General features: G+C 40.7%; 1 protein-coding gene across 1 annotated transcript; it reads left to right on the top strand.

Moving 5' to 3' along the window:
- Nucleotides 1-3266: 3266 nt before the first annotated feature.
- LOC306908841 (uncharacterized protein) lies at nucleotides 3267-48100 on the top strand. The gene is made up of 20 exons (XM_079482054.1): nucleotides 3267-3697; nucleotides 12001-12078; nucleotides 16878-17281; nucleotides 22025-22125; nucleotides 33439-33505; nucleotides 35800-35846; nucleotides 36915-37065; nucleotides 37186-37317; nucleotides 37437-37619; nucleotides 39069-39110; nucleotides 39220-39306; nucleotides 39578-39611; nucleotides 39699-39791; nucleotides 39908-40006; nucleotides 41702-41740; nucleotides 41940-41950; nucleotides 42085-42327; nucleotides 42453-43953; nucleotides 44046-45117; nucleotides 45219-48100. Exons 2-20 carry the CDS (start codon nucleotides 12030-12032, stop codon nucleotides 47101-47103), a joined length of 6240 nt encoding a protein of 2079 aa, XP_079338180.1. The 5' UTR covers nucleotides 3267-3697; nucleotides 12001-12029; the 3' UTR covers nucleotides 47104-48100.
- Nucleotides 48101-58896: the final 10796 nt, after the last annotated feature.

Raw genomic sequence — 58896 nt, forward strand, 5'->3', positions numbered from 1 at the left:
AGCACACTAACATGATGGATCATTAGATAGCAGCTCCCTCGGCTTTCACCATCTATCCTAATGTTCCCCTGATCGTGACTGTCTCTTGAAAATAGGTCTATGTTATGTCTTTCCGAGGAAACAGAAAAGACAGATGGTAAAATCGTTGGTGTAAGCTCCCTTGCATTTTATCTCTCCATGTTGCAGCCTTGTGTCATATATCTACCTTAAAGCATAACATCACTGTTTAGGCCATCATCAGAGTTGGGCAAAAACATTAGACACTACTGTTTACATCCAATGGCATCCAATGGTGAAATGCCAAAATTCCTTTAGTACAATTGCTTTGCCAATTTTTTTGTGTTAGCTTTTCAAATTCAGGTTCAATTTCCTGTTTAAAATTCTCTGGTGGACAAAAGGCTCCAGCAGAGCTTTAGTTGGTGCCATATAAGTAGACCGAGTATAAGTATCCAGTGATAACAACTCCTGATATTATTTGAGGAAAAAACTGCTTCAGCAACAGCTTAAGTTAAAAATGTAACATTCCATCAATTTCCTCTTTCAGATATTTTTACGCTTTTTTAATATTCTGTGCTTCTTTCTGAAGGTCATGAAGTTTTGTCATATAGCTGTTACTAAGAAATATGAAAGCTTTTTTTTAAAGGGTCCACTATCCTTGTAGAAACAATGTAAAATGAGTGTAACAGGCAGTCAAGGCAAGTAACACAGACTACTCTTGTAAATATTTGTCAATTGTTTTCTTTCTTAAAGGTCCATTGTATGAAATTTAGAGGCCTCTAGGGATGAGGTTGTGAACTGCAACCAACGGCTAACTCCACCCCTTCCCCTCCCTTTCGAAGCCCTATGGTGGCTGACACAGGACAAAGATGTTGTTAGGTTTTCGCTTAAAAATAACATATTTATGAAACGCACTCTGTAGAGCAGTTTGTCCGTATAGAGCTACTGACAACATGGTGAATTCCATGCAAAAGAACCCGCCGTGAATGTAGATAGAAATAGCTTGTTCTAAGGATATAAAAACATAAACCTTCATCATGTAAGGTCTCACCTCTTAACACATAGGTATGTATATTATATAGCATTTCGGTCAATCCTCCAAATAATTACACAATTGACCTTTGATGTCATGTTTTCAATAACAGACAAATACTATTGAACACTACCACTGTAATTTATATGAAAATGTTATTTTGGCACACTTGCCTCTCTTTTAGATTTAAAACATTAAAAAAAGACTGAGATTTAGTCCTTGTGACAACCTCCCAGAATGCCCCTGTCTCTCCCATGGCATGCAGGCTACTATACTGTATATAAATAGTGTTGTTCTGTATTATAATGGCTGTCTCTGCATTGAAATGACTCCAATGTAGTTAATCTCAACAACGACATACTTCCATTATTGCTCAGCCTGTTTACACTAAGGTAATTCATCTACAGCTGAGGACAAGAATTCCTAACATTGTGGTTAAAGCCTCATTCAAACAATGCTCATGGCATTTCAGCTTATCTGTGCAAAAAAAAAAACATTCACCACACGGAAGGTCACGCACCCTAAATGCTCTCCAGATCCATGTGTCTGTTTGTTTGTCTAGAAGTAAAATGTGGTCTTGGAATGCCTTGGATCTGCACCCACATCTTTTATTCTTGTAAATATTTTGTCTGCAGTTACATTCCCTATCTGAATTTATTGTGTATATGTGTTTCTGTGGTTGTCTTATCAATTAAAGGGAATTAAATTTAATTAATACAATTAATGGGTCTTATTATCTAATCATTTATTCATTTTATGACTTCTGCTTTATGATTGTCTATTTGCTTTCCAGTGAAATTCCAGTGTCATCAGATTCATTTTATTTGTGTTCACATGTAATGATTATTTTCGATAAACGCCTTTAAATAAATTGTGGAAGCCAGATTGTGTTCTCAGTCAAATTTTCTTTTAACGTACTTTATCATTACCCCAAAACATTGACTTGAGTAAAGGGAGGGTGATCTCAGACACAAGACAAGCCTTTATGATGATGGTTTTAAGACACTGCTTGCTTTGACTTGTCAGAGTATTCATCACACTACAGGATAAATTTAACAAGCATTACTCTTCAAGGTGAATGCATGACGTAATGGGGTGATTTTACAGGTATTGCTATACCACCCCATTTCAATCTCATTTTAAAGCTTTAACCTTCCTGCTGGAACATTCTTCCAACCACATCTCTCACAACCTTCAAAAAAACGACTTAAAACCCATCACTTCTGTGAATACATGTCAGACAGATGAAAAAAAGTACACTAACCCTCTCTTCTCTCAACAGGTAGAGGTCTAGTTTTTGTCTACACTAGTAACTTTGTATTAGCACCTATCGTACCATTGCTCTTTAATGACATATCGCTTTATTGCTCCCCGAACTCTTTGTAAGTCGCTTTGGATAAAAGCGTCCACTAAATGACTAAACATAAATGTAAAGCTAAATAAAATTGACAGTATGAGGTTGATGTACTGACTTCTTATCCTAACTTTACAAAACATTTCAAATGCTATTGAAGGAATAAAAATGTATAATTACAAAAAAGTATTCCTAACAAATATAAGCTGATAAGAGAATGAAAGCAATGGTTATGCCAAACAATTGAATCCTGTAAGACTCTGTAGTTTTTGGTGATGTCTGCTGGGCCAAAATAGAAATGCGGCTATAATACATAAACGTTAAATGTCTATTTCTTCTAATATATTTTTTATTTAACATAGTAGACATGGGATGTCTGGAACCCACACATAAGGTGAACTAAAACGCGTTGCTCTAGCTCAGTGGTTAGAGCATGGGACAAGCAACGTCAAGGTCATGCGTTCGTTCCCAGGGATTGCACTTACCCAGAAAAAAATGTATAATGCAATGTAAGTCTCTTTGGATAAAAGCTTCTGCCAAATGCCTACATGTATGTAAATGTCACATCAAACGCAACAGAACGTTAAGCGCACTGAAGCATGCTGGGAAAGAAACACTTCATTACCTCTCCGGCTAATTCAACGTGGTTTTAATAGCCCCACAAAACGTGATAAACGACCGCTGCTCACGGGACACCCTCATAACATAACAGGGCTTTGGGGATATTTGCACTCATCCGTCGTAATTATAACCTATTGGGGTGACTGGATATATTCCCTCAAGAAAATGATGAACGAGGACAGCAGCAGCAAAGGAGTTAACAGTGACAGGAAGTTCAGGGAGTCCGGCTCCTACTTCGGGGGGCACGCCAATTCTTTTTTCATACTCTCTTGCTCTCAAGACACATGTAGCCTACTGGAAGCTGTGCGCATCGCTCCAAACTAACGTTGTTTGAGGACGTTTCTCTCTTTACAACTGAGACAAAATGTATGTTAAGTGAGTGACGCGTGACTGTTACTCATATAATATGACAATTCGTAGTATATGAGAGTCTGCCCACCAGGAGAGGATGACACCTCATCCACAGCCGCGCGTCTCGAGATAGCTGGAAACTCAACACGGGAGCATCTTGCGTTGCATTGGACACTCAAATCAAAAGTGAAGAGACGAAGAAGACGAGAAGTTAGTCAAAAAAAGGAGGAATACTTCGTAATGAATGGGCTTTTCATCAAAGTGGGATAGTAGGGCTTGGGAACGGAGTGTGTATTTTGGGTGCGTTGTTTTTGATGTCTCCTATCAGCACGACTGTAAAGGTAAGTTACAGCTTTTTAAATGTTGTTGAATACCATACAATTGATGGTATTCAACATACAAATCGAGGACTTTTTCATGTAACATTATGTGTATAACGTTATAGACAACTTACAACAGGTACCACTTTATGATACTAATTTCGGTTTATTTTAATTGAAAATTAAGATTTATATGGCACAGTAAGTGTATCAAGTCTTTCTCTCTCTCTCCCTCTCTCTCACACACACACTCACTCACTCACATTTACTACATCATTGATGGAGTCATGATATCAGTTTCTTCTAACAAACTTTTCTTTATTTAGACAGATCTATTAGATTTTTTGTAAATTCCTTTATTCGTCATTTTAGGTTTTGTGGTTCCATAAAGGAAACACTCTCATTGTAAGTTATTTGCAGTGAAAACGTTTCTAGACTATAAATAGGTTTTAAAAATGAAAGGTTCTTTAGGTAGCAGGTAGCATAGACTAAACCCACAGCTATTTCTTTGAGTGCATTTTCCTTAGTTAACTCAACAGCACTGAAAACCTCTTCAGCATCAAATCTTTTGTCAGCCATTGAAAGTCCAGTCTTTCTCAACAGCTCCTAATGCCCCCTCTTGCTCAGCAAACTATTTTCTTAAGCAACTGGAATGCTGACTATTCGGGGTGGACAAATAAAACTTCCCAATGAATCCCATCTGTTCTCAATTTACTCATTATTGCAGCCGGGAATACAAAAACGCATAGAGCGGATGTCAGTCACTTCAAATGAGAATTAGTATTTGCATATTTTACCCTAACTGCTGTTCAGATAGAAGATTTTCATAGATCATTAGGAATTGATGATAAGTTGATTGATCATTGATTTGGACAAAAGCTTGGAATTTACCTCTAACACCGTGTCTACACCGGACGCGACAGGCGCGATGTGACAACCTGCTTGCTCTTATTGGGTTTGTCGCGTTGTGCTGCGCTGCGCCATATCCATTGTGGACAAAATGGGTTCTAATACGTTTTTTAATTTCTTTTGTCGTGTCGCATCGCATCCGGTGTAGACATGATATTAACTTTTTTATCCTGAACTACATCATAATATTGTTTTGTGAGTAAATTCTGTGGTGTTTCATGATGTGCACACATTAAATTGGTGACTGGTATTTGTCTGTCAGTAGAGCTTTACTGTAAGTTAATGTTTATTTTCACTTCAGACATGCAGAACACATACACGTGGTAAAAGCATAACACTAACCATCATCGAGGTCGAAAAAGCTTAGAAATGTCAACACGAGGATTTGAGCTTTAAAAGCTCCTTTCAAATGAGACTACAATATTTTTCCAGCTTATTATGTAGTTTGGAAAGTTGCAGCATATTTTAGGGAAAAATATCTTGAATATATTTAGGCGGTTGAGGGAGAAAGGGTATTGTTTGTCCATTTTAGTCATGTCAAATGGAAGAATGGGTTTCGGGTTTGGTCATGGAATCTGAACCGATAGGCAGGAAGTCAGCCAAACTTTCCCTCTGTATGTTTGGCTCTTTGAATATGAAGGTTAACGTGCAAAACCTTGCTTGAAAAAACTATTTTCACCATCCACTTATTCACTTTCAAAATTGCCCTTGCTAATACAAGCCTGCTGCTTAGTTAAGCATGCATTTAGGAGACAAATACATTCCCCTAAGTGTTCAGACAGAATAAGCCAAATCCCCATTTCCTCCCAGTGCACCCCAGCTACAAGAATTTGGGTTGATGAGCTTCCCAGCTCCATACTCTGCATCCCTTACTAAAAGATGCTGTAAAGCCAGTATCAAAGGTACAATTCAGTTCTGGCATATAAGTACAGCTCAAATTCCATGATCATATTTCTTATCATAACTGTGTTTTTATTGCAACGCTGTAATCCAGGTAATGTGTGAAGAAAAAATGATATTATAAAACAATATTTTCACGCTTCCTTACCGCCATTTTGCTGGTCTTCATGATGACTCACTGGTGTCCCTAGCAGACGTTTTAAAAGGATAGTTCACCCAATAATAAAAATTCTGTTATCATTTATTCACCCTCATGTCAGTCAAAACCTGTATATGACTCTTTCTTCTGTGGAACACAAAAGATTATATTTTAAGAAATGTTTTCCGTCCATACTACAGAAGTCATTGGGGACCAGTATTGTGTGGTTGCCAGCGTCCTTGAAAATTATGTTCTTTTGTGTTTCTCAGATTTTTTTTTAAAATGACATGAGGTTGAGTAATTGAGTGAACCTCCAGCTAGACCAGAACCAAACCAGCACACTGTAAGCCAACATGTTCCTGCAATACTGGTCTGGTCTTGTCATCAGGCCTTGTATCACAAATGCAGTATTTTCATTAATGGATTTCAGAGAGCATCTGTCAGGCAGATGTCCATGTAGAAGTTTTGATAGAGGTAGCTAGAGGTAATGCAAACACAGACAGGGACCCCCTCCCTCACTCTGACCTCCGAGTCCTTCAACAAGAACATGATCAGTCCCAAGGCAGCGGAGAGGCAGACTTTACACCCATCTCCCTCAGACAGCGGCATTTCCGACATTATAATATACTTGCAGCCAGTCTAAGAGAAGGAAGCTGGAAGATGTTCAAAGACTCATGGGTTTGGAAGGAGATGAAGTGGTCGATGGGGAGGAAGAGAGAGAGCTTTATTTGCTGACTGCGTCCTTCTCAAAGAGTCTGTTTGTTGTGGTGACGTAATGGGTGCATTTGCGAGCATTTCCAAGTGCAGGTGTGAGAAAATGCACAGCTGTACATGCTGTCCTCTGTCTGGTGACTCAAAACCTTACCATCTTTCTGCCTGACTTGGCAGTGTCCTTCATGAGTCATGAGTCCCCACCCTCTTAACCGTCTTTGTTTTACTGCAAAACTCCCCTGCGCTCGATCACTTCAGGTTTTCCGTCTACACCCTTGCCGTGTTCTTTCATTAAGGTCAAAGTTCCAGGTATTTCTTTGTCAGGTTCCCCATCTACACTTTCGAGACCAGTATCCATTAATTCCCACAAGTCACCAAATCTATTGCCTTTTATCTCTTATCGTCGATCGCTTGTGGCATTCCTGTAATATAGAGCTGTTTAACTTCCCAAGCTCTGAACATGGCGTATGACATAACTCTTCCTTTTCCTGGCAACAAAAACTCCATTACCCCCCTTCCTATCTGTGATTAATTGATGAGGCTGCACACTAGTTAGTCACCTTATACTTTATGGACCGACGCTTATTATTTAATAGGTTCCCTTGTTTGCAACCAAACTTTCCTTCTATAATTAGTTACATAGACTAAGAAAAGGGATTTTTTTCTGGTGGAGCAGGGAACATCTCAGAGCTCTGGTAATGTTTTATTTTTTTATAGCCTTCACTGCACCCGATGACACTTTTATTTCGCCCCAGGAACTTGGATACTATGGCTCCCTTGGTCAAATCTCCTTCCCCTCACTGTAGGGCCTCTAGGGAACGGTTGCCTTTCTTTGTAATTATAACACTTCTCTGCACAACCAATGAAAATAGTATTTTGAACTTTTTCGTGAGCTGCCTCGCGAAGTCATTATGAGGTCACTGACCCTCTTTCATAATCTGAATGTTAGGGAATTCTTTACTATAGCTGCCCTGATGAACGGACTTATTGTTTATATGAGCGGACGGTCTTGTTGCACATCTCATATGGACTGCATTACTGTATACAGCTGTTTTTCTCACCACTAATGAATCATCTCAACATGTCAGAAATGTAGACCAAAGTCTCGAATCTAGAAAATGTGAGCGATGTAAAAAAATACAAGTTCAAGATGTTCTCTTGACAAAGGTAATAGAGTAACCAAAATAAAAAACGTGTATACTGAAAAGATTGTTCTAGATGGATAGATGCTTAAATGCTTATCCAAACTGTTTTACATTTAAAAGTTCCCAGCATGCATTGCAGCATATGCAACTTTGTGGTTATTATTAAAAAGTGTTACTGTTTAAGTCTTTGTTGTTGTCACTGTTTACTGTCTGGGAGTTTTAATGAATGATGTTCACCATGATTGAGGTTTGTCTGTTTAGTGATGAGGTCTAATATGCAGGGTTTCTTCTAAAGTGATAGTGATATCAACTTTTACTTTCAATTGCTCAAACGGTTACTTGACCAACGTGTAAAACAAAAGTAAAGAAAAAGAACAAGTTTACAAAAATTAGTTGGTTGGACTTTAAGTTGTTTAATTGGGTAAACTCTTAAATCTGCTTGTATTAAATTGCCAAATTGGTTTAATTGGTTTGAAAGACATGTGACATTACTCAGTAAATTGTGTTTTGAGAACTACTTGGCCCAAAAGTTGAGTAAACATCCTTGTTGTATTAAACTTGTAGGGTTTTTTCATATTTTTTACAGCGTGCAGGAAATGTTCAGATTGTGAAATATTCAAGTTAAAACATTCAACTGGTATTTTCAAGCACATGTACATGAATATAAAATATATAAATAGTAGGACTATCAAGCGATTAATCGTGACATAATAACCTATATTTATGTGTACTGTGCATATTAATATTGTATTTATAAACACATACACAAACACCTACATTTAAATGTATATATAAATGTTAATTGATTTTTACATTTCATATTTTTCTTAAATATATATATTTATGTTTATGTTTTTATAAATACAATCGCTTCAATCGCTTGACAGCTCTAAATAAAACAATTTTTTTGCTCTCTTTAGCAAATGTTAATGTGTCATTTGCAACAGACCTGTTTGGTCCTTACCTTTTATAACCCCAAGATTTCAGCCACTGCTTCCATCACATGGCAAACTTTTTAACAAAGGCTTGAAACAACCACACGTGACTGAGGACCACATACAGAGTGGCCTGCATTACTGTCCCTCATCACCGCCCCGCCGCTTTCTCGCCTGCATCAGTGACCTTCTATTTCCCCAGCGGCATATGTATGGGTGCCCACCCCAACCAAACATGTTCTATTGTGTTTGGTAGCCCTTTGTTGTCTAACTTAAAAAGGAAAGGACTGCAGGGTCCGGTGCTGGCAGAAGGGGGGAGAGGTGGATGCCAGCGTTGTGGTCCGCCTCCACAGGGAAATGAAAAGGTCAGCTGGAAAAGAAACAATATCCCTCAAAACTGCGTGTAAGACAATAGTCCTAATACTTACACCCCCTTCCTCCTCACTGGCTACAATAGTCCGGCTCCTGTTTTCTTTGTTTATTTATGTGTTTGGTTGCATTAGCATTGACCTTGCTTTGTGAAGGAGTCAGCTGTTGAACATCCAAAACATCTTCAGGCTTAAAGCAAACACACGCATTCACACGTCTGTTTGTGTGTGTCAGGGAGTGTAAGCGAGATGGATGTAATGCATTGGGCGTGAGCTTACTGTTTACAGTAGTAGACTCTGTTTGCATTATGAAATCATTGTGTTGATAATTTTTTTAAAGATTTCTGACACTGGCATTGCGTTTTAACGCTCTTTGCTACTTTAAACCTGCAGAAGCAGCTTAAGTCTATGTTTTGCCTTTCTTGTGGCAAAATAACTAGTGACACTTGCAAAAACTGAATTATGCCTGTGCTTGGCTATATATTGCCAGTGACTCTTTTATAACGTTCTACAAAAGTGTGATCCTAAACAGAAAACTCCTTCACACTAACATATAATTGTCATCCAACATCCTTGTAGCTTTCAGACACAAGTAAACTACTCCAGTCGGCACACACAACACGCACACATGTGCAGGCATGAACACGCACACAGCTGTCCAGCTGTGTTCTCATGTAACAGGACTCTGTCAGCGATAGGTTCTGTCTCTGACTGTAAGTGGAGTATGCACCTGGAGTGATGCCACCAGAGATGCAACTGTAATGAAAATTACAGGGTGGAAAACGGTCTGCCTCTCCACATTTTTCATTATGACAGAGTTTGCAATTTTGCTCGAGGAGCATGTCAGGGTGTTTAGAAGATGTGCTTTGACTCTGCGACGGCCTGCTCTGCATTAGGGAGAGTGGAGTCTAACCTCTATGGTGGCTAACCAGATGTTGGCTAGTTTCCAATCGGCCTCAAAAATACTTGTCCCCATTCTCCATTCCCCCAAACTTTATTCACTATTCGATACTGTAGTCAGAATGGGGGGGGGGGGGTGTTGTAGCAAGTTCATTTTTACCGCAATTCTGTTTCTGGTGTTCTGGAATTTCGCAGCAAACAAGCTCTGGAGCCAAAAAAGTATATATGGGGTTTAACCGCAATGACTTGTAGTGTTATAGAACCTTCATGCTCGCAGTTTCAGGAAGTGAGATGCCCTTTAATGAGGAAAAGCTGGAAACAGGCCCTAGATGACCCCAGGGACTGTGGTGAGAAACATTTTGAAGGACAGTGCGTGGAAAAGTGCCAGGGTAGTTTTTAATTTGGTATGGTTGCGAGACGTCCAAAACAGATCATTATGCATGGCTCTAAGCGTTTCACTGCAAAAGAGACAAACAAGTATAGAGACAAACGGGGCTGACTAAATAACAAGAGCTAGACTAAAGCACAAGCCGGCACAATTTATGTGTATTGATGCCGGACGTCTTTTAAAGAGACAGTTCACCCAACAATGTTAATTAATTCATGTCATTTCAAACCTGTATGATTTTCTTTCCTCTGCAGAACACAAAAGAAAATGTTTTAAAGAACCAAACAACATTGGGCCCCGTTGAATTCCAATGTATGGAGAAAGTCACAGAGAGACATTTCTCAAAATATCTCCATTTGTATTCCACACAAGACATCAAGTCATACAGGTTTTGAATAAAGAGAGATAAAGAGGAATAAATTATGACCTGTATAATATCTTTGTTCGGTTGAACACAAAGAAAAATATTTAAGATGAGCAACTGGCAGTTCTGAGGCCTCATTGACTACCATAGTAGGACAATTATTGTGTTTTTGATGAGATTTTGAGGAATTTAGGAAAGCAAACCGTTCAGGGGCTCCCTTGACTACCATTTTAATTTTCCCTACTATGATAGTCAATTTTGCCTCAGAACATTCTTCCAAATATCTTTCTCTGTGTTGACCAGAACCAAGAAATGTATACCGGCTTGGAACAACTTGAGGGTGAGTAAATGATGACAGAACCTTCATTTTTGGTTGAACTTTCTCTTTAAGTAGATTTTCTTATGGCAGATTGAGATTCATAAGTCAAAGCAAAGGAAAAGAGCAGTGCCAATTATATTGTAGAGACAAAAGAGTATTTCTACCCGATGCTGTGAACTATTTCTGTCTTTGAGTTATGAAGTGGGGCTGGAAGAGTTTTTTTCTCTCAGATGTTAAACTCTCCCCTGTTGGTGTCATCATCTGAGTGACAGGCAAAGGGAGAGCCTTCGCAGTTAAGGCCAGGCCAGGTGACATGGGAGACGGGTCCTGCCGGGGTAATTCCAAACATGAACACTTCACAGAGTAGCCCTGTCTATCCCCATTGTTTCCTTTTCCTGAAGTTCCAGCATCGAATACGCTGACAGGACACATCAGGCTCCACATTTGAGAAAGAGAGCTGCAGATTTTTGTGGCCGTGCCAACCATTACACACACATTCGACTTTCTCTTCTTTTTTAAAAGAGGGAGAAAAACTGAGACGAAACCATCTGAAGAAAGACTGCGACCCCCTCCCTCGCTTTCCGAAACAGCATCTATCAAGTTTCAGCTCTTTAATTGCTTTGGCTCAGAACTTCTGTATTTTTTCCTCTACATTTCTTTGTCGTTGTCTTCCTTCTCCAGTGAAAGAAGCGGAAGGTGCTCTAGCACTGATAAAGGAGCAATTTGCCTGTAGCTTTTCTCAGTGTGAACTAATGGAAGTGTAATGTACATTGTTGGATGACAGTGAATGTACAATACACTCTTATGGATCTCTTATATCATACTTTCACATATACTGTACATGTGCCTGAGGAAAAAACCTTGGCACAATTTCCAAAGATGAGTTATCAAGTCATTTGTTTCTCTGTTGATCTTCATGTTTGACTGTCATTTGGCTTATTTCCCTGTTATGTTTTCAACAGAAGTATCTGTGAATGAACTGCTTTAGGAACTATTTGGTGTTCCAACTCGATTTGTATTGTTAGTGCTGCTTGTATTGTTCCAGTTAACACAAAATAACATTTACATATACAACTGACATTGTAACAATATAAAGTAGCGAAGTTACATTTTAATTAAACTTATTTTTTTTACTATAATGTACATTATCTCTTTGTTTTACACAGTAAATGTACTGCTGTTGCTTAATTCTATGGACTCAAAGAGAAAGTGTCATATATTAACGCTTGCATTTCCTCTTTTGCAGATTTCTACTTCCTGTGATATAATCACACCATGCCTGAGGGGGCGGGCCGCGACAGCCAGAAAAAAAACAGCAACCAAGGTTGAACAAACATCAAACATTATCAGTCAGAGATTCAGAGGGTGATTATATAATGTCCCAAACAAAAATTACTGACAAGAACCCCTCATTCATTTGACAAAATAGGAATTGACGTAAAATAGGGTGTTATGTTGTGGTTGAGATTTAAAAAATGCAAAGAGAAACGTTAAATGCTGGGAAACTGAAGAAATTGTATCTTTTGCCAAAGGGTTAGTTCACCCAAAAAAGTGAATTCTTCATAATTTACTAACCCTCTTATCGTTTCAAACCTGCATGACTTTCCTTATTTAGCAGAACACATAAGATATTTTGAAGAATGTTGTTAACCGGCACCATTCACTTGCACTGGTTTTGTGTCCAACAAAACAGTGCTGTTTGGTAACCAACTTCTTCAAAATATCATCTTTCGTGTTCTGGAGAAGAAAGAAAGTCATACAGGTTTGCAATGACAAGAGGATGAGTACGTAATTAATTAAACAATGTTTTATTTTTGGTTGAACTATCCCTTTAACACTATAATGACAAGACATCAAGAATGTGCAAGAGAGTGTACTAAGTTTAGCAATAGAGCGATAACAGTTATCAGGTTCAGAACTGGACATGGATAATCTCCCACTGAGAACTTTTTATGGACCACGGCCTCCTCCTACTTAACAAGGAATGACTGCTTACATTATAAATTCAAACAAACTGAAAAAGACCGCAGGAAATATGCTGACAATCACAGTTGTTTAGGGTTGGTCACCTCTATTTGGAATGGGCTTTCTAAACAATTCATGATTGAATCGTGTTCTGATCATGCAATAGAAATAAAGAGACCAAAGGGCACATTTAAAAGACATTTTTATGTCAAGCAGAAACTGGAACTTGTCAGATTGCTGTCAATAAACAGCACATAACATCCCAGAGGAGCAATTTATCAATGAAAAAATGACAACACGGCCTTCAATGTATGGCCAGATTTTCAAACGTATACAATCAACACCTAAAAAGAATGTAACAACTTTAGTTTGTTAAAGAAATCCAGAGGAAAGCAAAAAACACAAATATGATTTATTATCTCATGTGGATAAAACAGTTCACAGTACAATTCTGTTCAAATCAGTTTTTCTAGATGCCAAAAAGGTTTAATGAAGATTATTTCCTATTGCTGAGATGAAAAAGATACCATGTTTATCTATAAGAGTTTCATTTGAGGTCTCAGTAATGTCTCAAACGGTGCCTATGTTTGCTAATACCCCAATGTCCTTAAATGTAATTTCTTTTATTTTGAACTCAAATATTAAGTTCTAAATACGTCTAAAACCATTTTTTTTTGTAGATTTGTAACTCTATATATAATGTTGTCAAGTGTAAAATCTGAGCATTAAAGCTCCAGTGTATAACATTTTGTGACATCTAGAGGTGAGGTTGTGAACTGCAAAAACGACTCCCCCAACCTTTCGGAGCACTACGGTGGCTGACACCGGACTAAGATTTTGTTGCGTTTTCGCTTCTTTGCTGAAGGAGATAACATATTTATGTAACACGCTCTGTAGGGCAGTTTGTCTGTTTAGGGTTACTGCGAATTCCATACAAGTGGCAAGTGTATATAGGTAGAAATAGCTCATTCTAAGGTAAGAAAACCACAATACTTTATTATGTAAACACATCTGAAGACATAGTTATGTATATCAGCTTGCTCATGTCAACCAGTGATATTGCACAGCTCTGAGCACCTTAAGTAGGAACAGCCTGTGTTGGTTTTACCGCTTCCTGTGATGGGGTTGTCAGGTGCAGACTGGCACGGTACACAGGAAGTATCTCAACAGACGGATGAGCACCTAGAAACTCTGATACAGATAAACACTCAGCTTCATCTTGTTCAGCTTTAATATGGGTGCCATCAATCACCTCCTACAGTAAATATGCTGGATAAGTAAAATTTCATGTGAGGTCAACGTAACCAATATATTTTCATAAATTTAAATTAGCTTACTGATGTCATAGACATTCCTACTTACCTAGGGCTTTTAAAGGATATTTTGTAATGGACTCTCTCAAAATGAAGTGGTTTTGCGGCCTGCACAGTAATACACACAGGAAGCCTCTCTAGAAAGAGAAGTGTGCACATGTGAAAAAGACTCACACGCAACTTTTACGTACATTAGACATGGGTGTGTTGTTCCTGTGAGGTGACATCCATTCAGTTGCTACTAGAATAAGATTCAGTCATTTGAATACTCGATGGAGGACGTTCTCATTTAGCGTGAGGAAGCACGATCTGGTAGCCGGTTGATAAACTAAAACTCAGTTAAATGTTATACAAGGGCGGTCATTGCAGCTGGTGTTCAAGGACTGTTCGAGAGTGATTGACTGCTGTGTGGATCAGGTATGTGATATCTTTCTAATGGCTTTCACTTACGTGGCCAATGGCCAAAGGATCGTCACAGATCTCCATAAACTACATAGCAGACCTTGTTTTCTGTTGGTGTTTGAGGAAAAGAGTTCATGGTATTTATAATAAAAATACCACAATTGCTTGATGATTGGAAATGGAAGTATTATAATATGTAGCTACATAACAATTTACCACAATTATTTGTGCAAGTTTCCTTTTTTCCGAATAGATCTATGTCATTTGGAAAATGAGCTGTAATATATCATTTTTAATTTTTAAAACAGCTGTACAATTAATCGATTCATTGCATTTTCCATGTAGAAATCGTATAACTATGAGGAACAGTAAATGTGTGTTGGCACATCTACATCTTCATTAATCTTATTTGTGACACCCATTTCACTTAAAGAGATGTTTGGATTTTGTTGGATACCCCAACCTATTAATTCAGTGTAATTCATGCTGTGTTATATATTTGTTTAGGCTAACAAAATCCATAGAGAAGCGAGTTAGGCTGAAACCATCCCCTGTGTGTAATTGAGGTACATGCAAGATTGAAGATGGTTCTTCTGTGTCACATGAACATTTGCATGCCCAAGTAGTGATGAAGAGCACTGTCTGTTTGCTTTTGTTCCAGAGGATGCATTGTGTTTATTCTGTCACACTTCATGCATCTGTCGAGACAAATTTATGTCAAGCTTTGAAGCCACAACTGTGCCCCAGAATGCTTTTGCCATGATTACAGCTGATATGCTTCATTTTAGATAGGCATCACATGCAGTTGACCTCAGAATGGTGAAAAATAGCCGTATGTCTGACTGCAGTGGGTTCCATGTTTTCTAATTTTCAAAAAAAATTTCATGGGTGACTGCCGCCACAGTGATGCTGATTTTGGATTGCGTCCAGTCAAAGATAAACACATGCCTTCATGTAGTTTATGAGTGTGTTTAAATCAAATACAGGCAATCAGTATTAACAAAGGGCTTTTCGAAGCTTATGAGAAAACGGTCAGACGAAATACTTGATGGATGTTAGGCAGTCTTGGCGAGCCGGCGAGCACAGAAAGAAACAGTTGGCTAGGTCAGAGGAAATGGAGGATTGTTCTTCTCCGTCGACCTCCGCTGTGTAACTGGGCCATCATTGTAAGCGCCACAGCCTAGCATTAAATCTTTAAACAATGCCAGTCTGTACAGCGCTGTACCGACCAGCCTCACCAGACTGTTGTTTGGGTTTTGATGCTGTTCTTCAGGGAGAAGATGGTTGATTTGTTTTAGATTTTCTGGTTGACTGAGGGCGTGACCGATTCAATGACTTACAGTATGTGTTCGCAGGTTTAATCATCCAACAAATTACTGCAAGGAAGTTGTGATTTTCGTTTCCTGTCTCTGCAGGGCATGTTTGTGTCTTATGCCACACTCTTAGGTTGACTGCGGGTGTGTTGCAAAATGGTGTCACATCTCTTTCCTGTGAAGCAGGCAGATATAAGAAATATTTGCGAGAAGCACATTATTAAAACACAATATTCTATTAAAGAATAAGATCAAAATAAAATCCTCGTGCCATACGCTACAAGGATTTTACCTAAAGGTTTGCCATTTTATAGCTCAGGAGATTTGGTGGATGTTTCATTTATGCATCAACCTTTGAAAATATTCACAAACCCCCCAAAACATTTATATGCAATACATTTAACAAATTGTTTATGTAATACAATTATTATAAAAAAATATGAAAATAAATTAATAATAATATAAATCGAATAAAATATAAATATTTATATTAGTAGCCACTAGCCAGCCCGATCAACAAACACAAACCGGAAGTAAACCTTCGAGTAAACCTCCTTTCACATGCCTAAATTGTACGCCACGCCACCACGTCACTCAGGAATGGGTATAAAAAGTGCAAAGCAGAACGCAAGGAAATATCTCCATAGCTCTACGGAAATAACTTGCCCAACCTCCGGGGTCTTCTGATTGGCCCGAAAGGCATCAGACATGAGCGCAGCGGTCAAACACGTCTGTCTAGGTCTTGTTTATGTCGAAAAACAATAGAAAAGTAGAGAAGTGGAATTCAAAAACATGTGAACAGCCCTAAAAGTGTACATAATTTGGGTTAGGAAGTACGTGATGAGAAATGTTGGAGTTAGTTATTGAATGTAATTTCCAGTTGCACACTTTTGTATCTTGACAAATTATCATTAATTGAGACATTGTTGAGGTATTCAAGCTAGTAATAAAGCAAATCCTAATTGGCTTTCTATTAGTCTCATACCTGTCTATAGTAAAAATGAAGATATCTAAGAAATCTCATTTGTGGTCGTTTTATTCCTTTTTGTTCTCACCGTATAGAAATGACCACTGCATTGTATACATTTAACTTTTTTAACTTAACATATTTCTATTTCTCCTTACTGCAGTTGCCAAGCGTCCCTCTTCCGTGTCCTCGCTGAGTGGGATCGTGAGCCGCATGGCCTCGGGAGGAGCGTCCCGTGGGAGCTGCACCTCGGTGAACACTGTGTGCTCCGACAGTGACCGCGGTGCCAGTCTCAGCTCCTCCGCCTCCTCTGCCTCGCTGCAGGATGGACACTCTTCCTCTTCATCCTCGTCACTTCCCTACGGAGCCGTGCCGTCTTACACCGGGCCCCAACGTAACGGCTCTGACATCAGTCTGGACCTCACGCCTCTCTCTCTGCTGACGGGAGCCGGTAAACTTCCTGGCTCTACAACACCGATGCCCAAACTCACTCGCCTGGAGAGGGTGGCACTGGAGATAGTGGAAACTGAGCAGGCCTATGTGAGGGACCTCAAGAGCATTGTGGAGGTTAGGACCATATTCATGCTACTTTGTATATGTGTTATATCATTCTGTGTTACAATGCACAATGGTATACAACATCATCACATGCAAAATCCTGCAGAAACAATTATGGGTAGGGTTTAGTTTTATTTATTGGGGGTTGATTAGATTGTGTAAAATGGACACGTTGATATCACTATTGGTGCTTCCTAAAGCTGTTCTGCCTGCTGGGCAATAAACTGGGTAAGGAATATTTTCCCATGGATAAAGGTTTAGGGTCACTTCAATAAATTGGTTCTCCCAGGGTTGCCAGATCACCCCAAAACTACCGCAATGACATGATGACAAATACCCAAACTGAAATTATTCCAGTGCTATAAACAACTTAAGAATTGACACTGAAATCTATCAACATTCAACCAGTAGAATAAAAAATGGGTTATAGCCCCATTCCATGGGATAACCTCAGACTTGGCAACTCCATGTGCATGCTCTAAATGTCTGAAATTAGTTTTGTAGACAAAAATATGATTTGTGTTCATCACAGAACTAAAATTTGATTTAATAAAAATGTTTCTGATATGTATTACTGTAACAAGATCCATAAAAGGAAGGAGACGGGAACCGGCGAACATAAAATAACTTTAAATTAATAAAATCAAACGTAAATAAACACACACAAACCACAACATAAAATCCAGGCCTGGTCCTCTCTCACTGACGGTCTGGTCACTTGTCCTCTTATGCTCCCAATCTCCTCTGTGATACAAGACCGGTGTGCGTACAGCTGACCGGCCTCGATAAGCCAATAAGAGCCAAGAATAGATGGGAACTCATTCAAAATTGTATAAGAAACATTCCCATTTACGTTTTTTGTCATGAAAGTAACCGGTCCTAAAAAACAGATTTCATTCATCAAGAAATTAATAAGGATGAATTAGCATTATTTAATTAATGTTAAAAAAATTTAATAAAAAATTAACCATGGTATGAATAATATTATTTATATGTCCAAACCCACCCACGGGCTAAGACTTTCTACTGAGCTGTAGGAAAGCTCAGTCATGCAAAGTCATCCAGGTCGGCATCAGAACTGTCATGTCTCCTTTACCGCCCCCAACCCCCACTACCCATTGCCCCCACACCTGGTATGTAAACCAGGATTCGCATAACAGAGAAAGCAGAGCCTTATCTCAGTGCCAGCGGCAAGTTAAAATGTGATCATTGTGAGATTCGGCTGTGCCATTCATCACACATTCAGGTGGAGCACAGGAGATCATGGCAGTGGATGAAAGCTGCAGTAAATTCAAACTGTCACTTCAAAAGCATCTTTGTGCTGCTTCTCGCTCGCGTCGATCCAATCCGAGACAATGAGGAGGCTGTTACGAACACACACGCACAAATCAGAGTGTGTTGTAAACATAAGAGCCTCTTTGTGGATGGCTCTCAACACATGCATCATATGTCAATGCCCAGGGTGAGGGCAGATCAGACCTTGAATGGAGGTCATGGGCACGTTTTTTGAAAATCGAAAGGTGTAACATATTTTTGGACGGCTAAAGAGATTCTGATGTTTTGCGGAGGTTTGTGATGGACCTGGATGAGATCAGAAAGAGATGTTCTTTGTGATTGTGGTTGATCGCAAAAGTTTACACAGCCTTTGAACTCCAAGGTGTAAGTTTCTGACAGCTGTTTTGTGGGTACGTAAGCCTCAGGTTGGGGGATGCCTGAAATGTAACTCCTTTTCCCTATAACTAATGGTTTATTTGAAGTCGAACTTTTAAGCCAATAAAAAGAGAAGGCATGCGCGCCTACGCTAGTTTTTAAAAAGATGCCCCGAGATCAAATATCCATAAAGTGCTTGTTGACAGACAGGATCTCGCAGAAGAATGCTGCTGTTTTATCAATCTGCGGTCACAAAATGGAGGCCGAGTGGTGGAGGGTAGTTTTGGGGATAAAGTGCTGACTGTGAGATATGTGTGCATGGTGTCTGATTGGCGTCATACTTAGTCGGGCTCGGCCGTAAGAGCCGTCTGGTTTTGATAGAAAGCATAACAAAGAATGATGTCAAGCTTGCTGGAAACAAGAACCCATCATATAATGAGTGTGAGCTCAGAGCCTGTTTGGCTTTTGTCTTTGTGGGTTATTATTAGGCTGTGAACTGTCGTTTGGTGGCATTCAGGTGCAGTGAGTTGGAGCTTGTTTGTGGGGAAAGTTTAGGGGAGCTGGACTGAGAGATTCCCTTTTTTGTTTCAGCTGTATTTCGGCCAAATAGGACAGGAAATTAGGGGCTGGGGGGCTTGGCTTTAACCCCCGTTCTGGGGCACAAGCAGAGATGGAGAGGGGCTGTTCACAAGAGAAAGGGACCAGTTCCCTTCCAAACTCCAGACTGACCTAGTTTCACAGACAAAGACTCTGAACACCGTGTAGAACTAACTGTTGCTCTCTTTCTATTGTCTGTTACCTTTCCAAACTTCCTTTCAGAGATAAGTGTCTCCTTCCTCTGTCTCTTTCTTTCTTTTTCTTTCTCTCTTTCTCTCTTTTTCTCTTTCTTTCTTTCTTTCTTTCTTTCTTTCTTTCTTTCTTTCTTTCTCTCTTCTTCTCTTTCTTTTTCTCTTTCTTTCTTTTTCTCTTTCTTTCTTTCTTTCTTTCTTTCTTTCTTTCTTTCATTCCATATTTCTTGTTCTCTTTACTGTTAAAATTTTTTCTAATCTAACCATGTTATTCATTCTTTATCTCTGTGTTTATTTCTTTTCTTCCTTCCCTAATTTCTTTCTTTTCTCTCTCTCTCTCTCTCTCTCTCTCTCTCTCTCTCTCTCTATCTCTATCTCTATCTCTCTGTTTCTTTCATTCTTTCTTTCACTCATTTCTCTTGACTTATTTCTACTCCAACCCTTTTATTCTTCATGTATCTCTGTGTTTCTTTCTATTCTTCCTTCCTTCTTTCTGCTCCATCCCTCACGTGTGAACATTTATGTTTTTTCTTTCTAATCCAACCCATGTATTCTTTATGTATCTCTGTGTTTATTTGTTCTTTCCTTCCCTCATTTCTCTTTCTTTCTTTCTTTCTTTCTTTCTTTCTTTCCTTCCCTCATTTCTCTTTCTTTCTTTTTGTCTGTCTTTCTTTCTCTTCCTTCTTTCTGCTCCATCTCTCACATGTGAACATTTATGTTTTGCTTTTCGCCAGACTGACTGTCATAACACACTTTACGTACGCTCTAGTAAGTCATATCTTTCAGAAAGCATCTGCCAAGAAAATGTGCTCAAAAGTTATTGTTCCTTTGTCTGTAGCCGGTGCCGCTCGTCTCACACACTGTCCTTTCATAACTCACAGAGTAATCCTCAGATTTCCTCTCACCTCCTGGATTTCAACTCCTGCCTGTGTCATCATTCATCTCTTCATCTGCGTCGTCAGTATGTGTCACGGTCACGAGAGACGATCGTTTGGGGGAATTAGTTCCAGACCAAATAAAGCAACGTAATTACAGTGTCCCACTTCCCTTTGACTTGTAAAGGTGCTGCATGTTCCATTCCTTTATTTTCTTCCTCTTTTTTGCCCCCACTTCTGTATGTTTGCCTTCCCAGACGTCTTGTGGCTGTGGAAACAAACAGAGAAGGAAAAAGAGCTTGTGTTTTATGATCTAGGAATGTGGAGGGACAGGGCAATAGGGAAAGCGTCAAAGAGAGCCCCTTATAAAGCCAGCCTGCCTCACATGCCTCATAATGTTTGTTTATTTGCAGCCATTTATTGTAGCTTGGTGGGCTATCTTTTGTTGGCCTTAGTGTTCGTTTTTTCCCTCTCGGGAGATTGTGACTGCCATTGTTGGTACTCTCTTGTGCTTCCTATCGGTTGTGGTCTACCGAACATGGTTTGTCTTTCGATTATAGAGATGGTTTTCAGTCTTCCTAAATCAGGGTTAATGAGAACTGATAAAAACTGATACTGTGATAATAGATAATAGAGATAATAAATAATAATGTTAGTGCTGCTTAACTCTGTAGTCCAGTGTCCAGGAACCAGACTGGATTGTATTTCAGTTTTGGGCCTCTGTTGAACAAAAATGAAGTTTAAAGTATGATAAACATTTTGATTTAATGCAGAGCACAAATCAAGAATGCATCTTTAGAGCGGCAGCATTATGATGCTTATATCATTATACCAAAACCAATACCCCAACATTGTTGATTTAGGATAAATGATAGCGAAATATTAGGCATTGCTGCCAACTAGTGACAAATTGTATCTTTTTAACTTGAAGAACTATCCCAGCAAAGATAATTTAAGTTATCTTAATCATTTAAAGAAATTATTTCAAACTCCAGATTAAACCTGTACAGAGAGCCAGCATGCATCCTAAACCGTCTGGCTTTGTGGTGCATAGAGTCCAGTGCTTGACTTTGTTCATTCTGAGGTAAAACTTTATATTAACTGATATAAATATTGTGTGTGTGTGGGGGGGGGGTTAACCACCATATTAGTTGCGTGACTTGCTTTCCTGTAGTCCCTTGCATGTTTACACTAAAGATCATTGTGGGGTTCAAGTGTGGCGTCCATAGTAATTACATTACACCAATTCATGGAGGTGAAAATCACATTCTGCTGTGACGGGCCCCATTTATAGTCAAAATTGTCTGTTTTTAATGTTTAAGAGCTTACAATGGAAAATATGATGAAATTGAATTTAATACAATTTCTCACGAGAAAAATGCCTGGTATGATTCAATGAGGTCATGCACACTTTGTCTTTATCTGGTTCTCTCTCTCAGGACTATGTTGGCTGCATTATCGACTGCGGCGACTTACCTCTCAAACCTGAGGAGGTCAGCACCCTCTTCTGCAACATTGAGGACATCTACGAGTTTAACAGGTGGGTGTCTGCTTTCTGCATTCTCTCTCTTTGTCTCTTCTCTCTTTTGTGCAGAAAACGTTGATGCAACTTTTGCAGAAATCAGAACTGTAGTGGTCACTCTTTTCCATTGCAGTATCATGCAATACTGTATCTTTGTATGGGGATACAATCTTTGTGAATTAATTAGTTGAGTCCTGTCAAAAACAGCTTCATTTAATTCATTTATTTACTAATTTACCTAATCAAACCTTTTCCTTCTGTGTTCAGTGAAATAAATTAATGAATCTGTGTTCAACATTAATGAACAAATAAGACAGAATTGTCAACTGTTCCTTTAAAGCTCTGTTGGTCATGTCTGACTCACAGAAGTCTTCCTGGGTGGCGACCGTGGTGGCGTCTGTTGAATCTGTCTCAGACACAATGGCCTGCTTGTACTCTTTCCTACAGTAAAGGACGATGTGCAGATGTCTGCCAACTGTTAGTGTATACAGTACGTTAATTCTGATCCACTCCAGCACACCGTCTCTGGACTGCTGTACTTGATCTGGATTGCGTGATACTTCGACTCGGCCTTCATCATAACTTCTGCTCTTCTTACAGCAGATGGTTTATAACACCGGGCGTTCATGCATGCTAACCTGGATAATTTTGTTGTTTATTGCAATTGACACGCCTTGTTTATTTCACACCCAGATTCTGCTTTCTTTTCTGCGTTGATTATCATTGATTTATACAAGTGTTGAAAAGTGTTACAGCATTAAGAAAATGTGTTAATTCCTTCAACAAAATATTATTGCTCAGATGTTTCTCGGTTGTAACTCTGGTATTTTCAGTTTTTTATTTAGGTGTCAAGTTTGTCTGGCATGCTTCTCTTAAAAAAGAGACAATCAGTAAAGTGATGCTGTCAAAAATAAATAATTGAGATATTTGGTCCACTTTAAATTCTTATGGGTTATATTTGACAGCCGTCTATGGTATCATGAAGTGAATTGTAAACTGACTGATGGGTAGGAGAACTATGAGCAAGAGAGTGTGTTCCCGAGGTCCTGGGAAGAAAACTTCTCAAACTTCTCATTTTTCCTTACTACTCCTTGCCCTTCAATCACTCCTGCTGAGAGGCCTGTTTTCACACTATTTTCTTTTCTCTCTATCCGCACCAAGTCAGCCCCAGTCTTTAAAAACCCTCTTATGACATTAGTCAGTGTGGAAATTGAACATGGCGCCTTACCACCGGCTCTCATGGGAAATCAACTGGATTGTGTTGAAAACAGAGAATCCAACAAACTCTTCGTTGTCCTTAGAGCCTCAGTTAATAACAACCTTAACATACAAAGCATTTGTTGTCTTGATCTCAACTGCTTTTGGCCTCTTTGTAAGATAAATATTGTCTGTGGTGAACAGAATGAGAGTTAATTCGAAAGTTCCTTACTTGTGGAAAAGATTATTAAAGGGATATTTCACACAAAATTGAACATTTTGATATCATTTACGTTCTTTCTGGAAAAACACAGAAGAAAAGAAGAGCAAAATGGTCTAAATGCTTCACTTTTTCATGCACAATGCTTGTAACCAAATCATTATTGGCCACCATTGACTACCATAGTCTACCATAGAACAAAATAAATTATATAGGGTGAGTCAATGAATACAGAATTATTTTTGTTAACTGTAAATATGTGCATAATAAAATATAACTAAATTAGATTTAAGAGCTCTAGTGGAGGAAAAACTTATCAGTCAACAAACATTTTTTCAGTCTGTTCCTTGAAAGCTATAAAATGATGACAGAATTTTGATTTAAGGTTGGTTCTTTATATCTCATTGCGTGCCCCTGTAGTTGTTTAGCGACTACTTACAATGAAGACGAAGACCTTGTTTTCTCATCCTGCCTCATAGTTTAAACATACAAAAGCTCCCTTCATCTTTTTTTACTCTTAAAAGCGCTGCTCATCGCTTTGGAATGTAGCCCCTGTATTTACACTTGATAAGTCTACTTTCTTGGCTCTGCTCAAAGCTTTAGGACACATACAAATGTGCCATGTTCTCTAAGCCAAAGCAGGCCGGGCACAAATGTAGAGCTCCAGCCCCTGTGGTGAACAAGCCACACATGCCCTGTCAGAAAGTGATGGTGCAGCCAAGCGAGCAATGCATCCTCGGACAGCAGACAGGACTTATTCTGTTCTCTCAGACATTCGTCCAGTTATAGTGAAGCATTGTTAATTGCGACTTTGCACAGAAATGCCGCATTTGTCTTTTTCAGTGAATGCAACCAAGCAAGCTGTTTTCGATGGCTTGGGAATCGCCTCTGTATTTCAGTGATGAAAACATTCCGATGCTGACTCATTCCTGTGTTTAGCAACAGTTTTGCTCTAAATCTGCAGTTTGTTCATTTTGTTCTAGGTTTATATTAGCAATGTTTAATCGGGCCAATCTGTCATGCAAAATCCATTCTGATGTCCTTAAATGGATGCTGCAAGTTCAGGGCCACCTACAGCAGCGCTTTAATCAGTATTTCTAGATGTATTATGGTCATTCCAGTCCAGTGTGTATTGAATTTCAACTAAATCAAACCTCAGGAGTGACAAAGTCATCCAACAGCAATGTTAAAGACTGATAGCATGACAAGACACATGAAAAATTTGATAATAATCCAGGTTATTAGATTAATTAGATCCTTGTGGTTGAAAACATCTAAAAATGTTGTATTGCTTAAAAGTAAATATGAACTTGTTTTCTTTGCAGTATTTGAGGTCTGAAATTATGCAAATTATGAGGGTAACAGATGAAGGGCATGAAACAATAACAAGAACATTTATGAGAAAACGAGGGTGCGGGGTCAGGAGACAAGACAGGGGAGCACATGGCACAGCAAAAACAAACAATGGCCATGTGCTTCCACACGAAACACAAGGTACTGTCACGATCCTTAGAAAGGCATGACACGGTGAGGCAGGATCGTGACAAATGTATTATTTAATATAGTTCATTATATTTTAGAGCATGGGTCTCAAACTCAGTTCCTGGAGGGCCACAGCTCTGCACAGTTTAGCTCCAAGCCTAATCAAACACACCTGATTCAGCTAATCAACATCTTCAGGATTACAAGAAACTTCCAAGCAGGTGTGGTTTAGAGCTGGTTGGAGCTAAACTGTGCAGAGCTGTGGCCCTCCAGGAACCGAGTTTGAGACCCATGTTTTAGAGTATATTTCCCAGATATTGATTCTTAAGGTGCCACGTTCTGTCCCTACAGTATGTTGAATGAAGCTTCTCACTGAGAAGCAATTGCGTTTTTTTTCTTATTGATAAAGACAGAACTAGTCTTTCACAAAACACTCACCTCAAATATCTCCTTCGATCTCATTCAGTAGAGGTCTAGATTTGTCTTTAGAGTTGTGAACAAAAGAGAAGAATAACTGTGAGTTTCCCCCTCCATAGGATTCTGTGTTTCCAGCAAAAATACAGCCATGACTGTTGTGGGAAATACGAGCTAGATGAAAGGGAGCCGTAATGCAGCAAACTTCTGTTTGCAGAGTGTTAAAAGATTAATTGTAGAAGTTGGAGAAAAGAAACTGGAGAGAGTTGGAGAGACCATACAACTTGAAGTGTGAAATAGTGAAGATTGAATGGAGTTCAGATTTTACATTCAGAACATCTGCATTGGGTTTCAGAGGAACACAAGTCTGGCAGTCACGCAAGATGCACTACATGGTTTGCAAATCGATTAGCACTCGGCCTCATGTCTGGATGAATTAATTTGGATGTACATTTTTTTAAATTTATTCTGGACGTTTTGCCTTTAAGTGTACAGCTTGGTGATAGAGAGGACAGTAAGCAAAGTGAGAGAGAGAGAAAGAGAGAAAGAGAGAGGGTTCGGAGAAGGACAACGAGAAAGGAATCAAACCTGGGTCGCCCCAATGTGCAACCGCGCCACATGTCGGAGCACTGCCCACAAGGCCATCGGCTCCGACTTGGATGTACTTGTCATGAACTGGTCCGAGACATGAAGGTGAGATCCAGATGCAGCTTTATCCAAAGGGCAATCCAAAGGCGTAATCCAAATAACAGGCAAGGGTCATACACAGGCAGTCCAAACAAAGAAACAAACAAAACAAAGAAACAAACAAAACAGGCAGGGACCAGAGGCAAAAGAGTAATCAGGGAACAAGGCAAGAAATCCAAAAAACCCAAAGACAAGGAACCAGGGAAACGCTCAGAAACACTCAGAAGACTTCGCACTGAATGGGTGTGTGGAAGTGGTTTACATGGAGTGAGACTAACAGGGTGATGAGACACAGATGAATGTAATCAGTGACGATGAGTCCGGGAAGTGAGTTATGGGAGATGTAGTTTTGTCAGTGAATGATAAGTCTGATGTGGAGGGCCACCTGGTGGTTCTCAAGGGCACTCCAGCTGGAGACCGTTACATAGCCCCCCCCTTTAAGGAGCGGATTCCAGACGCTCCTAAAATTGTCCAGGAGGGAGGTGGACCCGGGGCGGGATGGAGGACCAGGCCCATGGAGAGGAAGAGAACCTGGAGATTGAGGTGGAGCAGGTGACCAGGGCAGAACAGGCTGTGCAGGCGACCAGGGCAGAGCAGGCTGTGCAGGCGACCAGGGCATAGCAGGCTGTGCAGACGACCAGGGTGGAGCAGGCTGTGGAGGCGACCAGTGAGAAGACGACCCTTCAGGCGGCCAGGGAGGACACGACCCTTCAGGGGGACCTGGCGGTTCAGGGGTGTAGAGCGGATCTGACGGCTCTGGAACAGGTGTGGGTTGGCACGTCTTGTCCGAAGACACAGGCCTGAATCCTGTCCGAAGTTACAGGCGTGGAGAAGGCCATCCTGTCCGAAAACACGGGCGTGGAGAAGGCCATCTTGTCCGAAGACACAGGCATGGAGAAGGCCATCTTGTCCGGAGACACGGGCTTGGAGTTGGCCATCTTGTCCGAAGACACGGATGAGGCCAATGTGTGTGCAGCTCACACACACATTATAGCTGTGACCATTATAATCAGTGCCTCCTCCTCAGGAAAAGGAACAGGAACAGATTCAGGCTCTTGAACACATTCAGACTCTGGAACAGGAACAGACTCAGGCTCTTGAACAGATTCAGGCTCGGGAACAGGCTCAGGAAAAGGAACAGACTCAGGCTCTTGAACAGATTCAGACTCTTTAACAGGAACAGATTCAGGCTGGGGAACAGGCTCAGGAAAAGGAACAGACTCAGGCTCTTGAACAAATTCAGGCTCGGGAACAGGCTCAGACTGTAGAAGGGTCAATATGACAGGGCAAGACTCTGGAAGGGCGGTGGCCACTTTGTCCAAGGGCTCAGGCATGGCAGACGTGATGTGAACAGTCTCTGGCTGGGCAGACGTGACGTGAACAGTCTCTGGCTGGGCAGACGTGACGTGAAGCTCTGGCTCTGGCTGGGCAGACGTGACCTGAACAGTCTCTAAGTCCATTGAGGAATGTTATCAGGCATGAGGTATTCTAACATGTCCTCAAGCCCATAGCAAAACATGTCCTTTAAGACCGCCTCGTTTACGTTCACCCCGTGGCAGAGCTCACAAAACTCAACATATTCCTTGATCGGGCGGTTACCTTGGCTAAGTCAGAAGAGAAGGATGACTGGGTCCATGCTAGGTGTCGCTGCTGGATCTCGGGTGGCGAAGTCTTCTCTCAGGAACTGATCCGAGACATGAAGGTGAGTGTAATAAAGTTCGTAGAAGGGAAGGAAGGAGGCGGGAACCGGCGAACATTTGAACAATAAAAACTTTAATTAAATAAACAATAAACACTGAACAAACCGGCAGCCAGCTCACGGTAGACTGCCGGCCATAAAACATACACAAACTAAACACAGTTTCGGGCCCGGTCCTCTCTCGTCAACAGTCCTGCCGAACATCCTTTTAAGCTCCCAATCTCCTCCGTGATAAGATGCGGGACCGGTGCGCGCACAGCTGCTTCCACTTATCACTCACGCCACCGGCCCCGCGTCACGGCTCTCGTCCCGCCTGCCTCACCACATACCCCCATCACCCCTTACAGGCCGGGGGGCACCACCGAGACTGTACCTACTCCCCCCCCGGGGAGCCAGTCTCGGAGTCCGCGGCGCCTGGGGGTATGCACCGGCGAGACGAAAGAACAGAGACGGGAGCCCCCGGAGCGACAGGGACGAGAGAGGGGAGAGAGGAAAAGAAAAAAAAATTGTCCGGTTCCCTGACAAGCTGTCGCTCGGTCCTCAGCCAGCCGAGAAACTCTTCCTCGCGGTGCCATGCGATGGTACTGGACGCTCGGTGGACGGCTCGATCCTCCTCCGCCCCCTGGCAGCCGGCGATGGCCCTCCAGCTGAGGGCAGCTGGTCCTCCGTAACCTGCTCCTCCCCATCATGGCGGCTGGCAGCAGGCTCGGCCCACGGCAAACGGGCCTTGGCTCCCTCCTGGACGGCAGCCACCCCACCTCGACCCAGGAGCACGGCAGCGAGGTCCTCGTCCCATCCGACTTCTTGATCCAGCACCACCGCCTCGGGCAGCCACTCGCGGACTTCCCCCGTCCGCGCTGCCCGACCTCCTCAGCACCGCGATCACCCTCGGCAGCGAGGGCTCTCTGACAGCATGTCCCTCCTTCCTCCCGGGTTTCGGCACCAGTGTAATAAAGTTCGTAGAAGGGAAGGAAGGAGGCGGGAACCGGCGAACATTTGAACAATAAAAACTTTAATTAAATAAACAATAAACACTGAACAAACCGGCAGCCACCTCACGGTAGACTGCCGGCCATAAAACATACACAAACTAAACACAGTTTCGGGCCCGGTCCTCTCTCGTCAACAGTCCTGCCGAACATCCTTTTAAGCTCCCAATCTCCTCCGTGATAAGATGCGGGACCGGTGCGCGCACAGCTGCTTCCACTTATCACTCACGCCACCGGCCCCGCGTCACGGCTCTCGTCCCGCCTTCCTCACCACAGTGAGATTCAGATGCAGCTGTATTAGAGGGCAATCCAAAGGCGTAATCCAAATTACAGGCAAGGGTCATACACAGGCAGTCCAAACAAAGAAACAAACAAAACAGGCAGGGACTGTCAGGGATTAGGACAGGAAGAACCCAAGTGCAGGCAGACACGGGATAACAAGAATTTATTATAAATAAACACAAAACAAAAACCCACAAGGGGGTAAAACAAGACAAGACAAGATAAATAATAATCAGGACCCGGACTAACTAGACTGAGAAAACAAACACTAAGGACAAGACTACACTGACTCACCAAATTACAATGACCAAGCACTAGATATTGAAAACACAGCATACACGACCAAGGTACAAAATACAATGAACGAGCACAGGACAACGAACACGAGGATGTTTTATAGGGGAAACAAACACAGGATAATTGACAAGGGTCAGGTGCGGGTAATGAAACACTCAGGGAAGGTTAACGAGGAAACGAGATGGCGGGAACAAAGACACGGACCAGAGAGAGAGCATAGAAAGCCGATAGCCAACATCTCTCTCTCACATCAAACACAAGACTTTGTCATGAATCTGCCTCAAGACCAAGAATAGACATGACATGAAGGCAGATTCATGACAGAAGCCCCCCCTTTAATGAACACCTCCAGGTGTTCATCAAGGGGTAGACTAACAAGACAAGGCAGACTGGGAACACAAGACAAGGCAAAACATACTAAACAAGATCAAGGGCAGACACGAATACATTACAAGAGGGTTGGGATGAAATAATAAAAATAACAAACAAGGGAGGGGGGGAGGGGGAACAACAAAGTTCATGGGGGGAAGTCCAGTGGGACAAGGGGGAACAGTCCTAGTTCCCGGGGGCGCTCGCGAGCGTGGAGTCCCCGGGGACTTGATGGAAGAAGTCCTCGGGAGAACTGTTCTTGTTCCCGGCATAAGTGCCGGACTGGGTACCGGCTGGAAGGCCGGCTGAGCCACCTGCTGGAAGGCCGGCTGGAAGGCCGGATGAGCCACCGGCTAGAAGACCGGCTGGAAGGCCGGATGAGCCACCGGCTGGAAGACCGGCTGGAAGGCCGGATGAGCCGTCGGCTGGAAGACCGGCTGGAAGGCCGGCTGAGCCACCGGCTGGAAGGCCGGCAGGGCGGGACTTGGTGCAGGACTTGGCGCCGGCTGGAAGGCCGGATGAGCCACCGGCTGGAAGGCCGGCAGGGCGGGACTGGGTGCAGGACTTGGCGCCGGCTGGAAGGCCGGCGGGGCAGGACTTGGCGCCGGCTGGAAGGCCGGCGGGGCAGGACTTGGCGCCGGCTGGAAGGCCGGCGGGGCAGGACTTGGCGCCGGCTGGAAGGCCGGCGGGGCAGGACTTGACGCCGGCTGGAAGGCCGGCGGGGCAGGACTTGACGCCGGCTGGAAGGCCGGCGGGGCAGGACTTGACGCCGGCTGGAAGGCCGGCAGGGCAGGACTTGAAACTGGGGTGGGTGGACTTGGGACCACCGGACTTGGGACCACCGGACTTGGGACCACCGGACTTGGGACCACCGGACTTGGGACCACCGGACTTGGGACCACCGGACTTGGGACCACCGGACTTGACGGGACCACCGGACTTGACGGGACCACCGGACTTGACGGGACCACCGGACTTGACGGAACATCAGGAGGCCCGCTGGACGGGGCCCTCCTGCCCGTATGACGCCCCCCCAAAAAATATTTGGGCTGAGTCCCGGTGTTCTCCTCCGGCTGGAAGTCCGGGCTTGAGATTACACCCCTCCTCGGCTTCTTCTTCTTCGACCGGCTCCCGGTGGGTGTAGCCGGTTGCGGAGAAGCGGTGGGGAGCATGACTAGCTCCATGCTGGAGGAGTCGAAGGGTGCAGAGGGCGAGGAGAGGCCCACAGCCCCGATTCGCAGGGTACGGCCCTCGGGGATGGCGGCCAGCGGAGGGGGGAAACTGGGCTGAACTGAGACCCTGGGCTCCGGCCGATTCATGGCATACCTGATAAGGTCGGTGAAGCCCAGCAGTCTCAGCATTTGCATCTCCCACCCCGCTAGAGGTTGGTTGAGGCCGCCATTGAACAGGACCATCTGTTCCTGCTCACTGTGGACCATCTCCCCTGCCACCTCAAAGAAACGGTCCGCAAACTCCAATACGTTGGAGTGTCCCTGACGTAAACCCAGGAGGCGACGAGCCTGGATCGCTCGCCTTGCCTCCAATCTGTCTGCTGGGTTCAGTTTTGGCTCGTTCATTCAGTCAGGGATTAGGACAGGAAGAACCCAAGTGCAGGCAGACACGGGATAACAAGAATTTATTATAAATAAACACAAAACAAAAACCCACAAGGGGGTAAAACAAGACAAGACAAGATAAATAATAATCAGGACCCGGACTAACTAGACTGAGAAAACAAACACTAAGGACAAGACTACACTGACTCACCAAATTACAATGACCAAGCACTAGATATTGAAAACACAGCATACACGACCAAGGTACAAAATACAATGAACGAGCACAGGACAACGAACACGAGGATGTTTTATAGGGGAAACAAACACAGGATAATTGACAAGGGTCAGGTGCGGGTAATGAAACACTCAGGGAAGGTTAACGAGGAAACGAGATGGCGGGAACAAAGACACGGACCAGAGAGAGAGCATAGAAAGCCGATAGCCAACATCTCTCTCTCACATCAAACACAAGACTTTGTCATGAATCTGCCTCAAGACCAAGAATAGACATGACATGAAGGCAGATTCATGACAGGGACCAGAGGCAAAAGAGTAATCAGGGAACAAGGCAAGAAATCCAAAAAACCAAACGACAAGGAACCAGGGAAACGCTCAGAAATGCAGTAATAACTAAACAAGACTTTGCACTGAATGGGTGTGTGGAAGTGGTTTATATGGAGTGAGACTAACAGGGTGATGAGACACAGATGAATGTAATCAGTGATGATGAGTCCGGGAAGTGAGTTATGGGAGATGTAGTTTTGTGAGTGAATGATAAGTATGATGTGGAGACCGTTACAGTACTTCTAATATTTTCCTTAACTCTTTGTATTTACCTGGCATAGAAGCTGCTGGGAAAGTATTAAGATAAAATGTAGCATCATACTTCCCTAACACTTTCCTGGGATTTTAGGTTCACGTGCCAAGACCTCAAAAGATGTGCCATGGTCTAATTGAATCCAACTCGCCTACTACAAGTGTAGACATGAAAGCAGATACTTACGGCTCTACATCTTCATCGTGCAATTACAGATTAATCTTTTGTTATTGTGGTGCTCCTTTAAAAAAAGTCTTGAGACATCAAAACCCTATAACATTAAGCTCTTTAGTCCATCTAATGGAGGAACCATGCATACATTCATCTGTTTCCTCGAAACCACAATGAAGACCTTTTACCAGAAAGGGCAACCACAAAATGAGCTTCGTCTTTAGAGGAGAAGAGAAGATGATGAAGGCTGGAGTGTTGCGGTTTCCCGCCGAACTTTTCCCCTCAGCCACATGAAGAAAACTCTAGAGTGTTTAGAGAGCACCATGTTGTTTCTTTAGCAAGTTATGGAAGGGGAATTTCCCTCAAGATTGACCAGTCTGGTGATTTGGGGGCATCTTGTTCAGGAACATTGAAGTTTTGCTAATGAGCTAAATTATATACAGTGTGGCTTGTTGAGTTGTCACAAAGCGGGTGAACAAGAGGGAGCACACTTGGTCATCAGAAAACCAGTCAAAAACTTTGGTCAAACAGTCCGACCAGCCACAAAAGATCATATCAACTTCATAACACCAAAATCCATTCTGTTCCATATAGCATGTGACTCACATTAGAGATCACTTAACCAAACCCAACCTTCCTTTATTGCCTCAATGTCCAGATGCGTTTGCCAGCCAAACCAAGATCACTATTTTAACTTCATCCAAAGCCTGACAGGAATCATTGGCAGTCATTTAAGAGCCATATCCATGTGATGGTAAGGAAAGGAGGGGATTTAAGGTCAGCTGCAGGGATATCAGGATATCTCTGGAGTGGAAATATGTTTTATATTAGATCTCTTCCATCTGTGTGAATTTAGGCAACAGTTTGGTCGATATTATAAAAACGAAACAAATGAACGCCATTTGGAAGCTCAGGCAGGAATTAAAGCCCATTCCAGTAAAGTGTGTCCTCTTGACACACCAGTCCCAGATGTTTCCACAGAGAGCGAATAACAACTTTTAAACAATGAGATATTCCAAGTCTTTATACTACATGCCACTCAACACAGATTTTGTCTTGCAAATGTTTCAGTGTTCATTACCAGCATGAGAATATGTGAGGATTGAAAGTATGTTGTGCACCTGACCAGAACTTTTTATCTTTGACAGTGAGCTTTTGGAAGATCTGGAACGTAGCCCGCATGCAGCTGCCATAGCAGAGTGCTTTGTGGAGAGGGTAAGCACACAAATAATGAAATAATGTGTATAGTTAGGTATATATTCAGACAATAAAAATGGACTAGTCCTGGGTTGTTTGCATGAGATAGCAAAACAAAATGAAGATATAGATGAAAATATGAACATACTTCACTCTGACTTAACCTTATAGAAAAAGGTGGTTTAAAAAGATAGTGAACCCAAAAACTTATTTTAATATTTACTCACCCTCATGTCTTTCCAAAACCTGTATGACTAACTTTACTCTGCAGAACACAAAAAATAATTTTAAAGAATGTTGGTAACAAAACAACACTTTCCCCCACATTGACTTATGTGGGCACAAAACCACAGACATTTCTCTTTTTTCCCCGAAGAAAATAATATACAGGTTTTAAACAAAAAGAGGATAAATATATAATATAAAATATAATTTTTTGGTGAACTATCGAGTTCATGCATGTCATTTTAGCTCTCCTCTTAACAAAAGTAGCTGTTGATTTATCCAGGTTGCCTAAGATAAACCATAATGTCAGGGCCCTTGCTTGGCAATGCGGCACAGATCTGTATTGGAGCCAGAAACTGATGGACTTTGTGAAACCAAGCCTAAACAAATCAGCAAACTGCGTTGAACTTTTAACTCATGCACACGTCAGCCAAGTATGTTTACAGACACTTGGCTCTACCTGTCCGCACCACAGTGACACAACAATGAGCTGACCGAGCCGGGATGGGAACTAGACAAGGACATCATTGTTTGGAGGCTGAATGTGCTGCCATGATTTGTGTCGTGGTTTAGAAAAGGAAATTGTTCCTAATCTTCCAATCCGAGCAAGGTTTAGGCAGCTGTCCCTCTTTTAACTTCCAATGTTTACTTCCTGCTGAAATGGCCACTGTTAGGATCAATTAGCACTGGTTAAAGAAACGCAGAGTACATTTGATTATGTCATTACCGGTAGGTTATTTTGAGGTTTTAGCTGACAAAGAGCTTGACTTTAACCTTCTCTACACTGTAAAAAATGATACAGATATTTACTTGATGGTGACAAAATTACAAAAAACATTTTTAAGTACTTTAAAGCTTACTTTTTCCACAATATCACATGATTAAAGTAAAATTATTTAAGATTACCTAAATTATTTTAGCATTTGTCATATGATCAATACCAATTTGAGCATTGGAGTGACTTCTTGTTCTTGTTAAATTTAAGATTAACATTTATTATTGTTTACAACATATGATGTACAAGTAAGCTGAGAGTTGTCTCTGTACTGGCATTAGCCGCATTACTGTTTACTGAGCAAAATAACACACATCATGAGCTCTCCCATGATCTGAGCAAAAGCACCACTCTTCTGAACGATGGTAACCACGAAACTCAAAAATAAAAAACAGTGTCTCTTCTAAATATTAAAGACAACTGAACAATAAACACTATCAAGTCTTTCATTTTAAATAACATAAAATAGCTCTTTTTCACAAAAACGACTCTAAATTCACTCCTTAGTTTGTGAAATTAACTAAAACAATGAATGTAGTCCCACCACAAAATAACTAAGTAAAGATCCTTATACAAGTTTAAGTGGGTTGAGGATGATAAAATTAAGTTGAATTCACTCAATCATTTTAATTATTCTTAACTTAAAAAACAAGAGGACAATTGTATTAAGTAAGGTTTGCTCAATTCATTTAATGAAATCTACTACGACCAAGAAATCAGTTTCACAGTGGAATGCAGCACAGGCTCTGACCCGTTTAGCTTTTGCATAGGATCTCCAATAGAAGTCTCTTAGCAACATTTAAAAGAAACGGCCAACTTTTTAAGAAAAACAAAGCAAGAACGTCTGGACTAGATATCCGAGTCCAAATAGAGCACGTATCAGACGTGTTTAAATGCTTAGAATTATAGTCTGCATCTGCTGAGCAGCCCATATCTGGCCATATCTGCCTGCAGACAGTCACAATGCCCTGTGCCAGGGCAGATGAGAGGTTTCATTTGATTGTGTTGTTGTGATACTGCTCCTGTTTTAGGACATTTAGTGGAAAAATCTCGAAACGCTGCCAGCAAACTTGTGTCCCACGGCTAAGCAAGTGCCACTCTAGATTGTGCCATTTTTATTGTTGTGTGTTTTATTTTGGTCTGATTTCTTAACCCTGAACCTCGAGTTTGGTGGCCGACCAACATAAAGAATGGACTATTACTCTTGATTTAAATTTTTACATTAAATATTTGTCTAAATGAAGTTGTTGTTTGTGCTACATATTTTTTATTCGTTCATTGTTTATTATTTGTCTGTTGTTTGTTTGTTTAGAGCGAAGCTTTTGACATTTACACCCTATACTGCATGAATTACCCCAAGTAAGTGAAGGACATTTCTATTACTTTTATTAAACGGTCCTTCCAAGCGATGCCATAGAAGAACCATTTTTGGTTCCACAAAGAACCATTCAGTCAAAAGTTCTTGAAAGAACCATCTCTTTCTTACCTTTTTCTAATCTGAAGAACTTTTTTTGCCAAAAGGTTCTTTGTATGTTCAAGGTTTTTTGGAACCATTTAGACAACCATTTGGAACTTCTTTGGCATCATGAAGCACCTTTATTTTTAAGATTGTATGTGCACAGATTTCAGTCTATAGATCACTTCGGAAGGCATAAACAACACTGGTCCACTAGAACTTCCTGTTTCGTTTTTTTACACTATACAAACTTTTGAACAAAATAGAATCAATAGAACATTTTAAAACTAATCAAAATGTTAAACGAATACCTTTCAGATTGTATTATATATTTAAGATTTAACAAATAACAACATCAAATTAATAAGCGGAAGTGCTTCTGGACCAGTATTCACATCTTGCAAAGTGGTCTATAACAAGTGCAAAATAATGTAAGACAACATTTATTGCAAAAACTCCTAGTGATTTGTCAATGTATTTCTATCAAGATGTCAACCATCGTGATGTCTAGTCATATAAAACAAGTGTGGTTTTTATTAGGCAATGTCGGCTGTGTCAGCTGAAGTTCTACTAGAAACATTAGCCATACTGTATCAGAGACAAACATAGTTGGGTGATGACTGCCTTTAAATACCTTTCAGCCTCTCTCACAGAATCCTCATGGGCCTCCAGTGCAGCGGTAGCAGATGTTCTGCTGTAGCTCATTTCTGAGCCGTCTTTAGTGAATTAGTTTAATGCCTATTTATACATGCATAACCCAAAACTCGGTGGCATTGATTATCTTGATTTATTTATACAGTAAAACACTCCTGCTAGTCGTTTAAAAACGGTTTTTGCATTATCACACTGACCATATGTTTTGTTCAGGGTGTCAACACTTAAAGGCCACCAGCTGAATGCTGGGATAGGGTGATGTCAGGCAAAGTAATGATCACCCGTACATTAACATCTATCCCCCTGTTTCCGTCCAGTTCAGTCGCCGTCCTGAGAGACTGTATGAAGAATGAGAGCCTGGTGCGTTTCTTCCAGGAAAGACAGGCCACCCTGTGTCACTCGCTACCCCTGGAGACATACCTATTAAAGCCTGTGCAGAGAATTCTGAAGTACCATCTCCTACTGCAGGTCAGTGGTGCACAAATCAGGGACCTTTTTTTTACTTTTGTTGTTGTTAAAATCAGCAGATTAATTTATTACCTTTGTATATGCTACATGTGGTGATTTGGTGTCTCCCTCTTGTGGTAGGAGCTGTCCAAACACTTTGATAAAAGTGATCCTGGGTATGAGGTGGTAGAGGATGCCATCATCACCATGACAGCAGTGGCTTGGTACATCAATGACATGAAGCGAAAGCAGGAGCATGCAGTCAGACTGCAGGTAACATCTCAAGACACTTTATTTTATATCATCAAAACTACAGATGAATCTGAGATTCCATTAACTTGTTTGGAAATATACTGATGGAGTGGATAAATGCAAACCTCACGTTTCTGTAGGAGATCGAGAGCCTGTTGCGGAACTGGACTGGTCCTGACCTCAGCGGGTTTGGAGAGCTGGTTCTTGAAGGCTCCTTTCGGGTTCAGCGGGTGAAAAAGGAAAGAGCATTTTTTCTTTTTGATAAAATGCTTCTCATTGCCAAGAAGAGGCTGGATCATTTCATATACAGCACTCACATTTTTGTAAGTCCTTAACCGTTTGTCATCAGATTTTGTACAATTTGTGTGGATTTTGATTGACCGTATTGGTCATTGTATTTATATTTGGCCACATAAATGTCTAAATGTGTCTAAATAAATACATTTAAGGATGCGCCGATACCTGTACCTTTTCACAACACAGTGAGACTAATTAAAATAAAATAGACTGTATGCACGCTTAGTTTCCCTTGTGAACACCTCAAAACATGCTCCTGTGAGTGGCAAAACACTCTGCAAAATGGCTGCTTACAATATCAGGAAACACAAATCTGCGCAGAAAATCAGTGTCCAGGGACATCTGGTTCCTTTTAAAGTCATAAGGATCAATATGTATAGGCTCTGTGGTTTTAGGCAAACAGCAAATGTAATGTAACAATTAAAATGCTATATAACAATTAAAATCATATACAAAAAACAGAGTTACTAACTAAATTTGCCTTTCCAAGCCACCTTTAAATATTTCCCAATTTAAACGTTGTTCATTACAAAATGTAAACATGCTTGTGAAAAACCAGCAAAAGTCCTTCATAAGTCCATGATTATCCTACAGAATATCCTGTGAAAATATAACAATATCTTCAATATTGACTGAATTATACAAAAATCTTACAATCTGGATGAAAGGTTGGAGACATATAGCAAACAGTAAACAGACGGACGGATACAAATGCTTTAATATTCGCTGCATTTTGTTAACTGTTGTGTGTCATTTAGTGTCCACTAGTGTTGTTAAAATAAGCACGTGTTTGCTGCAATTCATGTGGCGCGTCTTTGTCGGGAGAGAAGCAGCATGCGAGGAGCGGAAAGGGTTAAAATGAAGCGCGTTTTGCGCTAAATAAAAATATTAAAGGATATAGTGGCAAAAGATAAATTAAATAAATGTTCCTGAGAGCGCGTGTGATGTGATTCTCCGTTGTGAAGACGTGCGGCTCAGTTTAAACAACCAAAACAATAAAAAGTTTTAAATGGTTTATTTGGATATATATCGGCGGTCCGGATGGAACGATGCAAAGGTCCGGACCGCGGTCCGCCTGTTTTAGGATGAATGCTCTATAGCTACAAACAACAAACGCCACCTTAAACTAATTTCAGTCAGTTATGTCACATGTGTTATCGGTCTTTGGTACCTGTGCATTTTTAAGAGTACGAGTACATGAGCTAGTATCTGTATTGGCGCATCCCTAAGTAAAATCTACTACAATCTACTATTTCGATTCATAGGTATACATGGGGATACTGTACCATCCATGTGTCCCATATACAAATAGGAAACAACCACACGGAGTGTTCAAATTTACAATACTGTAAATAGCTCCATATACAGGATTTTGGGTCTGCAGCCATCACATATTTCTCTTTATTCCTTTCTCATCTGTCAAGTGCTGTAATCTGCTCCTAGTGGAAAACATGAAGGATCCTCTCTGTTTTAAGGTGTCGGACCAGACAATCCCAAAACAACAACACATTGTTCAGGTGACGTCAGATGATATTGTTAGTGGCACATTTTGTGTTTGAAATCTTCGATGTGTTGTGAACTATACTTGGAAGTAAATCTAAAAAATTTACTTTTATTTACCTCTAGGCTAAAAACCAGGAAGAGAAGCGGCTGTGGATGCACTACCTCAAGAGGATGATAGTGGAAAACCATCCTACATCCTTACCCCAAAAAGTAAAAAGAAGTTTCTATATGTCAGTTCATAAGTCATGACGAGAGAGATGGATGAAGTTTAGTAAGACCCCACCGTAAAGCAGATAACTTATCCTGCTTATTTTCACTCAAGATATTGTATTGGTTTAAGTCGAAATGACTTGCAAACACATATAAAATATTTCCGAGAGCCACTTATAAGCAGTTCAGTTATACAAAAGTTCATGCATTCACTTGTGAAACTTTGACTTTGTATGTGTATGAATGACATTTTTCTTTTCATGTTTTGCAGGCAAGACAGGTTCTAGGTGACAGCTTTTGTCAGTGTACGTATTTTTAGCATTCCTGTGAACTTGGATCACTGAATCAATCCGTTTCATTGCTGTAGGCTATTCATGTTTTTTTATGCTTAGCCCCACAGTTTAATCAAGAGCCAGTAAGAAAGCCAATGCCTTCTCCGAGAATGGATGACGTTCAGAATTATCACAGAGGAAGAAGGCAATCAGGTCTGACTTGTAGTGTTCATTAGAAAACTATAAAATCCCAACTGCCAGCCAACACTTCACATACTCAAATGCATGATTTATATTATATTCATATAAAAGTTGTATACTTATTACAGAACCACCAGAATTCATATACACTCCTGAGAAAGCCAGGAAATGCCTTCCACTCCTATTAGAGAGCAATCTGCCATACAGACGTGGGAGAAGACAGTCTGGTGAGTTTCTTCATAAACAAAATATATACAGTAGATGTATATATACAGTGGGGGAAATAATTATTTGATCCCCTGTTGATTTTATAAGTTTGACAGCTTACAAAGAAATGAAGGGTCTATCATTTTTATGGTAGGTTTATTTTAACTGATATTAACAGAATATAAAAAATTAGGAGAATTTTTTTTATATAAAGGTTATAAATTGATTTGCATTTCAGTCAGTGAAATAAGTATTTGATCCCCTACCAAGCAGCAATAATTCTGGCTCCACAGATTGGTTATGTGCCCATATTGACCACAGATTACTCCTGTCACTTTAAGAAAGTACTCCTAAGTCAGCTTGTATGTATATAAAAGATGCCTGCCAACAGAATCTGTATCTTTCATTTCAACCTCTCCACCACCATGGTCAAGACCAAATACATTTCAAAGGATGTCAGGGACAAGATTGTAGACCTGAACAAACCTTGAATAGGCTAGAGACAGAAGCTTGGTGAGAAGGAGACAACTGTTGGTGCGATTATTTACTATAGAAGAAATAGAAGAAATATAAAATAACTATCAATTGTCCATGGTCTGGAGCTCCCTGTAAGATTTCCCCTATGGGGTAAAGATGATCATGAGAAAGTTTAAAGATCAGCCCAGAACTACACGGAAGAAGCTTGGTAATGAGCTCAAGACAGTTGGAACCACAGTTATCAAACAAACCATTGGTAACATGCTATTCCACAATAGATTGAAATCCTGAAGCACCCGCAAGGTCCTCCTGCCCAAGAAGGCCCGCCTGGCTCATCTGAAGTTTGACAATGAACATCAAACGATTCAGAAAAGCCTTTGGAGAAAGTGCTTAGGTCATACGGGAAGAAAATTGTTTCCTGTTTTTGGAGTGAGAGAAATGCTGACTTATGAAACATTATGCTTTAGGGCTTTTTCTTTGCTCGGGTACAGGATGACTTCGCCGCATTGAGGGGCTGAGGGACAGGCCCATGTACCGTAAAATATTGGGCAAGAAACTCCTCCACTTAACTAGATCACTGAAGATGAGTTGCGCATGTGCCTTTAACATGACAAAGACCCAAAACACAATGCCAAGACAACCAAAGAGTGGCTTAAGGAGAAGCACATTAAATGTCCTAGCCAGTTTCTAGACCCTAGTCCAATAGAAAATCTGTGATAGAGGCTAAAACTCCAATTTGATGAGCAACAGCCAAGAAACCTTAAAGATTTACAGAGGAGTGGACTAAAATGTATCCTGACAAATGTGCAAACCTGGCACCAACTATCAGAAATGTCTTACCTCTGTGCTTGCCAACAAGGGCTTCTCCAGTAAGTACAAAGTTATGTTTTGCTCGGGGATCAAATACTTATTTCACTGACTAAAATGCAAATCAATTTATAACCTTTATATAAAAGTGTTCCCCTGATTTATTTATATTCTGTCTCTATCAGTTAATCTGTCTCCATAAACCTACCATAAAAATGATAGACCCTTAATTTCTTTGTAAGCAGGCAAACTTATAAAATCAGCAGGGGATCAAATACTTATTTCCCCCACTGTGTATATATATATATATATATATATATATATATATATATATATATATATATATATATATATAGAGAGAGAGAGAGAGATAGAGAGAGATGCATAAATAATATATAATTTCAATCTGATTAATTTCTGTGTTCCTAAAGCCCCTGCCAAAGATATAGAATCTGCATTTCCGCAAAGTGGTACGTTTCATGTTTATTTCCACCTAAATTGGCAGTTTAATTCTTTAATTTAACATTTTTAATAATATTTTTGCTTTTCTAATGATTCTTTTTGTTGAGTGAGATATAGATTCCATGAATGATTTCTAAAAATGATCATTTTTGTTCCTATTTTTCCCTACTTCCGGTCTGCCACGGCTCTATCTGTCACTAAATACAGTTTCTATGAAGGTAAAGGAGAATTGTATTGGCTTACATTTAGTATTAAATTAAGAAAATCTTAGTTTTCAATGCATACATCTTTACATCATGTACTGTAACTGTGATATTACAGAAACATGACCTATTTTTGTATATTTATGCAGTCTGGCAGTGAAGGGGAGTTATGCCCGCAGGCTGACAGTATTGGCTCCTCAGGCAGTACCAGTACGCTGGCATCCTCTGTCATTGAAGTTGAATCTGGTCGTATTGATCTTGCCTTATGTCAAGATGACGATGATTTGACCCCACTCCCTCCACCACCAACACTGTCTATTACTGAAGAAATCATGCAGTTTATTAACCAGAGCCGCGCTCGAGAAGGGATGGCAGAGTTATCATCTGAAATGGTAAGTTTATTTATGTTTTTCCTATTTTTCCACTCTTTCGTATTATTTTTAATTTCTTTATTTCTAATGGAGTCAAGTGGGAAAGGAATTTCTACTAAGTTGTTCTTGCTTTCTTTATACCATAGTGCCAGTCGACTCCAGAGTCTTTGGAAGTCAAGCCTTTAGAGGTACAACAGTTAGACGAATCAGTGCCACTGTTAGCTGAAATGAATGATGATCTTAATAGATCAGCTATGGAAAATACTTTTGTAGATGATGGGTCAGACAAAACCGAGGAAAACCATCCATCCGATGAAGCAAATTATTCTCCACTAGAGCACCCTGAGAGATCATCCCCATTGCACAACTACAAAGAAGTGAATCAGTCAGACGAACTGACAGACCTTGGTCACAATGATTCATGCAAACATGAAATCGTCATCCCGCTAAACCAAAAGGAGTGTGAAGACACAGTGGACTCTTTTACTAAATGTGAAGAGCCTCACCTATTATATAATCTGGACAAAACCACTAATAACACATCATTTGAGGCCAAGTCAACTCCTGATCATGTATATACCCCATTAAAAGCAACTGACAGCTCTCTTGTACCCAAAGAGGAGGCAGAGCAAAAGCTGACCAAAAGTGACTGGCAGATTATTGAGAAGATACGCAGTTATTATGAGGCAGCAGACGCAGTTGTGGGGGAGGGTCAGGTGACACGAAGAAACAGCTTCTGTCAAATTCCTACAGGTCTAGTAAAGGATTCTGTGTCTCGATTCAATGTTTGTGTTCGACAAGAGAGCCTGGTGGACTCTGAAAACGGCCGTTCAGAGTGTACTGAAAATGATTCAACATCTTCACTACTCCCAAAGACAAACCAAACTGAGATGCTCAACCATCAGGAATCTGCTGACACAGCCTCTCCTTCATCTCTTTCAGATGTTAGCCGAGAAAAAGAAGAACAATTAGACTGCAGGTCAGACTTTGAGAGGGAGGAAAAGATTTTAGATTTTACTCCCTGCATGAAGCTTTGGAAGGAGAAAGAGAAAAGGGTTCAAGAGCCTCAAAACAATCTCTCAACCTTGAAAGAAATTAGTTCTGCTGAACCTACAGATAGACTTGAAAAAAAAGAGACATCCATAGATTGCGTAATGGGTTTAGTACCACAGTCTGCACTTTCACAATTTGATGAAGATACTTCCAATCCATCTAATTTGCTGACAAAAGATGAAGCTGATAAATCTCTTCAGTCTGTTGGTAGAACCAGATCTCTGATGTCTCCAAATGGAAGCCTGGATAGCCTTCCCAGTCAGATTAAAGTTGGTCGATGGTCGCGGCATGGTGGCAAGGTGGTTTCATGTAGCCATACCCTTTACGAAGGAATGGCAGAGGTACCAGATTTGTGCTTTTTTGAGGGTGGACCAGTCAACCAATGCTTGGTGGAGAACTCTGAAAAGATTCTGAATAAAGTACAAATGCTTGCACGCATGTACACCACCAAGGCAAGCAGCATGAAGGTGCCGCTACATCAAAAGAGAACACAAGCGAGTAGGGGAACTTGGTCAGTGGAGGGAACTGTGAGCGGCCCACCCAAATCCGAGCGAAAGATGCACCAGGCGGATGTGAGAATAATCAGTCAACCGGGTGAGTACAGTATATGGGTAAATTGTGAACTTTGTTGAATTAAATGTTGAAATAAATGAAGACCCTTACACATTTGTATTGTTGTTTGACAGATCTTATAGAGTCATCAGTACTTCCACCCTCTGAAACACTTGGTCACATCATTTTAAGGGAGCAACTGTCTACAAAATATCATCAAGAAAATTATTGTAATCTCATTGGGCCTCCAAAGGAGATCTCATCCATTGAATCTAATATATTGTCTTTTTCTTCTGTTGAATCTTCACTTCAAGTGTTATCAGAAAAAGAAACTGTTGTGGAATCACAGGTCTCTGTGACCACAAATCACATTGAGAGCTCATTGGAAACATGCGAGTCTCTCTTACACAAAAAAGATTTCCAAATAGATAAATCACTCCCGAATTATTCTGAAGCGCAGGACCGAGCTGATCCACATATGGCATTCAACCCCTGCGGATTACTATTAGCACAGCATGCTGACAACATGCCACATTCTCTTCAAGCGAACCATATACATTTTGGGGACAAATCCATTGAATTAAATATGACTGAGGAAGGGCAACAAAGACAGATATTGCAAGAGGAGATGCCTATTTTTGAGAACAATTCTGAGTCTACAAGTGTCCTTTTTACTGATCCATTAGTCATTGAACATTCAGAAGTTACTCGTGGTGTAGAGGAGGAAAATAATTTAGTTGTAAAGCCCTATGAAAGTGTAAAACTGCAATCATCAACGGATAATAAACAAGATGAAAAGCAACATTTGACATTTCAGCAGGCATGTGTTGATGCTGAAACCATGGGCAGTGGTAAATTGGTGTTCTCTGTAGATGATGTGGATGTATGTCACCCATTACAGTCATCAGTCTCATTCGACAACTGTGTTCCAACCACAGTAATGATTGCGGATCAGTCACAATGTCTGGCACAAGAGGCTAAAACTTCAACACAAGTTACACCTTTGCTAGGTTCATGTGGCAAGTCTAGTCTTCTGGATGTCAAAGACAACCTAAGCTCACCTTCTACATCCTCTCTAGATCCACCGGCTTTGAATGAGCTTCCACAGTTTACTAACCAAAGACCACCTAATCTACCATCCAACACAGGAAAAAGAAGTCCCATCGCCAGTTGGAATACATCATCTTTACCAACAATTCCCCAAAGGTATGAACTTAGTTTGAATGAGTTGATATTTTGTTAGATGGTAAAGTAAACTATGAATATATATTAAGTTTGATTTCCTCTTCTCATCTTTGACTTTTCAGACCGTCACATACTTCACTCCACGCTGAGCAACAGATTCAGGATCCTTCCGTTCGTGATCTCCACCCTCAATGGCAATCTTTCTCCCTTAATGATAAGACTCCCTTTGGCTGTGAACGTCCACTAGATACAAAACCACCTTCTGCCTTCAGCTCCAATCTGCGAATGCGCTCGCCCTCTCCTATTAGAGGTTCCCAAAACACCAGATCTTCCTTAACACACTCCGCTCTTAAAAAGTCTCTTGCTGCCTCTTGTATCAGTCAGACAATTTCTCAAAGCATGGCCAAAAAGGGTGCACATCTCCAAACTGCTCCTTCACTCATAAACTCCCCTGCTCCCCTCCCCACTTCATCTATGAGACTGCGGTCACCATCTCCTAAATCCATCATGCTGGATTCAAGTGTGGAGCCCAGCTTTGGGTTCACATCCAGCACTGGAATAGGTAGTCAACCTACAAAGTCCTCTTCATCCCCTTTCAGATCACACAGCCTTCGATCCAGCCCGGCCACAGTTCAGTCCCCTCCTCCTTATTGCAGTCAACGATCGATATCTCCTTCACCTCTAGTTAGTCTCAATTCAACCAATTCTGCTAAAAGCCAAAGCGCAACTTTTCATGACCAGAATCCTTACACCAGCTTGAATGGAAATAACAACAATAACAACAGTTTGAGCGATAACGGGTGGGCCACAAACCACAAAAAATCGACACATGCAAATGTTGGTGAATCCTCTTATTTCCTTGATCCTCAACATGCAACACTGCACAACAGGGTGGCTCGGCCCTTTCCGTTCTCCGAACCCAGCTCTCGTGTGCAGTCGCCATCCCACTCTGTTTGTCTATCTCCGATCAACAGAATTTGCTCCCCTTCACCTTCCCAAAGCCACACCATTCACTTAGTAACAAAACCACCTAATCCCAGAGCCCCCAGACAAGGTGTAGCTGGTTTATTTACCCCTCTTTGTTTGGAACTGTCAAGATCATCGTCTGTTTGTTCACTGTCACCCTGTGAGAGCCCCAGAATCATCTCTCCTCCCCCTATTGGCATTCCAACAAGTGTATGGTGCTTTGCTAACCCACAGCCTAGGAATCCCTCATCAACAAATCCATCCTCACCAGCAACCGCGGAGGCAAACACCGCACAAAAAGAACCCAGAACCGTGTCGCCTACTTCATCAGGCACGCCATTGTGTTCAGTGAGTGTTCCTCAGAACCAGCGGAGGCTGAGAGGAAGCAGTTTACCTTTCGTTACTTTAGGTGATAGACCGCCCAGTCCAGCTAGACATGAACGCAGATCTTGGGCAGAAAGTGGAAGATGGTCAGTGGGTTCCGAATCAGGGTTAACAAGTCCTCGTGGGGGTTCATACAGCGGTAGCCCATCCTCTATTAGTCCTGGACCTCTTTCACCTGTTAGAATAACAGCTGAAAGAAGCAATCATAGCGGAAAACATTTCACAAGCATTGCATGGCCAGATGTCCACGATCTGTTGTCAAAATATAACACAGAGCCTGGTGTTGAAACTGATATAATGTCCTGCACAACGATAGAGCAAGACGATGTAAAGCTAGCAGAAAATATGTGTCGGAGCACCCTGATTTGTCCCTATGTCGGTCAAACCAGCCCTGACTGTGAGAAAGACGCTGCCATTCAGTTCACAAGTGACAACAAAACCATGGATAATGTTACCAATCAAGGGGCAAAAACTGCTTTGAAAACAAGCTACGCCACCACCGTAAACTTGCAAATTGCAGGAAGTGGGAGGATAGCTTCCTTTAGCAATGCACAAGTAAGCCTGACTCAAACACTGGCACCTGTGACAGACCGGAACAAAAGAAGGGTCAGCATCAATAGCTGCAACTTCACAATGCAGGACTGCAAAAGGCTTTGAGTGGTGTAAATGAGGATGTAAGAATGACAAAATACGGGTATCAGCCAATTGACTTTGCTGTGGCCAGTGATTATATTTTTAAATCCCTCAATTACAGAAGGTGCTTTATTCTGGCCAGAATACCAGTAAAATGTCAATAAAATGTTTGTTTTATTCGGCAGTGTAATTTTATTACTTTTTTTAAGATGTTTAAGACTATGTAATATACAAATGTATTATTTGAACCAAAGCCTCTGTCATCAAAGTTTTTCAGTTGGCTGTGATATATGCAGAACTCTTATTTATGAAGTAGTTGTTTTCTGGCACTTAACTCTTGTTTCTTGGTTTTGCACATTTTTCTCTGATTTCCAGACGTGTCTGTAAATTAGTGTTTCAGACAAAACATTCTTGTGCATGTTAAAATCTAATTTGTTTCCATTAATTTTCTATATGAAATGTGGTCAATATGATATGTGAAAACAAGGGAACACAAATCGCTGATGTTAACTGATTATCTGATGTTAATCAAGAAACCATAAACTGATGTTAATCAGAACATCAAAAGACCAAAACATCGGATCTAATCTCTGCTATGTATAAAAATGTGCGCTTTACAGTGAAAAAGCATTCCATAGTGCCTTAGAAATGTTCTCTAGGATAAACTGGCAAAGATTTTTTTTTATTTTTATTACACAAGGACTGATTTGTTAAGAAAATGTAAAGGCCCAGCTCCACTTGAGCAGGAATGTGAGGGGAAAATCAGGACAAACGAGAAATTGGGGGCTGAAGCCTGTCCCAGCATCTCAAATTCAATCTGGACAGTCCATCACAAGGTGAAAAGTATTCATTAAATCTTTTAAGGCCTTTATTGATACGCATAATACTTGTCAGAAAAGTTGCAAAATATAATATAACCAAATAAAACCTTTCTCTGTGCTTCCTCTAAGAAATGCAATGATTGTCACACTGTATGGGAAAATGTGCCCTTTGCTATATTTGTACTTAATAAAACCTTTGTAGTGTAATATGTGTCACAAAATGGCTTGGACAGAACCCAGATGCAGGGAGACGAAGGGTTAGTCAGAAATCTTTATTAAATAAAGTACCCACAATGGGGAAAACATGAACCAAAAAACAAGCAAACAAACACCTCCCACGAAGGGGACAAAACAAGGTCTTTAGAAAAGTGAAAATAATACGTTCACAAACTGTAAACAGGAACCAGTGTACTCCAACAACGTGGGCCCAAGACATCTAGTGCTCACAAACACAAACATTAGACAATGCACCGACACTGAACAGAGGGAAACTGGGACTATATAAAGGGAGACACTAACGAGGAGTGATTACATGGGGGAGAGTGGTGACAGGTGATTGGAATGAAACCCTAACGAGAGTGATTAACAGACCAGGTGATGGGAATAAAACCCTAACGAAGGTGAAACACAAAGCAGGTGATGGGAATGAAACCCTAATGAAACAATTATGGGAGAAAGGAGGGCGGGGCTGAGAGACATCATAGGAAGACACGTGGCGCCAAGTAACAACATAAAGCCACGTGTCTCCACACATAACACAACAGAAACCCGAAAGACGTGGCAAAAATCATGACTCTGCCCAGGGAGCTAGAAAGCTCGAGAAAGTAGGAGTCCCAACAAATATGTGTCTGTTACAATTGAATCATGCAGCCCTTGAAAACAACAGCATAAACGGTAACCATATTTTATAATGGTTCAAGGATCCAGCATTCTTCAAATAATTAAATAAAGTCAGACTTAGAATCTCAGACTTTTTGTAAGTGTTAGGGAAATGGGTGCGACCTGACGAATGAGTGATTCATGCGAAATTGGGACTATTTATTATACGGGTACATCTACATATTTTTTACATAAAAAAGATCAATATTTGTCACTCGTTTTCAGAAAGTGAAACCCATATTATATAGATTCATTTCACATAGAGTGAACCTGGTGATTTCCTGGTTGGCTGCTTTGACTGTGGACTTTAGAAAACACAGTGGACCAAAGTCATCTTTTCAGATGAAAGTGAATTTTGCATTTCATTTGGAAATCAAGGTCCCACAGTCTAGAGGGAGAGTGTAGAGCAGCCCTTCTCGAAGTCCGTTCGGACCAGACCCGCCAAGTGCCAAACAAACACACACACAAGCCCGTCGCGCGAACAAACCATATGGGGTCGTTCTCGTTTCACTCCGTGCCTATCCGTGTCAACCGGTACGTAAATGGTTTCATTTTCAACCGCAGAGCTGATAACGGAATGTAATCGCTAACAGAAGCAGCATTAACGCATCTGGTCGCATTCACGGTTAGACAACCGTGTTGAAAACGTGAAAACATTACAGTCCGGGCATCTCATGTTTTTGCCGCCTTTAGTAGTGTTTACTGACTTCTTCAGCTAAAACGAGCGTCGATAAAATGTTGCAGGTATCAGCCCCGCGAGCGCGTGGTTTTTGTTCTCAAATATGTAAATAAAAGGACTTTTTGCATTTCAAAAACAATGTTTAATTGTGCATTCAAATTAATATCAATGAAACTGCAATTGGGTTCTTTTGAATAAGTGGTGATGTTAAATAACACAATAAAACACAATAAAAACATGATTAAAAATTGTTTTAACCGAGTTATCCGTTTTTCAAATGAACTCTTCATAAAGAGTTGATTTGTTATTTAAAGTTATTTAAAGTTGTTTTTAATGTTTATTAAAAGCAAGTTTAGTAATAACACAGGGTTCTCTCAGGGACCCGTTTCAATAAGGAGGTTCAAGCAACACTGAGTTAAAATATGAACTCTGAGTTGATTTACTCAGATAATCACTACTCCCTAATCACTACTTTCAATGAGTTCAATCCACTCTGAGTAAGTTTACTCTAGGTTACACGTGTTTACCGCGGCTTTAAAAAGCCATCATCAATTGAGCGAAGATAACACGATTCACCATGGCAACGCCACGTGACAAAAAGCACTCCGTTTATTTCTCGCCAGTCGAATTGGAGGCAATATATGTTAGTTGGAACCTGGCACTGGTTGCATGCCGTTGCAGTCCCGACTGCTAGCTGATGTAAATTAGCTAGCAGTACATCACGAAAGTGAGTTCACCCCTCACATTTGTACAAATATTTTATTATATCTTTTCATGGGGACAGCACTATTGAAATGATACTTTGATATAACTCAAAGTATCTATCAGATATATATCTGTATATCAAAGTTTCATTTCAATAGTACTGTAGTTATTTGAAAAAAACTGAAAAACGAACTTTGCTAGTTATTAACAGGTTAGCAGGGTAGCTATAGAGCTAACTCTGCCCCGCACTCTTCTAGCTAACGTATGTCTTCACTGGTAACGTTAGCTAGCGCCCGTAACGGAAATTGTATGTCGCTCCCAGACAGCTAATGCAAGTTGAGCTGAGCCTGACGCCTGAAGCAGCTAAAGTTAGCTCAGCCACCGAACATCGAACGTCCAGGTAAGTTGGCGCAAATACCAGCTGCCTTGTTAGCGGATTCTATTGTGTGACTACGACTGAGTCAAATAAAGTTAGCTTTGCTCCGACGTGTCCGGCGACCGTCTGCTTTGGGTACACTTCGAGTCCGCCCGATGTCCGGGTAATGTACTCGTTCAGACAATAGACTGCTGGCCAGGCAATCTCTACATGCTTTTAAAGTGATACCGAGCTGATGTGTCCGCTCTGAACCATTTTACTCTGTTGCCTCCAGACAGCTAAAGTTGAGACGGTGAAGCAGCTAGCCAGAGAACTGCAAACATCCTGGTAAATTGGTGCAGACTAGCTAACATAAAGCTAATTAGCTTTAATTTCTTGATTTTTTTTATTCGTTGTTAGTTAACTACTGTCATGGCTCCTCAAGTTTTTGTTATTTAGCTAATGTTAGCTTGTTGGCTATTGTGTTCAAGTCAATTTAAAATAGTACTCAAATTAGCTAAAGGTAACTTTTCCTTAGTTCATGTAACTTTAGCACCTGATTGCTCTGCAGTAATGTGCCACTGTAAAAAAACTACCTGTAAGTCGCTTTGGATAAAAGCGTCTGCCAAATGAATAAATGTAAATGAAAATGTTTCTTTTGTTGCTAATAAAAAGTCATGTTCAATAAAAAGAAAATTGGATCAATGTAATGTTGCAGTTGTATCTATGTATTCTACAAGGTTCTATTGATTGAAAGACATATTTTGAGTTAGAAATAAGTTGGGGCAGTTAGACTATACAATTTAGTTAAATTGGTAATGGAGTAATGCTTACTTAACAAGCAGAGTTAAATAAATGGGTGGGGAATGATTGTTTAAACTAAGTATCTTCAGTTACTGTAACTCGGTTATTAGTACATTGAACTTAAATATTCTATTCCATTCCATTATGGGCTCAAGTACATTGAACGTAGTCTACTTTACTTATTCAACTAATGCTTCAATACTTAAAAATTTTAAGGCAACGAGTTACCTTGATGTTTTTAAGTAGATTCTACTTATCCGGGTTTAGTGTATAGAAGACAAAAAACTGCTTTATTTGATCAGCCTAATTCGAAAGACGTTCACCATTCACCTGCAGTCCTGTGAAACTCCTCTTTGATGGCTCTCACAGGAAACTTGACACAAATGTATAAAAAGTGCTTGAGAGCGATGCACACTTTTCTTACTGCTCTGCATACAGTTGCCTTGCTAACGTGTTCTGCATCCCCGGTGTTATAAAGAAAGCTTCCGTTAGCAAAGAAACGTAAAGCCATACAGAGAATCTGCTAGAGCGCGGCCACGAGTGAGGTTTGTGATGTAAGGATAAAGCAGATTGGGAATATATTTAATGGACTGTAAAGAAAAACGGTATCGCTCAAATAAAAAATCCTCCGGATATGATAAAACATCCAAACGGGGCTTCACCATATATTCTCTACCGACGTAAATTTCAGAATTTATGAATGCAGCTTCCTCATCTACGGGTTCCTGAATAAACGGACATTTAATGTCTGTGTTACGAACTTGTGCGCGATTAAGGAAAACGAATGAAAAAACTACCCAGCAAACAATTTTTGGTTCCCCTATGGTTCCCAAATGGGAACCATAGGGGAACGTTCTGTGTTTGCTGGGTAATGGCGTAGGCAAGTTCAACACCGCTTGCGCTTCGAAAAGTGGGCGGAGATTGTAACAAACCTCGGGTTAGTGGAATAAAACCTGCTCCTGACCAGGTTAGGTTCACAGAGTATGTAACTATGGTTACTCACTCTAAGTATAAGATACCTTGATTTCTGAAACGGGCTTGACTTACCCCGCGGTCGCGGGTTTGATATACCTCGCGTTCTGAAACTGAAAACCCAGAGTATCCCGTTTTATTTGGTTAACTTACTCTGAGTTTGCACTTACCCTGCTTTCTGAAACGGCTCCCAGGTCCCGTTGGCCGTGAGACACACGCAATTCAACCAGTTCACACGCCACACATGTATTTCTCACGCCGAAAAGGCAATGCCAACCAAGTTGACCTGCAAACTTTATATGCAACGTTGTTTACAAGGCGCAGGGCAGGCACACAAAGTGAAGTTTCCCGCCGCCAGCACGGAATCTCTATGGCGCGATTTTAGTCTCAATAATTATTCATGCGTAAAACAAGATATACACATGCGTAAACAGTTTCGCATGCATAAATCCTAATTTACGTGCACATAGTATATATTTACATTTACGAAAAGCAATTCACGTGCGTAAAACAAAACTATTTTCTCACAAATTACGTTTCGCAAACATACAGCTGTGCACATAACTTTCGAAAAGTTAAAATGTACGCGTTTGTCTTGTTTTACGAATGTGCAAATCGTCACACACGTGTGAATCGCCTTGGACGTGTGTGTGTGTTTTTTGAGACTCTCCTGGCGAGTCGACGCAACCCCTTCCACTTGGGTTGTCGTACTCTTTAGCCAATCAGATTGAAGCTTACCATTCAACCAATCACAACCCGCTGAGGGCGCCGGACTCAAGGAAAACGGCTCTGCGCAACTTTAGTGCAGTTTGGCTCAAATAGAACGGAAATGATGCATCACCCTCACCGCACGTTAATCACATTACGATCTTTTCCACGCTTGCGCAGCTTTGTGGGTACAATTTATTATATTTTTTACTGTTAAATAAAATACAATACTCAATTTACTTCGCTGCTGTCCATTATTGGGGTTACGATGTTCTATGTATTATAAGTTTATGTTTACTGTTGTTTTACTGTTAAATATAATGATATGAGTATGTCCATGCTGTGCTGGGTTCTTTGTCTTGAAAACTAGTTGGCAGAAGTGTGTAACACGAGCTCTGAGGAATGCAGGAGCAGGGTCTCAGATAACAAGTGTGTGAGTGTATGTGTGTGTGCGTCAATCGCATCTCTCGTCAGGACCGGCTATTTTCAAAATGTTTTGCAGGGGCCAATAGTTGGGGGAGAATGGAGTCAGATTTACATGTCCCGAGGTGATTGGTTCCGGAGGATTCAACGCCCGCCCGATGAAGGGGAGGAGCCCGAAGAGAGAATCGACGTCACATATTTTATAAATACTTGTAACCCAGAAGTGTGTATTCAGTTGTTTTGTCTCATATGTATGTTGAGAGAACAGCCCCAGCTGGAAGAAGCTTTTACATCTGATAATAAATTCTACTTAAACTTATTGGGAAAAACGATCTCTTTGACTTTTCTTCAAATTTTGAACACGCAGGACTCGAGTTTTAAAAGTCCGATACCACCTGGTCTCATTTCACAATGCGTTCTGTCAAGTCAGTTTGAAATACTGTAATGTTTCCCCTGACTTTGTAGTTCTTTCTTCATGTAAATTAATATAGTCTAGTTAGACATACGTGTTATGTTCCTTATTGGCTTCTGTAAACGCCATTGAAGGGATTATTTAACTAATGGATAGATATATTAGCCTGTATAGACCCATACTAATAAATGACTACATTTAAAGTTAACTAGTATTATCAGATTTTAATTAAAGAAAACGACACAAACCGTCTTTGACAATACTACTGACCGCAGATAGAAACACGGTAAGGTAAATAGACATGACATACAGCAATGAATCGCAAAATGGGAGGAAACTGAAGATTTGCAGTGGATTAAAAAACTTTATTCCACATGTAACCAAAATCATCTATGTTCATGTAACAACTCTATTATTTTGGATTGGCAACCACATAAACACATCGTAATGGTAACGTAAGCAACATTTAAAAACATAAAAACAGACAAGCCTACAAAACAAAATATGTGCCGCCTGCACCAAAGCTGCGCAGAGCCGGTTTCCTTGAGTCCTGTAATTGGTTGAATGGTAAGCTTGAATCTGATTGGCTAAAGAGTATGACAACAGACAACCCAAGTGGAAGGGGTTGCGTCGCCAGGAGAGTCTCAAAAAACACACACACACGTCCAAGGCGATTCACACGTGTGTGACGATTTGCACATTCGTAAAACAAGACAAACGCGTACATTTTAACTTTTCGAAAGTTATGTGCACAGCTGACAGCTGTACGTTTGCGAAACGTAATTTGTGAGAAAATTGTTTTGTTTTACGCACGTGAATTGCTTTTCGTAAATGTAAATATATACTATGTGCACGTAAATTAGGTTTTATGCATGCGAAACTGTTTACGCATGTGTGTATCTTGTTTTACGCATGAATAATTAATGAGACTAAAATCGTAAAGTTGTAACCCGCCAATTGTAAAGGCACAGAATCCATATTGCTTGAAGTCAAGTGTGAAGTTTCCACAGTGATGATTTTGGCTGCCTGCCATGTCACCTGCTGGTGTTGGCAGGCAGCCCAAATCATCACTGTGGAAACTTCACACTGCACTTCAAGCAATTAAGTAGTCCGAGCCCTACTTAATTATCTTTATCTGTAGCTAAACCATAATCATAAAAAGGCTTGATATATTTCACTCTATGGGTAATGAATCTATGTAATATATGAGTTTCACTTTCTGAAATGAGTGACACAAATATTGACCTTTCTCATGATATTAAAACTTTTTAGATGTAACTTTCTTTCTTCATCGTCAATGGCTAGTCCGCTTTTCGACTCCAGCTCTCACAGTATGTGGTTCCCAAAATGTCACTTGGCTGTTGTGAACAGATAAAAGGAGCACTGGTGAGAACATAATTCATTGTTCAGCAAAGGCAAACCGACTTTGCGCATTATGGGGAAGATATTAAACGCATAGGACATGTGCTCTGTAGCACATTTGTCAAGCAGCAAAGCAAAAGGAAATAATTGAATACTGGACTACAACAAAAGCTCTTCCATTCATTCATTTCTGCTCCAAGAGACGTTCGTGTGACTAAATAAGCGATTTTTAACGATTTTATATGGCTTTTCGGAAGGGGGTTACCAGTGCGCCTACATATGCAACAAAAATGTAAGGTTGGTTTTTACTCCTCAGCTTTTTGTTCTGTTGGAATATTTATTATGCCTCTCATGTTAACTGAACATTGTATCTACTTATATTTATTTAAAAAAATGTGTCTTTTACTAGCGTTTCTGAAATTTGACATATAACTCCCATTGTTTAAATGTCCTAATATCCGTGATCAATATAGCTTGATATCTCCTTCAAGGAGCCCTATATTATTTATTAACCAGTTCCTTAGATTTGTTAAGTTAACATCGTTGCACTTTCATTTTTGGATGCTCCAGTGCAGACGAAGAACCGGACAGCGCAGCAGTCCAACCCATTCCAATGACGAGACTGTATAAAGTGACTGGATCACAAGTAGTTACTCTACTTTTTCGAAGGACTTCGCTGTAGGCTATACTGCTCATGGCGTGTGCATCTGGATACGCTGGGATACATATGGATTTACAGCTGTTCACGTCACACTGAAAGTGGAAGCTCACAAAACGTTTAATGGTTGGTTTTGCATAGGTTTGGAGTAATACAAGAATTGGGACAGATGACATTCGCTATTGTGCATAATGATGATTAGATATGGATCTGCCGTTTTGTCTATTTGCCATCTACGCCATTGCCTGCAAATGTTGATCGCGGTAAGTCGGCACAATTTGACCAATTGCAAAAGGCGCATGACCGCGGTTTGAATGTACCACGAGTAGTCTTCCTTTAACGCCTTTAGTTCCTTTAATTTAGGAAATTAACTGCGCATAGTTTCTGTCAGTCCAGTAGTCTATGCGAGGTGTTATGCAAGCTTTCTACTGAGAATGAATGAGAGAACATACTGTAATAAAGTATTTGTTTTTGTTGTTGGTTCAACTGTAACTTACCCGGTGACTTTCATTTTGAGTTAATACAATTTAAACATATTTGTTAACTCAATGAATCTGATGAAAACTCTTTTTTACAGTGTACGAGTAAATAATAACATGACACGCACACTAATATATTTGTGATTTGTTTCTCTTTTCTACATTGGTACATTGGTCTACATGTCTGTCTTTGTTTTTTCTTATGTTTTATTAGAGACAGATGCGAGCATTTTAAGACACGTGCTCCACTATGTGCCTAAAAAATGTAAGATGTAGGAGGGAAATGTAACCACTCAGAATCCTTCCTAGCAGACCTGATGAAGAATCTTGTGGTGTGAGAGGACTGTAGCATGTTTGATATAAAGACAAATCTTCTCCACTATTCCATGCATTCCACTTCATTGTTTCTGTATGTGGTCATCATATTAACAAGACAGATCAAGTGTAACACCACATCTGGATGCAGTTACGAAGGTATAGCAGACGTGAAAACATTTGCAGGGGAGTTGTGCAAGATGGTACATTTTATTTATATATATTTTTAACTCATGTTGACATACTGTAATTATTCCATGCTGTTATTTTGAAATATGCAAGAGTAACATTCTTACAGTAGGCGTGTTTTTATATTGCAGGACACAAATGGTTACAAGCTATACACACCAACTCTAGCAGATTATGAGGTATGGGATTTTACATTTATCATCAGGGTTCTATTTTAATCTGAATATGTATTATTTATTTGGTTTACTAATTCTTCAATTTTATTAATTTACAATTAGAGCCAATATATTTTTGCCACATTTTTGTAAAAGAGTCTGTTACAGCTGGTACCGTTTAGATTAATTTAGTTGATAAGATGTTAACATTGTTCCACTTTCCTTTTCATATGTATTAATTTTATTGACAAATATAATTTACATATATAATTCAAGTTTAAAGATATTCTTAAAGATTTGGGTTTGGTGTATTTTGTTGGTATAGTGTTAAATACTTAAACAGGAGGTTCTTCTGGACCAGCATTGGATCAGCATGTTACGTTTTCCGAATTGGTCTATAGTTGAAATAGAGAGAAATATATCAAACTTGGATGTTAAAATATAGGGAGAAAATAATATATAACACTTTAAAATCTTTACAGCAGTTTGTAAAGCCATGTCCACAAATGTTGTGTATCAGTTGTATCATATGATTTAAATCAATAAGTGCATCTAAATCATTGTGTCATCTTCATTAGCAGAACTGCACACAGTCTACACTTATATGTTTTAAGTTGGAACTTGAAGTTTTAATGGTTGAAATGCAGTATGAGACCAGATTTTCTCAATTGCGAAGAATACTTCACAAACTGACCACAAAGGTGAGATTTTATCCCTGTCTTGGTGAATGATGTAATAGAATAGTCTGATTATTGAATAATGTATCCGGTTGATGTAATAATTTGTGCCTTGTTCATTTACATGCTAAGTTAAAGGACAAAAGAAACTCATGTCCAGACTGTGAGGTCTACAGAGAAGAAAGACCAGATACTTTTCTGGATGCTCTACAAAATGTTTTACAAAGATTGAATGCCGAAGACTGTCCACTTGACAAAACATGAAGCACCACTCTCAATCTTTGAAGAACAAGTCAGCAAAGTGAAACAACAGCCGGATACACTAGATGCATATACACTATAGATTCTTCACTCAGGCATTTCTCCTCATTGTTTTTGTACGTGGTGATCATATTTTTGCTAGCCAGCTCAATTGTCAAACTTTATGGATAGTAGTAGCTACATGTCATGATCACGGGTGGTGAGATAAGGACAGAGGACCCAGGTGCAGACAGCAGGTAAGGGGTTAACAGAGACTTAATAATAACTAAACAAAAACCGGGGGTAACACAACAAAAAATGGAAACAATAACATGACAAGAACCAGGAACATGGACTAACTAGACCAGACAAGACAAAAAATAACTAGACTGAACTGTCGGGTTCCCCTCCAGGGTCGAGGCTGCCGGACTCCCTTCCAAGGTCGAGAACACTGGACTCTCTTCCAGAGTCGGGGCCACCGGACTCCCTTCTAGGGTCGAGACTGCCGAGATCCCGCTCAGGGTCTAGACCGCCGGACTCCCCTCCAGCGTCGAGACTGCCGAGATCCCGCTCAGGGTCGGGCCTGCAGAGATCCCGCTCAGGGTGGAGACTGCCGGACTCCCCTCCAGTGTCCGTGTCAACCCTTGTTTGGACTTCCCTTTGGACTCTTGTGTTCCCTTCCCTTGGGCTCTTGTGCTTCCCCGTTTTGGTTTATTGTATTATCATGTTGCCTAGTTTTTGTCAGTCTCACAGTCTGTCTTGTCTTGTTTGTGCCTTGAGGAGCATCAGGATGCTGCTCCTTAAGGTGGGGATTCTTTCATGATTCTGCCGCATCATGTCATGTTTCTCTTGGTTTAGTGGCAGGATCATGACAGTCTCATGTTTTGTGTGGAGAGAGGTATTTATGGCCCTTATGGACTTCCATACACTCACTCCGGTCTCATCTCTTTTACCGCCCTCTTGTCTCTTCGTTATTGATTCATC

The sequence above is a fragment of the Barbatula barbatula genome (genome assembly GCF_947034865.1).
Source record: "Barbatula barbatula genome assembly, chromosome: 19".
Taxonomy (NCBI): Eukaryota; Metazoa; Chordata; class Actinopteri; order Cypriniformes; family Nemacheilidae; genus Barbatula; species Barbatula barbatula.

Bases quoted from the DNA above. Each gene is read 5' to 3' on its own strand.
- LOC306908841 (XM_079482054.1), top strand. From the start codon at position 12,030: ATGCCTGAGGGGGCGGGCCGCGACAGCCAGAAAAAAAACAGCAACCAA. The intron at 39,111-39,219 runs GTGACGTCAGAT...ATTTACCTCTAG, and splicing joins AACAACAACACATTGTTCAG to GCTAAAAACCAGGAAGAGAA. The intron at 43,954-44,045 runs GTGAGTACAGTA...GTTGTTTGACAG, and splicing joins GAGAATAATCAGTCAACCGG to ATCTTATAGAGTCATCAGTA.